The sequence below is a fragment of the Ciconia boyciana genome, chromosome 2 (assembly GCF_034638445.1).
Source record: "Ciconia boyciana chromosome 2, ASM3463844v1, whole genome shotgun sequence".
In the NCBI taxonomy this organism is placed as follows: domain Eukaryota; kingdom Metazoa; phylum Chordata; class Aves; order Ciconiiformes; family Ciconiidae; genus Ciconia; species Ciconia boyciana.
Window position 1 is genome coordinate 155,185,846 of NC_132935.1, and position 60,948 is coordinate 155,246,793.

At 39.7% G+C, this 60,948-nt stretch overlaps 1 protein-coding gene and 1 long non-coding RNA gene across 3 annotated transcripts; one reads left to right on the plus strand and one right to left on the minus strand.

The window, feature by feature from the left end:
- Nucleotides 1-11,733: 11,733 nt before the first annotated feature.
- Nucleotides 11,734-17,023, minus strand: LOC140647168 (uncharacterized). Its single transcript, XR_012040684.1, has 4 exons — nt 16,846-17,023; nt 14,878-15,068; nt 13,920-14,046; nt 11,734-11,856 (listed from the first exon to the last, which is right to left on the minus strand). It is a non-coding gene; the product is annotated as an uncharacterized lncRNA (long non-coding RNA).
- Nucleotides 17,024-48,701: 31,678 nt separating this feature from the next.
- On the plus strand, nt 48,702-57,675 carry KLF6 (KLF transcription factor 6). 2 transcript variants are annotated; one of them, XM_072854658.1, is made up of 4 exons: nt 48,702-49,177; nt 52,064-52,451; nt 54,368-54,491; nt 54,915-57,675. In XM_072854658.1, the coding sequence occupies exons 1-4, from the start codon at nt 49,076-49,078 to the stop codon at nt 54,964-54,966; spliced, it is 666 nt and encodes a 221-aa protein (XP_072710759.1). In that variant the 5' UTR covers nt 48,702-49,075; the 3' UTR covers nt 54,967-57,675. The 2 variants fall into 2 exon arrangements, with proteins under 2 accessions (XP_072710759.1, XP_072710758.1); XM_072854657.1 differs by having other exon boundaries at nt 52,064-52,637; nt 54,915-57,665.
- The last annotated feature ends 3,273 nt before the right edge of the window (nt 57,676-60,948 follow it).

Here is a 60,948-nt window from a genome sequence, read left to right on the forward strand (position 1 = left end):
AATATTTGTACATGTGAGCCCCAAGGAATGCTAAATTTCTTTTTTTCTTTTCAACTAGACATGCTATTAATTAATGCATAGCAAAATGATTAAAAGCATTTTTCAAATAATGAACAATACAGAGACAGACGAGTTAATTGATTGATTGGTGTATGAGCAGGGTCCTAATGGATTAGCATTTGCATATTAACACAGATCCAATCTCTCTCTCTTAATGAGCTGCTTGCCACATTTTGTCTTCTTTTAAGCAGCAGTGAGCATGATAAAACAAATAAACCCACTGGATTGCTCCCTATCAAGGGACCAAAAGACAAACTTTAAAAAAGGCCTTTCTCCAGCACTGATTTATATAATCCCTCTGCATATCAGTGTAGTAGGTACATGGGGACAGTCACACTTGAGATAAAGTTACTTGTGAAAGGAGCCATTCTGAAAATCACAGAAATGTACAACTACTGCTTATAAGATGCTTGTAACATGATTTTCCCCACAATAATCTGGCATTTGGTGCAGCTCATTTTGCTGCGCAAGAAGATGGAGTGGGATGTCAGTCACCAGCTCTTTCCATCTGTGGCCTTTCCGCTGCCATCAGCAGCAAGACTGTGCGTGTCTGTCTGATCCAACCAACCACAAGGAAAAGACCTGAATCATTTCGGGTAAGTAGATGGTAATTTTTAGTCACTGGGCTCGCTGAGAAGGATTTCAAACCTTCCAGCATCTCCAGTATTCAAGGGCTAGATACGGGCAGTATAATGAAGACAAAAGCAGTTGAATGCATCTCCCACCAGGAGCATGACCACAGTAACATGTGGCAAAACTGTTTTCCTTTCAAAAGCAGAGTTCAGTCTTTTTTATCCAAGCATAACTAAAAAGGAAAAAAAGAAAAAAAGAAAAAAAGAAAAACTCATGCTCCTTTGGTGGTATACAAACCCTCAGTATTGCTGTCACCAGGTAAATCTGAATGACTTTGGGTGCAATATCATGCAACATGGCAGGATACAGAGATCTCCTTGACACCACACTTACAGAGCACTATGTACATAGCTGTAACCATGATGTGTTGTAGCCAAGTTAACTGGCAATCTGGGGAGCTTCTGGGACCCAAGTTAATATCACAATATGGAACTGTATTGTGCCATATAAGAAAGCATTTAAAGCTAGCTCAGAGATCTGTAATACACCACTGGTTTGAGCCATGTAGACATGCCCTTTGAGTTCTTGGCCCAGAGCCTTGATTAGAGTCAATTGGCATAGCTGTGTTACAGTCATTTTCCTATTTACATAGGATGAGGATCTGGTCCATTATGTAGTTTGGCCATGGAGTACAGCTCTGCCTTCTGCTCAGCCGGCTGGCTGTGAAGACAGCAGTCACTGGGTTTTGAACTTGGCATTCGGGGTCAAGCGGGGTGACACTGCAAAGCCTCCATGCTCGGGCAAGTTTCCAAAGTTTCCAAGAAGCCCGTGTCACCTCCTGGTACCTGAGATTCCCTTGGACTGTTTCACTTAACTCCGATGGCTACTGGGGTCAACATTTACTGCAGGTGCAAGGAAAGACTTGACCAGGTCCTACAGCAGCCGGTGCGTTACCAGTGAAGGGGGACACCAGCACCCAGGCATTGGATGGGAGGCAGCTATGAGCCATCAGCTCAGATGGGATGTGCTGTCTTCAGGGTGAATTGCCATATGATGAACTAGCTGCAGATTTTGAATGTCTGTATTCAGCCGTGAAGAGAATCTGCTGCTGTTTTGATTGACATGGTTCATAAGATATGAAGGGTATTTTCATCTAGGGGATACAGTTTAAAGTAACCTTTAGAAAATTGGATCATTTATGGATTCTATACCTATTTGAGCAACAAAGATAATTAATCCACTTAGGGAGGGTTTTTTTACTCAAATAAATTGTTTCAAATGGGTTGTCCTAAATTAATTGTAAGCTTATCTACGTTAGTTTAATACAGAACGTGGGACTGATCCTTTTCTTCACTGTATGAATGCTTTTTTAGATTCCATCAACCTGTGCTAATCATTTCAATTCTGAAAAAAAAAAGGGAACAAAAATCTAAAAAAAATCTCTAATTATTATTCTAATAATGTTTACACTATAAATTACAATTACAGGTTGTACATTCATGATTAATGGAGACCATCATGAATTTTTGGAAATTGGTGCTAAAGTATTTTGTTACTTTAATAGTGTCTGTTAATATCTGTCACTTCTTTCACGGAAAAAATATTCCAGGCATGTGTAGCTCTCTATCTATCACCTGTCTATTTGGGCATGATAAATGCAACAAAAAAACCCCAAAAGCATTGACATTGATAGGAGTTTTCCATTGACTTCTATCAAACAAGAAATAAACCCAGTTCAGGGGCCCGAGCAAGGTTTCTACTCGTAATAACTATTTTAAGCCTTTTTTTTTTTTTCAAAGTTATTACAATATAGAAAGAAACCTAAACAGACCTGATCTCACTGAAATGCCACATATATCCAATATAAAAATTAAAAACAAAAGCAGGAAAACTATAGTCTACAAACTTCTTTGCTTTCATTTTCTAATCTGCCTAAGGAGCTGCTCAAACAATTGGGACCTCTAAGATTTTGATAAAATCTTGTTTTCCAGAATTCTGCAGAGCTGAAAAAGGCATAAAAACCACGGACCATATTTGTATACTTTTACATTCCTCTCTCTCTTTGTGTTTGACCTGCTTTAATATTAAATATTTCTGACTACACAGTTAGCCAGAAAAACAAAAAGAGGAAATACTACTCCAGCTTGGTTTGCTAAGGTGTTAAGAAGGCTGGTGGATAAATTCCCACAGTGTGTGATGTATCTGTGATCCTGCCACTTCACAGCCCCTTCTCTCTCCCCAGCCTCCCCCATGCCTGTACTGCATCTGTGCATAATCAGGCCCTTAATGGGGAGAACAGAAACCTTTCTTTTACGCTGTCTTATCTCAATATCCTTTGTTCATGCCAAGCAGCAGCTTATGAATGCCAGCCGCTTTTCTCTACCTCTATCTCACAAATGTTGTGTTTTTCAGTTCCAAGGGGAGAAACCTATCATTCCCAAACAATTGAAGAGATTTTTATCTGAACATAAACAAACAAAAGCTGTCCGTAGGGAACATGGAAAATGTTTTCCTCTAGAGTAGCAGTTCCCGCACATGCCCCCAAGTCCCTAGGGCCCTGCTGCGGCTTCTGCAGCCGTCCACCCTGGAGCCAATTTTAGATGGTGGGAAAGCACATCTTGGGGCTGGAGGGAGTGAGTGCATGGTAGCAAGGGCTACTGCTCCTCCCGGGACACCCTCTCTCTGCCCCTGCTAGGAGGTGTCTGGGGCTGGGCCAGATAATGAGGAGAAGGGAAGACAAGCTAACCCTCCGAGCAGCGGGAGTACCAGGCTGCTGCTCGCCCTCCTCAGACTGCCCCGAAAGAGCAGGGCGTGAAGGGAGGAACAGAGCTCAGCTGGAGGGGTAGGCACATGCAGGTTTGGAGCTGGTGGTCAGAGCACGAGCAGAGGGAGAGGTGTGCAAATCAGTGGGAATTTAACTGTTCTCTTCAAAAAGGTAAATGGCAAAGTATTTTTGAAGTCCAGTCTAAGAACATCACCCTTACATAGATGTCTGGTAATACCCCCTCCCACCCTTAAACCCCTTCTCCAGTCAACTTTAACTCTTCCTGTCATTATCTTCAACTCACAACCCAATTCTTTGCCTTTCTACTTGACAAATCTTGTTTCTCATGGTGTCTTTTCCCTCCTGACAGCGCTTTTTGTTGCACAAAGAGGAACACAAACCTGCCTTGTCCCACTGTCCCCAGAAGTCATAGAATATCTCAAGTTGGAGGGACTCAGAAGGATCATTGAGTCCAACTCCCTGCTCCTCGCAGAACAATAGCTTCTATGTCTTCTCCCCACCAAGGTTTAAAAGATGCTGCTCCCTGTTGTGTGGCCCATGAGACACAAGAAGGGGTATATGCTATTTTGCTGCTGTTATTCCTCTCCAGTGGCAATTACATTTCAGTTGCATTCTGTATATAAAGACATTCAGAACAACAACCTATGTAGGCATAAATAAGCAAAGTTCATCTGAATTAAATTTTATATTCACTCTGAGGTAGTCTAGGCCAGAAAGTACTAAACTTCTGACAAACAAATTTAATGCAAATTTCGGAAACCTCTGACAAACAAATTTAATGCAAATGTATGAGTCTGTATCTTACCCTCTAATTAGAAATCTAATTACAACTCCAGGCCTTTGGGTCATGGTCTGTGCCATTTCTTTTCCCTGTGAAGTGTCCAGGACATTTGCAATAGACAGTGGGCCTAAACCTTTTGAGTGAGAAACTGCTTTTCCAGCATATTCACTGAGAAGAAGACAGGGCCGTAAACAACATAATCATGCAACATCTAGTAACACCACTGCAGATAGGAAATATGAAGTATTAAACAAGATTCAGAAACTGGCGACACAATTGTCATCAATTAGTTCTTGCAGGGAAGATTCGCAGCTGGTGTAACTGCAATGATTCATGTGGTGATATGCTGACTGAAACAACCTGGAAATGTACCCTTCCAGTCTGATAGCCTTTACTTTTGAGGGGATATTTTGCTGTCCTTTTATGTACCTCATTACAGCCTATGCTATCTGACTTGTATCCTCCGCATCATGGCATTATCGTACCGTCAGTTTCTGAGACAGAGACTCATCATCTCAAAATGCTCATCAGTTCAAAACTCTGCTTCTTTGGGAGAAGCAAACTAAATTACCAGCAACGAGAACAAACTCCATAAGAGAAGCTGGCCTTTTGTTCCTCTGCTGACGGTAATATTCTGATAGGTAATATGTCAGGAATAATTAGACAGTTTGGCTTATTTCCCACCAGATTTTTTTCCCCCAATAAAATACAATATAAGGCAGTCCATAAGAAACAGACATTTCAGACAGAACTATTTCACCAAGATGCATGAGGCAGAGAGGTCTTTTATAATGCTGAATGCAGCTCTAGACGTAAACTTTGTTTACATTTGAATGTGAACGCTCACAGAAGTGAAATATCAGAAAGGTGTGATTTGGCTCCTGTGAATCTCCTGAGCTTTCTGTGACTGGTGTTTCTCCCTGGGGTAATTTATAAACTAATATTTCCCGTTGTGAGAACATTGGCAGGCTTGAGGGGAGAATAGCTCCAATTTTCACTCTAACATGGCTGGCTCACATCCAGAAATTGCAGAAAGAATTTGCCATAAAAATGAGATGAAAGGGAAATTCTTACATATATAGTGTTAATGACACTACGCAAAAGAAGGGCACATTTTGAGCAAAGGTATATAAAGACACCACACAGATAAATAAAGGTGCATAATATGGATTAGCAAGGTGGAATTTTTTAGAAGGCAAGCAAATATAGCTTGTAGGTTGTACAAAATTATAAAGAAAATTATATAAATGAGAACAGCTTGCTAAACCACAACACTAAGTGGACACTGGAAGCTGCGCAGATTCCCTTCTTAAATATTGGAAATTTTGATCTAGGTCAAAGGTTTCACAAGCTACATGAATCAACAGACATAGTAGGTTTGAAGATGTACACTGAACCTCTTTGGAACTTCTTAAAATAGAGTAACTGCTGAAACAAGATACAGTGGCGTTGCTGGCTGCCTAGACACCATTCTATTTTAATAAGTGTCATGGATGCTTTGGGGCATATCAAAAATAAATGGCAGTAAGTAGGTAGGAAGCCAAGCCTCTGTGACTTCCAGCAAAATTGCAATGCAAATAAACTCCAGTGAAGTCTTTCACAACCTCTCCAGGGTTATCTCTACACCATTGTTTCCAGTCAACAATTTATAAACTTGGATTTGCTGATTATCCTTGTCTGGACAATAGACTCCAGCTGCTAATGCTTTATATAATGTCAGACTTTGACAAGTGATTAACAGACTAAACTAACTAATTTCACCTTTACGAAGGTACTGTGGTAAGTCTGCTTTAAAAGGTTTAATTTTCTTCTATCGGTTTTACCTCTCTGCATTTCCACAGACTTCAATGAAGTTGAGTACCATTTGTTCTGGTATACGTGAGAAAAGCAAATTAGAACCCAGGGATTTAAACTGCAGGCAAAAAGACCCTTCCAAAACCCTGAGCAGGTTAGGTTTTGAAATAAATCCTCATGAATGAGGGGAAAAAAGATAATATATCAGGCATTGTCCCTGTCTTCTGCCCTTCCACTCTTGTCCCATTGCCTCACATAAAAAAAAATTCAAAAATTATTTAATATTTCAAATAACACAAATATATTTAGCCATTTATATTCAAGGACTAGACTTGGTTGCCAAATTGTAGCTATGATTAATTAGCATTTTCATGTTATTTTAACTCTATTAAACTATTTTTTAAAATTGTCAAATTGTCTACATAATGGACAATCAATAAATAATTTACACATTACACCAACCACTTGAAACTCTTAGTGTATGTATAAGTGCATGTGAAAGAGACTTTGTACAAGAAGAATGCACTAAGCATACCAGAGAAAATGTATACTCAAGAGGAAATCTTTAGATAATAGTGAGATGTGATAAAGACATTCAAAACCCCTCGTATGTTCACACTAACATTGATTTGGTTTTATGCAGGAGATTGTAAATTGGTGAAACTCTGGAGAAGAGTTAAACATGTGGACAGAACTTCTTTGAGGAACATTTTGTTTCCAGCTATGTACATGAAAGGTATTTTATGAGAAGAAAGTTGCTGTAGTCACAGCCTAGCAAAGCAAACTTACTAATTAACTGCAGTCTGCACCACTTGCACTTAGCTACGTGCACTGGCTGACAACACAGCATTCAGTGCTGGTTTGCAAACAAATTTAAATATTCAGTGCACAGCTTCTGGGAAAGAGGCCATCTTTCTTCATGCTGTAGCTCTGGGATGTAACATTTATTAGTGACTTATGCTTATTTCTACTGGCTTTGTGATGCCAGGAGAGTTAGCAGTATTTTGAATCCTCTAAGTAAGTGCGTGTATGTGTGTGTGTGTGTGTGTGTGTACACAGTAGGAATGGGGAAGCAAAAGAACCACCTTGAGGGATGTAACAGAGGGAGGAATGTGAAGAAATGCCTGTGCAATGTTGGTTGGCAGTATGGCTGGCTGGAAAAAAAAAACAAAACACGTTTTGTGGTAAACGCAGGGTTTTCTAAATCTCTTTATGCTCTGTGTTGGAATGAAAATGATTTCTATAAAAAAAGTTCACCAAAAATAAATAAAAGCAAAGACTATCCTCACTCTGAGTATCTAATAACCAGCCTCAATGTCTTTCAATCTTCTCTCTTTCTCCTTCAACCACTTGGCCATTCTTTTTCTGCCAGGCTCAAAAACTTGACCCTCTGCTGATCCAGCTCCCCTTCGCTGTCCTTTTTTCCTACCCTCCACAACAAATGATGCCTTAATTTTTGTTGGCCCCTCAGCCTGAGGAAGACCTGCATTTAATCTGAAAGGGAAATGTGGAAAGCTTTTGTTGAACTGTTTTTTGTGAACTCTTGGAGATGACTGGTGTTAGCTTTATGCTGCATACTGCATCGAGGTTTCATGAGCAAAAGGGTCCTCCTTCATGCAAATAAATGTATTTTTTCCCCTCCTAAAACACTGCTCCTTCAAGCAGTTTCCTTCTCAACCTGTAAAACACTTAGAATAGTGACTCCAGCTTGATAGAAAGCATTAAATACTTGTATGTGAAAGCAAAAAAAGAAAGAATAAACCCAGGTTAGACAGAGTAAGGCTGAAGTATAGACACTTCTTTAGAAATCTGACCTTATTACTGGATGAATACTGTTCATCCCCAGGGATTGCCATAGCTTAAATCTCTGGACAATGAACAGAAATAATTTATAGACTCATAGCCTCTTTACTAGTTAAGAACAAATTTCCAGAAATTTTCCATGGCTGACCTGAAGTCATCAATTTGCCGCTTCTACTTCATGAAATTCATCGCGATTCCTCTTGTGTGTGTGCCCTCTCCTGCAAGCATGCTCCAGCTGGTTTATACTAGCCATGACTGAATTCATGCTTTCTAATAAAATTTGTGAAGGAGTATGCTATGATGCTACAAAGTACTTGAAGTGATAAATGAAGTGATCCTTACAGCGTATAAACTTCAAGATGATACGTTGTGTGTCTATAAATGTTAGGTACCATTATATGCTCTTCTAGGCCATGGAGACCATTTCTGCTCTTTAGTGTCTAATATAATTTGACTCTAATTTCCTCTACAGAAGGGATTAAACTGGAAGCACCTCCTACCTCCATCTCTTACACCTCTTAGAAGCATTTGATGTATGAGTTAATTTATTCTGTCTCATAATTAATCATTTTCTCTCTCATTGTAAAAATGTACAATGTCATTTACATTGCCTGTGTTCATTTTACCATCAGTATAGTAAGTGACATTTCCTGTAATTAAGTAGAAATATTACGTTAAACAATTAAGATGCACATATAACAGAAGTGAGAAGCGAAACAGAACCAATTTGCTGTAAACATGGCAGTGCCTACCAAGATGTTAACTTCTGTAATCCACACTTGAAGCTGCACAAGGCAAAGAAATACACATAATTGGCATTGCTGGCAATTTGGGAATTTTAGGTGTCCACCTTGAATCAACTTTAAAAAGCCACATGATTTTGAGGATAAGAGTTTCAGCAAAAATCACTACTGTCAGACCACATTGTTATTTATGCTGTCCATGTACTTATGACACAACGATGTTTCATGATGCTACTTCTGCTCTGTTGTGGACATTATAGATTTCATCAAGACCATCATCCTTCTATATTCTCTTTAGAATGATGGTAATAAAGATGAAAGATAGCCAAAAAGTGCAGGAACTACTCTATGAAGAACCTTGATTTGAAAGTACTATAAAAATTTTCATCTTAAAAAAAGAATATTAAAATCAATAAAAAGGGGTGAAAGAACAGAAACATATTAATGATAGGGTCATTAATGCTGAAAAACCCTGCAATGAGAAGATCTAATCATCAAGAGGATTATTCTGATTAATTAAAAAAAAAAAAAAAAGATCCCATGTCTCTTTTACCTCCTTTTTACTTTTTTAACACAGATTGAGGAAATCTCTCAAATGCACAGTTTATTGAACAAGTAATATACTACACAAAGCTATCAAGAAACAATACATTGAATATCCAATCTATACCTTTCAAAGGATATTAGACAGACACATAGAAGAAGTGGAACTATCATACTAGGTTAGACCTACAGAAGAAAAGACTCTGGCTCTATCTAAGCGTTAATACTCTCTTTGAGACTGGTCACCACCAGGTAAGTGAAAGGATTGCAGAAGACCCTTCTATCAAACAGGTGCAATATAACTTGTCCTTTCTGACAGATATCATCTGCTTTTGGACAGCAGCACTAGTCTCACTTAGGTTACATTGAGCCCTGGAGCACAAGGTTTAATGGCCATTTCAATAAGTATTATTACATTGCTTGCATATCATTTGTTATAACTCCAGGTACCACTGTTATCCATGGGAATATTCAGTCTCACTAGGAACCTTCATTGGTCTCATTTACTCTGAGAATGAATTCAATTACCTAATTACACACTGTAGAAAAAGTGTTTCTGTCTTGCTTTTTATTTTCCTTGTTGTTGTACTATTTATCAGAGAAAAGGGACATTCTCATTCCTCCATTTAAATAGCAGTCATCGGTTTCACACACTTTTGATGTTTGCTCCTATTCCTCTCCTTTATAAATCAAACTATTTCATCTTTTCAAACTCTCCTCTTGAAATTTTTTTCTTGTTTGTGATCACTCTCATTATCTTTCTCTGAACACACTCTAATACATGATATACAAATTCAAGTCTTGATTCTGCAAGATCCTTACCACTGCTTGTGACCCACCAGATACTTAATTTAAAGCATACAAATAGTCCCTCTGCTCTCAGTGGGACTTTTTATGTAATGAAATAAATGTTGAAGACATTGCTGGTTGATGTTGCCAGATATATTTTTCTGCCTACAACCAAAAAAACACACGCAGTTTTATTAGTCACCCTAGAAAAACAATCTGTGTAGCTATTGATTTCAGCCACATACTCACATGCTTAAAAATAAGCCCACAGTTAAGCCTTTGCTTCTTGAGATTAATGCCAATCTGCATATGTTTGTCCCCAGAAGACCACACACTTACTACATGAAAACGCTATGACAACAATTCGCGTGGAAACAAAGTGATATTGGGGAAAAAAATGAAAGAAAAATGTAAAAAGCAAACTGAATTATGAAACCAAATTACAGCTAAACACAATGACAATAAATACTTTTAGCCACAGGCAATAAAATATTGCATCATTAATAAAGCTAAGTGGAGAAAAATTTTGCTTGTCACTTTCATTTATAACTTAAATTTTATACTTTAGCCTTACACGTTAGCTCAGTGCATTACACATCTCTCAGGCAATTCCCCTCTGGCCCCAGCAATCATGAGTTACTGTGGTTTCAGAAAGTGGTGAACTGGGTAAATGGAAACTGATTTTCAAGGATGAAATAATGGCCTAATTCAAGGCTGTAGCAGTTTTAAAGGAAAGACAGTTGAGACAGAGAAATAGCAAGGAATTGATGATACGGAGGTTAAAACTGCAAGTCCTCATGGATGTGGGAGACAAACCTGAGAGGGACTTATGGAGCATACTTAAGTTGTTCTGAGATTAATCATTCATGAGTTTGCACATGCCGTTGGTAATGGATACAAAGAGTGCTGCTCTTGACCTTCCCAGTGACCCAAACACCAAGACCATTCCATGTCCTAACTTGTAGAGGCCATTCAAGAGACTCATCAAATTCAAAGAAAGGGCTGAAAAATTAGGTAAAAAGAGCTCTTCATTCCACCCCTTGGTTCCAAGAAAAGCCAGGAAGAAACAGTGGCAAATTATCTCACAGTTATGCAGTGTAAGGGGCTGGTGTACCAGTAGTGTTAGTGAAGAAGCACCTCAGTAACAACACATTTGGCTTTCTTTAATAGATGTAAACCAGACAAACCCCATTTATGGCCGTAAACAAGCGTTATAGCTGTTTGGGATCTTGTCCTGTCTTGGTATATCTCCAGTTAAGCATCAAGTCTGGGGAGATTTATTGGGTAGGGACCCAGTATAACAAATCCTTCACATTTTAACTAAATTTTTGAGGGAGAGGAAAGAAAAAGCTGAAGACAAAACTCCTGGCATTACCAGCTTCAAGACGAAGCAAAAAACTCACCTGCAGGCCTCAAGGGAAACAGACATCAATGGATGCAAAGAGGACTAATAGGCTAAATGTTAAGCTTCCCTTGAGATCTCCCTTCTACCCACCACAGAAACTAATCATTACTACCAACTCCTGTCCTTTCAGTCATTTAAAAGAATACGGCTTGTCTGCTAGAGCCAGACATTAGTTTTGGTTTTATGGTATTAGTGAGTGAGCAGTGAAATAGATCTTTTATTATTTTACTGCACTTATTTTCTTGTTCTGTGCTTTTATGTGAGGGCACCTTATGGACACCCTGTTGTAAACTGCAGAGTCGTTTATGGTTTATTCCTCTAATATGTTTCATACTGAAGTTGAGAACTCTGTTGCAGTAGACAAAATTCAATCTAAGAAAGTGAGCAGCCTAGAAATAAAAGAGAGAAGAAAAATAGCAGGAGGAAATTCACATCAGCTGCAGTCTAAAGACATTGATAAAGATTCTTAGGAGTCTTAGATTTACCGTCCAAGGGAGTAAATGGAAATGTTGCTCATGGCTTTGGGCTTCAGTGCTGGCACCCCATAACGTCCATTTCATTTATCCAGTAGCAAAAGAACCTTCACAAAACCATTCCAAAGTAAAGACTGTGCAAGAATCCTTGGAATTCACAAATCCATTGATTAAACTAGTGCTAGTAACAATACCTCTTTAATTGAAATTTTTGTACATACATATATATACACATTCAACAGCAACTGCAATTGTTTCCAGATTCTGAGTCATTCCCAGTGTCATTACTGCTATGTGGTTCCAACCTTCTTAATTTAAGTTCTGACTAAAACACATGGGGATTTCTTGGATCAGGAAAGATTGATACTGGCAGGCTGGAGATCAAAAGGAAAGATTTATTATAAAGATAAAAAAATGCACATCTGACCAGTATAATCTGAACCTGTTCAGATTACAAGAACCTTGTGCTAGGTCTTGTGTTAAAAATTACTGTTTGCTACATCGACTAATTGAGTTTGTTTTTGCAGTTAAACTTTTATCTATAAACAGTGTTAAAAAGTGTTTCTTATAACCTAAATATAGAATATACCTTTCCCTTGCCTATTAAATGCCATAATTGGCATCTTTATGCATTGCCAGGCTGTAAGGAATTAAGCCATCACATTATGTAACTATATACTGAAGTTCATTCTACTGTAAAATGTGCACGTATTTAATCTTAAACCTAGTCTTAATTTTTTTAAGTAAATATTTACATGTACTTCTGTACTTTATCTAGAGGGAGCTAAGCCTTAATTTTATAGATAGAAATCTGATTATAGAAAACTGAATAATTCAGTTATGACCATATACTTTCCCATAGGGTTTAATCAGAGATTACCATTGGCTTCAATGGGTGTGTACCAAACCATTAGAAAGGTGCATGAAAATTAGATATCTGAGTCACTTAAATCTGAATTTGATTGACTTGAATTTCTTTAAACAAAACTTTTCCCATTGAAACCACGTGATTTGGAACACATTTATATACCAACATATCCATTGGTAGGTTTTGTATCATTAAAACTTGTTTGCATTGGAATTTTGTGATCTGTATGTTTAAACACTGCTAATGGGGCCCAGTTTTAAGTTATTTTGTCTATTGAATAATTTGTCAGATACAAAAGCTGCCTTCTGACTTTGCACTTTATTGATTCTTACTGAATTCTCAGAGAACTACAATTCTGCACTCTGAAAAGAAAATGTGTTCCTCTTTCCTTATTTTTCTTATTATTACTTGGGATCAGTTGTAATTGTGTAGGTTTCTTCATACTGAAGAAACAGGCCTGAGCTACACAGGGTGAAACAGGAGCTACACAAAACAATCTTGAAAATGGGTGCTCCAGACCTCCTGCAGTTCTTTAATACTCTTGATATAAAGCACTGTGATAGAAACTAGCATTTTTGAAACTAGCACTTTTGATAGCATTACTGTACCAAAAAGCAACTCAATGGATGTCTCTCTCACTCACGAATGACTGTCTGAGATGTTAGTTTTGGTAGTCACTGATTTATGGATCAAGCTGTCACTGTTGAGCTGTGGTGATGCTCCTGTGCTTACTTCCAACAAACACACTCCTGAATAATCTTTGCTATAATTATAGATAGGTAGCTGAAGGCAAGAACCAAATAAAATAATCACAAGGAGGGAAAAAAACAAGGGAAGGGAAAGAGAAATGACCATTTACTATGAAGATCATCTACTGAATAATCCCCACAGACCACTGTCTTCGTCTTGAGCCCAGTCAATGTACCTCTAAATTTTAATATGGAAAAAATACTTTGAAATCTGAGCAAAATATCTAGTTTTCAAACTATTTGAGATGTCTCTCATATTAGGATCTTTCAGCATCTGGTCCACTGGGAACCCAATTTCATCTGGATTTTCCAAATGCAATAACATCATCTTAGTTCACCTTACTCTGTCTTATTTTCACTGTATTTTTGTCTGCATATCAACTTCTTAATGTTTTTTTTCATTATTCCAACTCATCTTTTCTGTTTTCCAAATGATTTTTTCTCCCTAATTCAGTATTCTCCTGCCAGCAGATACCTGCTTATCATCTCACATAACACAGAGGTCTCTAAAAAGGCTTTCCTGTGATGGAGAATTACCTGTGTCATGACTTACATAATTTTCATCGGATCCTGCCTCTCTTCACCATCCCAGGATCCACATGAGCATTTTGTACCAGCTATGCAAAGTATATATTGTCCTTTCTTCCTCACCGGCCAGCAGTCTGGAACAGCCAAATGGCCTAATCATGGGCGTATATAATTTGCAAATTAGTATCACATAATATCCTTGCAGATTGTTCTCATCATGTCTGTGATTTGCATGTACTTTTCTGGATAAGACTCATTAGAATTCTACAGTTCAGGATGTAGAGTCCAGTTTCCCAGGCTTAATGGAGTCAATGGGTATCTAGTAAACATAGTCAGTGGAGCATAGCATGCCACACCTCTTTTCCTGAAGTAAACTTCTAAAATATGTTATTGGTAATACCCTCTAAAAATGCCTCTGCCTCTCCATTGACTTTAAATGAAACTCACGCACCCACCCAGCTATAGACATTTATGGTGCGGACTTCTAAATTATGTGATGTGCATTCCCACTTAATGACCAGATCCTTGTTTTTATCAGAAGTCAGCAATGAAAAGAGTTAATATCACAATGCAAATAATAAATTATAAAACTCTCTAATAGAAGTTTTAGGCTGTGAAACAATCTTCTCAGGAAAGTGGTGGAAAACTATTTGTAACATCAGAACATAACCAGGGCAAAGATACAGAAAATATGTTTCTGTTATTAAAAATACTTACCAATGCTAAAGCTTCCCATTAAGCAGTTTCTTGCTACTGTCTAAACAAAAATGACCAAACTAGTCCAAACCCACAAATCTTCTATAAATATGTACCAAGTTTCTATTCCATATCCTCATACCACCACAAGACTGTTATGCTGACATAGCAACTGTAGTGAAACAGGGAAACAAAATAACAGAAACTGAAACTACGATACTGAAGACTGGCTCTGTTTTTTTCTATTGATTTGAGATGGAAGCTTTTATTTAATTGGTAATAATTACCTTTAATTGTCAGATGCAGAGTATTTTCTATTGCTGGTGTCCCTTGAGGCAATTAAATATGAACACTAGTAGGATGAGTCCTCTGTCTTTCAGGAATCTTATGTGAAAAATTGTTAGTTTTAATAAATGTACAGTGATTTTTGTGATTCAAAGCCCTTCAGATTCCTCAGTCCAGCTCTCTGTTTTGGATCCTAAAAGAAAAAAGGTCTTAAATCAGGCACAGTGAAGGCTAAAAGAAAAAACCAATGTAGAGGCTGTCCTTAGTTTTAAAGCACATATTTTAAAAAAATATAAATTATTTCCCTCCCCGAATTAAAAGGAAATATGAACACATATTTTCCTTCATAACTTTTCTTGGAAAAGTTATTCCCATGCCCAAAAGACTACTAATAGTGGTGGTCATCTCACTACAGTGAAAATAGTTAAGCAATATGCAGAAGTAATATGTTGTTATTTATAAATATTTATACTTATTTATAAAAGTTATTTATAGTAGTACTGTGATAGTAATCACTCCAGTAGTCCAGTAATATTCCAGGAGTACGTATTCCTGACAATCTTTTAACTCAAGCTTGAGTTTAAGCAAGTTGCAGCACTGCCTTTTTATTTCTGCAATTAAACAAGCACTCAACTACCCTGGCTGAAAAAGTTGTGATTGAAGGTTTTTTTGTCTTTTGGGCTCAAAATCACACAGCATTATTTCAGCAGTGGATTTGATACACTCTTCTAGCGCTGCAAAAAGAGCTAGTAAGGTTGTCCAGTTCTGTAGCAAGGAAACTATAATGTTATAACTTGAAATTTAACAGTTAAATGACAACAGAGGTAAAGGTCATCTATGTGCAACCATAAACAAGGAGCAAGCTGTCATCTAGAAATGACCTTCCTCGGAGAGTATAAAAATGTATGAGTTAAGAGATCAGTAGAACAACATCTTTTAGACACTACTACAGTCTCCTTTGAAACACTTGTAGCGACGGAGCAGCTGAGAGATGTTTCAGAAACACAAAAAAAATGTTACAGAGACAAGAAAAGTGAAATGCAAAGCAAAGTAACAGAAGAGCAGTAATTACTGAAACCACAGTGAAAAACACGATAAAACTCAATGTTCACCCAAAGGAATTTATTCTCAGTAAGTTTTTGACTTCACATGAGGGTTTGTCTTTGTATGTAAGAATCTATTCTTACATAGATTCATAGAAATTACAGCAGGTAATCAGAAGAGGAAAATTCTAGGAGATAATTTTTTGTTACAGGAATTAAAGGATTAAGCACCTTCACTCAATGATTGTGTTGTCGTACATTCCTGTGCAGCAGAGTGGCACATCCTTAGCAAATAGTATGGTCACTATCCGCTTCCCCTTTCTGAGAGCCCATCTTTGCTACTGGGCCCTTCATTAATTAATAACGGATAGGCTAAAAAGCACAATGGTGTCTCTAACAAAGACAAGACAGTCCAAGATATAGACTGAAATATCCACATGGTAGAGATGATGGGTCTGGTTTCATTTATTCTGCGGGCCAAGGCACACAAGCTCATATTCCTCAAGCTAGTCCCTGAACTGGAAGCACAACTGTGGCGTGCTCAAAAGCACTATAGTATGGCACTGTGCCTGAGTGAAGCCCTGTCAAGAGCAGAAAGGAAGAATACAAATAATTTATGTCAGTATCAGGAGTCTTTTATCTGGCCAAAGTGTGTAAAAAAGTGTTCATGAAAATAAGAATCAGAACCAATGTCTCTTACTAGATACATGCAAAGTGCTACTAAACCTTTCCAAAATAAAGACAGAGATTTTTAATGGCACCCATTGTGTTTTATTCCCTTCAATGTAAATAATAACCAAGAGACTCCTACCAACATGCTCAAACACCCTAATGCACCATTAGCAATACAATTAAATCACAGCAGCGTTAAACATCTCATCAAGAGCTCAGCCAACCTACAAAATTACTTTTCTATCCTTTCATTACCTAGAAAGCTTCCACTCAGTTCCTGTCCATCTAATTTCCTTAGCCATCTTTGAGAGTCCCCGAGTAACTGTAATGGAGCCATGGAGGATTGAAGGCATTGACAGAAACCCAGTACAGTCTGTTAAAGGTATTTGTCAATGCAGACACATGAAGAAGCACAGAGCTATACAGCTTTTCAGGCAAGTCAGATAAGGGAGCAATAACAGACTCTGCAGCTGTGTAAAGCAACTAATGCCTTGTACTTTGACTTTCTCTGGATAAAGCAAAGTCCTACCGATTACGTGTAAGTTGCTATTTCCCTCCCAATGCCTTTCTCAAGAACACTGGGCAAAAAATACTGCCTCTGAATCATACATATCAGAGGAAGAGATTACTTCCCTCCTGGAGAGTCAGGGCAGAAGAAACAGAACCGTGAGTCATAGTTCTTCCAGTCTGTGGCTGAGGTCTGTCACTGCTGGCCCAAGAGCATTTGCTCTACAGTAGTGAAGATGCAAGGCCACTTCTCTGCTGTGACTTTTACACAGCCAGTGGACAAGTGCCAGCCAGCAGACCTCTCTGGAGTACTCCAGCTGCTAATGCAGTTTCACTCTCACCCCCACAGACACAATCTCAGAAGGATCTATAAATAACCAAAAGAATTCACTCAATGCTGAAATAAACACAGGGGGCCAGATTGTATTGGTGTAACCGAGACAAGGAATGCATTTGGGTTGTTGGTGTTCATCTTACAATCAGATTGCAGCAATGTGCAGATGTCTGTAACACACTGAGCTGGCGTACCGTGGAGAAACAGAAGTCAGCCACTGTGTGATCTGTATTTACAGTTGGTAAACAACAAAACCAAATATGTATTCCTTAGTAGTTCCCAACAATGTTAATACTGCCTTCTGATCCAGTTTCTCTGAAAATGAGAAGCAACATTTAATTGTCATGGTATCTTTCTTTTCTTACACTTGGATTCATGTACTCTGAAGACCATGAAGCTAAACCATCAGCTTGATCTTCAACACTTTGGCCAGCTATCTACTCAGCCTCCCTAGTACTGCTTGCATCATCGTTTTGATAAAGAAGATCCAGAGAAAGAATGGCTGATTTCCCTGCAAAGAAGCACCCCTGAATAAAATTTAAAAAATGCTTCACATTCCCTCTGTTCAAACAATGCCTGCAGCCATAGAGTGGGTGACATTACTGAGAACAACGACATCTATTCAAATTTGTAAAGCAAGCATTTGATAGACATGCTTCCTTCGACACAATAACTTCACTGAATGAGCTGTTAGCTTATCTAGCTTCTATGCTTTGAAGTATACCGTTTGAAAAAGTCAAGCACATACCAGCAGTCCTAGACTCGAGTTTATTAGCTTGAGAAATGTTTTCAATTTCACACTGAAAAGAACCAAAAATGTGACAGCTTATTTTATTTGCTTGGCTTTTGCTGATTGAAAGAAGTGACAGTGAGCATTGATTTACCATACAGTTATGAGGAGATCTGCAGAGAGCGATGAATTTCTAAGAATCGTCTTTCTTAGTCCATGTTATATAATCTTATTCTTTGCTGTATTCACAGTTGACATCCCACAACACTTCAACCTATGGAAGATGTCACCCAACATAGATACATCATGTGCATTTGTCTAAAAGATCAGTGCACGCAGTACTTATCTCTCTATATTTAGGCCTGCAGCTAATGTTGATGCCACTAGAAATTATTTTATCAAGTAAATCAGTCATTCAGATATTGCTGGCTATGAAAAAATTCTGGTTGGACAGGATAACTCACAAAAATAAGTAAGTAAACAAGTAAATGCTCTATTTAAAAAAAGTTTCTAAATTACGCAGAAGTTACTATCTTATGTTAAGTGGGGAAAAGAGGGAAAGACCCAAAAAAAAAGACCTTAGCTGATCCTGATCAATCTTGCTTTGGGAAGGAAGATGCTTTTATTGATAACACACATAGACTGTGGTCCACACTACAGCTTAAAAAACATCCTAGTTATAATATGTAACAAAATCTAAATGATGGGATTCAATAACATTGCCAAATCACACTTATTTTGTTTGTGTAAACCTCAAGTCGTTTGCAATGCTTGCTAATTTTTGAACTTCATGGAGCCTGTTTTTTTAATAGAGATGTAGTCTAATTCCTTACAAGATTACAATACATTTTTTTGAAAAGCTGGGACTGCCAACACCATAAAAGTATTTATACTGAAAGGGAGAAATGACGTCCTTTAAGATCATCAGGAGCATTAAAAAGGATTTACAAACATAACAAAGGAGTTTACAAACTGTACACCAAATGTTGCCATTGGATTTGCAGAGATTCCAGGCCAATTTCCATTAAGTGAACACAGCAGCTCCACAAAGAATACAAAGATAGAAAGATATATCCTGCCCTGTTAGATATTTCTTAAGGCATTTCCTAACCATTTCTTCAAAAATCTCATCTCTAATCAGCTATGGAATACTAATTTATAGTATTTTAGAACATGTAATCGAAAATAGTTACAACTATATTGTGATATAGATACTATTTGCATGCACCATTTAACAATAGTCTCATATTTAATATGAGGTGATAATAATTTGAGCTGATTCTGACTGTTCTTCCATTGGGCTTGGAAAAAGATGGGAGTATCTCTATTTTAACTAAGACAGTGGAGCCAACATTCTTATTTTGTGATTAAAGTACTGCTATATCAGTGATCTCAGATGATTAGGGCTGTGTACAGACACACTCAAGTCAGTGTGTGGAAGAGAGACTTTGGACATGGCCTGTATTGTTTGATGCAAAGACATAGATTTTCAAAGGTTCGATTTTTTTTCCCCCAAGCAGAACAGGCCATTTGTCAATTTACCCCACATCCTTTATGATTATTTCAAAGTATTCTGATTATTCCATATTATAGGTTATATGAGAATTGTATGCATACTAGACAACTTCCAGCTGTCTAGTATTAGTCCAGTAATGGAAGTGCATAACTGAGCCAATTAGAAATCCATTGAGTTTTTATTGATAACAAGAGGTCTTCTGCAGCTAAAAATTTTTTACAGAACAAGAGGAAAATTAGTCCCATTGTAGAATAACCAAAATTTTTTTTTACAGTATGACAAGAGCTAAACATCACAGTAATGCCAGACCTAGCTTTCCAGGAGGAATACAGGCAATACCTAAACTTGGATAAATCTTTAAAACATCACATGAATTGCTTATGTAGGTTCAGTAAATAGATGGTAAAGAAATGGCTTTAGGCAACTATATAGACAGATCATTACAATCTAAATAGCTTTAATATCTGTATTAAAATAATAAAAAAGTGACAGTTTTGAATGATGTCAGTGTTATTTTTCTTGAGTACATTACAAAGAGCTTTCAGCATGCCTGCAGATACGTAAGTAATCATTACCTACACATAAAAGGTCAAGAACCATCTAAACTACATGGGTTTATACAACCCAAAGGTTTTGTTAACTATTTAATGGCTGATGATGATATTACAGAGCATCTTATCAAGTGAGTCAGCTGAGCAGGAAATCAAGAATGTTTCAACTTAATCCTTCAGCAAGGGCTGCCCTGCTCAGAAGTCCTGTTTAATGAACTTGTAAATTGCACTATAAAGTTAAAGGAAAATCTGACTGCTCATTTTCCTTGTTTATACCTTCTTTAGGAAACATCTGTTAGCCATTCTGCTGCTGCTTCTCCACCTCCCCCCAGCCCCGCTTTCTTTTTTCCCCTGCTACTATTATTTCTTACATTGCTATTGATTCAGGGATTGAAGGTTTAGGCGATCTTTTAGTCTTTAAAACCTGGCATTTCTGGGTTTAGTTGAGGTCACCCAAGCAATGAAGAAACTAACAACTGTTTGTTGGAATGTAACTGGGGGAAATGATTTTTTCCCCAGGGGGTAGAACTGTGACCTGATTACCTGACAGGAACAGAAGGGAGCTTTTTTTGAAACTTTTACCCCTCTTGCAACTGTGCCACCACATGTATACAATCCTGAGCTATTAGGCTGACGGAAAATGTAGTTTGAAAGCTCCATGCGAGCCTGACTGCTACAAAGCTGACATTTTATTAACAAGTGTTATATTTGCGAGTTGTGTAGCCCCAACTTTACTCTGGAATTTAAAAGGTCACTGCAGACACCAAATAAGGCTTCAAACCTTTAAGACCTGCTGTGAAGGACAGCTGGCATGGCACGCAGAACTCTGCCACAGGGCAATAAAAGAATGAAGTGAATATTTTAGCAGTGAGCTGTCACTAATTAACACAAAATTTATTTACTTGAAAGATAAATATATTTGGAAATGGTAAACGCTCCAGAAAGAATGTTTGGCCATCAGTTGTGCAAGTGTTAGTTAAGTAGGAAACACACAGGACGTGCCTTGGCTAGGATCTGAAGCACTGAGGCTTAGTATCTCCAGACTCAGAGACATGAAGTTGTTGAATTGGATGATGATTTCACACTGACTGCAGAAAATCTGCTGGTTACAGTGGAATGACCTCTGATTTACACCCTTTTAAAAGAAGGGCAGCATTTTCTGAGCATCACACCTAACACTTGCACTTTCCTGAAACTCCACAGCCCAGTGGCACCAACCCCCACGTGCTGTGGAACTCCAGCACTTTGAAACAGCAACACCAGAGATTTTAATCTAGTGGATTACAAATATGAAGTACTAGGAAAAGCATTTCTCCTACATTTGGCTGTATGTACTAGGCATGACAGCACTGACAGTACTGCCTTGCACTTCCAGCAGGTTCAGGGGTGTGCAGGATCTGAAGAGAGAAGTATAAAAAAAAAGTTCCCACTGATTTTTTTCTCCTTCAAGGATATTTCATATTGATTCTTGCTCACATAAAGTTTTAATATCCCTGAAATTCTGATTTCTGTGGGTTTTTTTCTTGTACAAAGGTAAAATAAAGCAGGGCTGAAGCTTTTTCTGCTAATAGAATAGTCTTACAAGGTTCCTACCCAGTCAAACAGCACATGAAAAAAGGCTGCTGAAAAATGGAAGGCTATGTGAAGTCCTGCACAGATATACTACCTGGGACCCGGGGAGAGCATACAAATATGAATAATTAATCTTTATAATTTGAAAGTGCTTCTTTGAGAATGACCTTTAAGAGGTACCACAGGGATTTCCTCTTGAAAGAAGTTCAAGATGGCCATGTTGCCCCAACCTTAAGCCAAAAACGTCTCCTTAAGCATTAACTATATTTAAACCCTGTGGTAACATAGAGACAACTTATTGTGGATTCCTTCACAGAAGACCACATCCCACGATAGCAAATCATAACCCATCTTTCCTGTGTGTTGCCACCAAGAAAATCATGTGTGGTCACGATGCCAAATCATACTCTCCCAAGTAACTCCAATACAATGCTTTAATAGGCACTGTCAGTATGCAATGGTCACGTGTCAACAAAAAATACCTTTGAGAACATGATTCCCAGGATATTGATGTACAGCACCAAACGTACTCAAGCTACTAAGTAAAAAGTCAAATTGCTGGACAAATGGGCCACACAGTAAGAAACTGTCTTCCAGCGTACATCACTCATGATTGCAAATTACCAAAGCCTTGCAGGCAACGGCAGACAATCGTTTTAAACTGTCTTGATGTGCTGCCTAGCCAGTCTTCAGAGCAACTGAAAAGCACAGGATCTCCAGGAAGGCATCTGAGACAGTGAAAAAGACGTGGTGCTTATCAGGGTGCTGACTGAGTGGATTCCACTGTGTTAACTGAGAATCCATCTGCTTTTGCCAGATGTTAAATAATTAACCTCATCTCAGCATGACATAATTTATTCTTAATATATCCTTTTTTCTTCAGACTCTTGTTTCAGTTTACACGATTAATCCAAAGCCAAGAAATAGATGTGAGCCATTCCATATGGCATCATGCCTTGTTCCCAAGTGAGAACTATATATTCACAAGTCTACCAGTAAGGTTACCTTGGCTCTTTGTGTCACTGGGTTCAATTGGAATCCATTTGGTGCAAAACCACTGCACTGGGCCTAAAACACAGTAGCAGTACCTCAGATCTTGTACAACTCCAGGACTGCTCAGTCTTCAATTTAGTGAAGCTTTTGGAACGCTTAGATGTCATCCAACAGAGAAAATCCACTGGAGCATTGCAGGGCTCTGGAGCTGCCCCTCCACTGGAAGCCGTGCGGAAGAGAATGTCAAAAATTTCTATGTCATCCTAAGATACCCTGTAACAAAGAAATTCACCAGTCACAAAATCTAGACAATGTATCACCCTTTTGAGTCTCTGGAATAACACACAGGGAAGATGAATGGAAACATGAGATTGGCCTTTTGTCTGCTTTTCCCTTACAAATCTTAAATTCAAACCACATTCTATACAGTATAATAAAACCTCAGAAGCACTAATGCATAGTCTATAGGACTGAAAAGAGAAGCAAAGAAGTGGGCAGTCTCAGAATGGTTTTCTTTGTAATTGCCTACTGCAGTTGGAATGAAACATTCTACTTAAATTATGCTTTATTCTGTATTTTTTCTTTTAGTTTCAAAAGTGCAGAGACACTGCTGAAATGAAACATTCAGACTCCACTCAGTGTTAAATGACTGAAGATGATGTGCTTCCGTGTAGTACAGTATCTCATTAAATCAGGGTCTAATCAAGCCATAAATGAAACGTGTCAAGGCACTGGCTAGCCAGACTGTCTCATTAGTATCTGACCTCCACTTTCAGGAAAAATCCATAAAGACCAACTTTAAAAGTGGGAATATTTTTGTTTCATGAAGAACATGGTGGTGAATAGTGTGTAGTTATGGTAGAGGGTTATCTCAATGCACTCAGGAAGGGTTTGAAAGTTTAATTCTGCATGATGCACTGTTACTTCAGAGCACTTTCAACTCAGATTAGCTTAACAGAAATTGAAAATACCAATGAATCTACATCTGAACTAAAAGGTAGGATCCATCTTCCTATTGATCTGTGTTCTGCTGAACCAGTGCTTGATTCCAGTAGTCATCAACCTCTGACTCTGAACCTACACATGTGAAGTCAACTCTGCTGCTTTGAGGGCTGTATTCTGCCCTGTATTTGACAGTATATTTGGAACCAACATGGTGAAACAACTGAATGTAGGAAATCCATTAGCAGCAGCTTCACAATTCCTTACAGCCTTATTCCGTTTCTTCCGAAACGTGTTCTTCCCCTCTGTTACCTCTTAGCAATGCCAAGGCTAGAGGAAGAGACATGAAGAACACAAAAATCTTTCCAGTATGCCTCTGTTTCAGGGGTGAGAAGAAAGATATGGACAAATTCAGCATGACTGAGGCTAAATATAAACTCATCCTTTATTTCTTTGTAAATGAACCTTGATAGAAATCTTCAGCATCTTCCATCTCCTGGCCACTGTCTCTTAATTATAGAGCTCCCACTAAGATCTTTTACAATAACTGTATCAGAAGATGGCAGACAATTCTGATGCAGATAGTAGCAAAAATCTGACATCCAGCATCTTGCACAGGAGGGCAGGATTGAGAAATAAAGCCCAAAAATTCTTATAAACATTATCATGGGTTATTTAAATGTTCAGATAAAGTAGACATGACCTCAATCCTTAGCATCTCCTCCAAAAAGCACAAAGAATAATAATAAAAGTTGCTGATAATACATGATATTAAATATAAGGGAAAAGTGTAAGACACTCACTGACCATTTTGGAGAGCTGCAGGACTGAAACGACCTTTTTGTAATGTTGGAAAGTTTTCTAAAAAGAAATGTTTAGTTTCATAAGCAGAGAGCTTAACTCCCAGCATTACAGAAGTCAGTGGGAGTTCTGCCATTGACTTAACAGATCATGCTTTTTTAAGTGACTGAAAGGGAGGAAAGCATGTAACAGTTAGCATCTGAAAGAAACGAAAAGAGTGTTGAATTTGCTGGAAGATGTCCTGGAAGAGTAAGGTTGCAAACATGAAGTATATGTGTAATTTGAAGCAAAGGGGCTTCTCATGTGCATAAAGCTAAGAACGTTTCCAAGTCGTCATGGAATTGGGATCTTGAACATACTTAAAGAGAGGTCATATGTGTATGTCTGCTTGGAGGACACCCCATCACCACGTCTGTCACTTCTTAGATTTCATTAAGAGACAGCTATTACATTAATCTTGGTATCAATAATACACCATAACTGAATCTTTTTCTTTTTTCTTTTTCAGCTTTTTGGGATTTTTCTCTTCATTAAACTTCTCTCCTTCCCCCCTTGGAAATGAGAATCTTTACATTAAGAAAGAGGATTCAATAACTATTATGATAAGTTAATTTAATGCACAGAAAATCTTCTTACATCATGGTGGGTGGCCAAAAATTGAAAAATTTTTCTATCAGAAATATCACTTAACTTTGTTGGTTTTCTGGTATCACTACCTTGTGCAGTACTTGGCTTTATTTTTAAATGCGTTGAAGTTTTCTTCCCTCAAAATTAGAAAACTTCAAAACTAGTATTCCTACAGTGCAACAAAATTTGCTCTTTCTGGAGTACCTTTTCAAGACAGATCACATTTTAAAAAAAAAAAAAGGGTGAAGTATACCAGTGAAGGTTGTCCTGTGTTAGTTCTAAAAATTGAAACAATCACACAAAATAACAGAGAAAGACTAAAAAATGCAAAACAGGTAATAAATTGTATTTTTCTGTTTCCAGAGCTAGTTTCTTTTTTTAGAAAAGGAAAGTTGCAAATGACAAAGTCTCCCCAACTTCCAAGAGCAATGAGTGATATACGCCAATATTAGTAATACATTTCTGTCTTGGGAAATGGCAGAAGTTAATCAAAGCAAAGTACTGCTGTTGCAGTCACTGAAGCATGTGCCTGACTAGGTATAAGAACTGGTGTCCAGTGTGTGCTTCATGTCCATGGGCTTAGCTGCAGGCTTGGGACCTACATTTCAGTAAGTCCTGCCCATATGCCTGTTATAAATACTGCTTTAGTTCTGCTCCTGTGAATCAGAACAGCTGCAGGTTTTCAGAATTGCATGTGAGATGTGGTGTACACAGACACACACAAAAAGTAGCTCCCCATTTAAGGAAATAAAAATGCCCTTATAAATGTCCAATGCCGTATCAGCAACAATACGTGTCAGCCAACATTATCGCTTTTTTATCACAGCTGTACTCTTTATCATATTTGAATACTGTCTCTCCTCATCAGTGTAGTTCTCCTGCTGCTTATCCCTTTGCTCTATCTTTGCATTCTCTCTGTGTAAGTATAATAAATGTGTTTTATGACTGGTATTTCAGCCAGCGAAACCAGCAATCACTCCCTGGTGCTGGCATTTCACCTTTGACTCAGCACCCTGGAATCCTGCTGGATGCTCTGACGTTCTCAGGCTGCAGCACTGGCTGCACCCGAGCAGGGGACAGGTATCAGACGTGTCACCAATGACATCACCAGTGACTCTGTACACACTGCTGGCTATTACTAAACGTTATTTGTTCCAGCGATGCTACAAGGTGGACTACGATGCTATTGAGTACCAGTCAGGGTTTAAAAACATGTTTCAAATGTCCTCATCACATTTTTTAACTTTTGTAAGAACGGCCAAATCTTTCCTTCTTCCCGTCTCTTCCCTCCCCCTGCCAAGTCATGTCACTGATCAAGTGACATGGGAGCCATCATGTGACTATTGGAATCCCATTCAGATGGTCTGAAGAGGGTCTTTATGTAAAGAAAAAAACCACAAAGTAAAATATTCTCCAAGATTGTTTCAAACATTCAGTTTATCTCTGTGTTGTTGGAATGTTGTTTTCAGAAAAAGGCTGAATCTGCAAAGCTCCTTTGAGTGCTAGCCCTGTTAACTCCCATGAGTTTGTCAGGAGTCTCGTGATACTTGCTGTCCCACTAAAAGCCTCACTGCAGCACGGAAAATATTAGAGAATCCACTATTCCACGATTGAACAAACCAAACTCAGGCTTCACGGTTGGGAAGAAAACTCACAACATGTAGACCCTAAAGCTCAAAAAGTCAAATTCATAAATTTGGGAGGGAGAAGGTGGAGGCAACTTAGAGGTTTATGTTTGTTATCGGCAATATTAGCACGTGCCCTGGGCTTGTGGCTGCAGTGTATGTGATGGCCCTGTTACAAAGGCAAAGGCCAGCAGCAGAACTCAGACCCAGATGTATTTAAAATTGCAAATGTCCTGAAGGCTGGGCTCGGCCCTGTGAGGACAGCACACAGTCAGAAGTGGTGTGAAGCTGCCTGTCATCAGAACAAGCAAGACAAAGCCCAGCCCAGCTCGTAGGCATGAAAAAGCTAAGCAATCGCTCACTTCCCCATGGGATAGGCAAGATGCGAGAAGGAAAAAGAGTCATGGTGTTGCATCACTCGCTCCCTTATCCGAGGAGGAGGAGGACTGGCAACTCGCCAGGACCTTTCACTCTATTTTTTTTTACACTGTACATGCAGAAAAGAAAAAGGAGGAATCCAGCCCTCAGGTTTGATTGCTAATAGGTTATCGCATAGTGACTAGTGAAAGGCATGCCTTAAAAACATCAACATTGGCACCTACTACTTTGTTTTGCAAAGGACTTCATCCTGTCTCCCCCTCCCCCTCTTCCACATGCACACGCACACACTTCTGGCATTTTTCTGTTCCTGTCTTTGTTTTCGTTAGTGATATAAGAATGCATCCAGCCTCATTTTCAACATGTTTTCTTAAACAGTGCAGACAGACTTACTTTCCTAAATGCCTTTCACTCGCATTCTAGCTAAAAAAGCTGGTAAAAAAAATTGAGAGAGAGAGAAACTACCTCTGTCCCACAGCAACTGTGGTAGGGAGAGTTTTTCAGCCCTTAGAGGTCCCTAGAGAACTTTGAACACATTTACTAATATCAAAGCAGGGCAATAGCTTTTCAATGACATCATCTTCCCACTCCCTGTAACTGAGAACTCACCGTTCCCTGAACTAAATAGAGTCAGGAGGTTTGAGTGCCAAAGGTCTTACACCACAGTTTCACCTACAAGTATTAGGATTTTCAGGCAATCAGTAGCTGACCTGCTGCATTTTATATAATTTGCTAGTGGCCAAGTTCTTCGCCGTCTACACATCAATACTAAAGAGTTACCCACGTCAAACTGCAAGGTTTACTTTAAGACAGCCCTAAGAGGCTTGAATCCAGTATTAAAATGATATGTGTTCTTAAAAAATGCATGAGATTCTTAATATCCAAACTTAGGGCTCAACTATATTCACAGATGTATTCTGGGAGTGAATCAGTGCATGGTCAGGGAAAGCTGCCCACAGCAGAATGAATGTTCAAGCTATGCGGCAGCAAACCATTGTGAAAAATGAACCTTTAGGTTGCAGTGATACTCTCAGTGTCTGATATGTTACACTGAAGACAAAGACAATCTCAGGCAAATATAAATCCTTTCCACTGATATAGCCCGGAACACTGTAAGTTCAGTTTACAGCCAACATTTGTTCTGTTTTAGGGAAAAAAGAAATGCATACAAGCAACTGTTCTTTTCCATCCTGAAACAATGGAATAACACATGATAGCTCCTTTACAGTGGTGAAATTCTGACAGTGATTTCAACAGCTGCTTAGCCACCAACCACAGCATTTACAACTGGTTAATTACAGACACCCAAATCCTTGCAACACATTTTGCTTTCATGGCCCAAACAGTATAATCAGTGACTTTATCCAGGACTGCACAATAATGTCTCTGTTTATCAGAGAACAGAGCATAGTAACTTATCCCAGATTCATCATGGTCAGCTTAAACATATCGACTTACATTTTCTGTTTTCTTTTTTAAACTAGAAAGAAAGAAAAGGGAGTTGAAAAGATTTTTTTTTTCTTTTGTAAATATGTGAAAGCAAGAAAACTGCAGATTAAGCTTGGCTAGCCCTTAAGATTCTTGTCCTGTGCCATGATTATAACAATTTGATTGTGAAAGTGGCAGGCTGAAAAGGATGTTCAAATTGACACACTTCAGATCAGTGTGATGCCATTCCTCTTGTGAGCAGCACTTCACAAATACTTTCATTCAGTTCGACTCCTCTGGATTTGGCTGAAGAACTCAGGCACGAGAGATGCAGGCTATCTAGGACTATCCATCACATGGCTCTCAGGAAGAACTAGCATAAATGATCCAGCAGGGCGGATATTAAATATAGTAAACAGAGTAAAACAAAACCAGAACCTAGGGAGACTATTTTGTTTACTCAAAAGGACCAGAGTTCTGTGTGTGTATAGTCCTGCTTGTCCCTGAATACCAAACCAATTTTAAAGTTTTATCATTTCTCTTTCCTGTGGGGGGAGGGGCTAAGGCACAAAAAAATGCAGGTTAATTTTTCAATTGCCCCTTAATTTTGAGGACCTGATACGACACTTGATTTTTAGGGCAGAAGATCACGATGAAAATCCCAAAGAATATTTAAGACACCCCCTCATCTCTTATTCATAGTCTCAGAACAGTCATTTATGTCATACAGAGTGAGTCAGTAACTGGGATTCACATACACATCTGATGGATCATCCAGAACCCAGCTTGCCAGACACTGCTCCAAATAGTATTTGAAACCTGGGGGAGGGGGAAAGCAGTAATAGTACTGACACTAAACACTGGATTGAGCCTTTATTTTCTAGCTGCTTTAACTGCAGAAAGGGCTTTTGCCAACTTATTTTGCCCAGGAAATGAATTCCAACCTGTTATGTAAAGGCCGTAATGAATTCCTGCTCTGCTGAATCAGTGGTGCAGCGAAAGCAGACTACCTCTGCCTGCAAGTCGAGCGAGCACCAATCCTGATCAAAGGCGACTGAAACCACTGTATGCTAAATGTTGTGAAAGATAACTTAAACATGTCTTTAAAACCCACCACAGTCAAGAAAAAGCTAGAGGTTATCTGTTAGGTGACAAGTGGAATGAACTTCCAGGTATTTTTCAAATCTCATTGCTGTAAATAAGAAACAGCTGACTATGGTCCTGCAAATTCCACTTGAGAAAGCTCTGATAATATTAATGCATTATGTTGTGTCCAGAATCCCTTGATAGAATTACAACATTACTGTACACAGCTGGGTGGATATTATGATGTTGCACGAAGAAATCAGAGAGTATATTATCAGGAATAAATGCAACCGAGATCCGCCACTAATGCACTTGAATACAAAGCTGGTGCCTCCAAATTTAGTACAGTATGTTTTTCAACGCTAACTTTCTAACAACATGGACAAATAAAGCCATGCATACACTGGCAAACTACACTGTGTGGCTACAGAAGTTTGCTGATGACAGTCATGTTATTGTAACAGGAAGTGACTCAGCCTTGGCAACAAGAGATCAGATATTTTATTCAGAAGCATTAGGGAATTTTTTTCCCCTAACCAACAGTTTCACAAGGCAACTGGTTTTGTTTGAAAATAAATATCTATTTTGAAAGTGATTTGCTGAGGGAGTGGAGTTAAACATTTATGGTTAGGAATAACCACTTGATTTAATTCAAGGCATCTGGAAACCTCTTGTCCTTTTAACTCTCTTAAATTTGTTGCCTGTACAAAATTCCACCCCCTCAGGCAAGAATTCTCCGACATGGGTGAGTAAAGTATCACCAGCCACATTATCATCATGAAAGTGAGGATGAGTGAGGAGATTTGTGCCTGGACCAGTAACTTTCCATGACAATTACACAACTGATGTCAGCGTTACAGCTAAAGTAAAACTACTTCACGTAGGCATTACAGCTGAAGCAAATATGTGCCTTGTTGTAATGGTCTATTACATGATCTTTCACCAGTTATTTATAAAAGGCACATGATGTGATGCTGCTTCTCCTAAAATCAGTGTAAAACAAAAATTCTCTTAATATCTGGCATCCAGCCTAGCCTAGAACAGTTTCTTTCCTTCTCTGCTTCTGCACTGTTACTTATTGCGTGTACCCACTGTTACTTATTGCGTGTATCTTTTGCATTACATATAAACTCACACAACTATGTGGAGACAGAAAAACAGTTTTCCTTCAAATGCCACACTGGTATTATTCATTTTTGCTTCAAGTACCTTTTAGCACAGTTCACAACTGCATAAAGGTTGCACAAAAAGAAACTAACCGTTCAAGCCAAATTAAAATTCTCCCTCTAACAATAAAGAGTAAACACGCCACCAGCTGCAGGACTCCTAGAACAGGATTTTGTCATCTTCATAGTATTTTCCTGATCTGCTGTCAGTTTTATATTTTTAAAATACCAAGGAAGCATAATACTCCACATCACAATGACTCAAATATCCCATACAAACATATAAATAACATAAATAACCATGCCAGCTTTTTATCTTAGGCAGGGAGCAGGCAAAAAAAAAGTTCATGGGGGTATCTTAAAAACTCTATAGCAACAGTGTTTATCTATTGCCTCCATACTGTGCCCAGAGCCTAATTTTAGGTATTAAAAATAAAACTCAGGACAATTTCCCGCAACAGGCACTGCAAAAACACAGTAAGGCCTCAAGCGTTCTTCTTTGACATAAAAACGCATTATTTTTGTAAATGTGTGAAAAATTATTCTTTGAAAAGCCATTACAGTGAAAATGAATTTACAATTCAGCATTAAATTAATTAAATAAATATCCTGAGAAACCTCAGCACCCTACATTATTTCACTGTTATCTTCCTTGTGACACAAGCAGTATTTTATAATTCCAGCCCACTAAAACAGCAGATTTCATAATTTTGCTGCTAAAGCAACATGGTTTTCTGTGCTCTGTCAAATAGCATTTTTATCTTCTACCAGGAAAAAATAGCTATCTTGTTCCACCATCTGCCAAAAACTACTAAACACAGGGTGTGCTTCTGTGATTTCAAATTGCAGAAGCTTAAGTAACTCCAGTGTTATACCTATTAAATATACTGACAATCAGACCCTAACATTTTCAAAGTACTGTGGCACCTTATTTAAGAAAGGTATTTCTACCATACTGTTCCAGGGTTTAACTGCTAACACTGTCTACGTTTCAGTTAGCTGTCCCTTCTGAGCACTGTTATGTATCAGACGATTTTAACTAGATAGTCATCTCAAAGTGCTGGACAAAGGCTCACCATCTATTCGTAGCTTAACACTAAACTTGAGAAACCATGTTTCTTTGTCCAACCATATAACCATGGAACACAATATGAACATAATTTCAGCTCTACTGCAAAACTCTTCCTATTCCATACCTAGCCTCCTGATACAGTATGCTATGCAATTGTCTGACAAAACTTACTGCCCGAGAATTGCAATTTTATACATGAACACTCACACATATATATATATGTCATTTTTTTATGTATCTCATATTTGCTCAGACAGACTTGAAACACAAACCCCCAGTGTTTTAACATGAAGGATAATAAAAGGAACTTACATTTCTTATTATCCACATTTCACTACTTTAAAGCCAATGTTGTGCTTTTCTGGGACCTAACATTTAATATATGAATGCTTGGAGTCAGCTTTCTCTCCGTTAGATTCAACAGGCACGAATATATTGCCATCTTCCATTGGCACCATGTCAGTTTTATGATTACAAATCCTCCATTCGCATGTGTTCTTCTCAAAAGCACTCATGTTTTAATGGGCCTCCGTCATACATGAAGCCTTAATCTAGGAACTGACAAGTTTCAACCATGATGTTATATTTCTTACTGAAATAGAGACTCCAGAGCTCTGATTTAGCACCCTCAGTCAGGAGCAGCAGCTGACAGGAACAGATAAACCGTAACCTGCTTGTTACTGTGTGCACCCCCAGCTTCATCTCAGGCCAGGCTGACCCGAGGAGCTGGGGATGTAGAACACATTTTGAGCTTTTCAAATAAATGGCTTATTTTCTGCATTTTTTGTGGGACAGGATACTATTTTAACTTATTATGAGGCACAGTAGCAACTAACAATATTCATGATTTGTAAAGCTATGAAGAAAATACAAGTTACATTTTCATAAGGACGAAATATTTTTCCAGTTGTATAAATTTGTGATGCTGCTGTAATGCATTTTAATGGTCTCAAGTTCTAAAATTAAAAGATTCTGAAAACTCATTTTAGGCATGCAAAATGAATTCCCTATAAAATACACAAGCTTTTGGTGGAATACAAATATCAAACATACATAGAGATACCTATTAAATCATGTTCTGATCATTCTTCTCTTCAATATGTACTGCAGCATATAAAATAAGGGGGGAAATAGAGAAACTATGCAGAAACTCTGTAGAACAACAGAAAAAGGAAATGGGTTGCATAGGAGACAAGCTCTCCCTGAAACTAAAGAAAGACACAGAAACTCTAGTTATAAAAAGTATTTCAGAAAGTGGTCTTCATTTGCCCAACTCATTCTAAAAGTGATCCTAACAGGGTCACAGAAGTAGTAGTCAGAAGGGGAGAAAACCAAACTCTTACGAATCACAAGAATGAATAGAGAAAATGTACTATATTGAAATTATATCCTAATCTAATGTAGAAAAGTTACGCTCTTCCTAATGTTCTCCACTTCCCTGAGGATTTCACTGTATAATAATGTAGCCTGTAACATCTTCAAGGAATTGCAAGCATATGGTGCCAATGAAGATGCAGTTCTCAGATATTTTACCAAGGCTGTGTACTTCTTCCATAACTACCCCCACAGGTTTGTCTTTCTTGTTATTGTTGTTTGATATTTTAAAGTGAAGATGTATGGAATATGTGCCCTCCTAGAGGTCTTATAGAAATCTTTCCAAGCCTTGCAGACTTCTTGTGTTTGGGTTTCAGGGCCATGATTGGGGACTGGAACATCTTTCATATGAGGAGATGCTGAGAGAGCTGGAACTTTTCAGCCTGGAGAAGAGAAGGCTCAGGGGGATCTTACCCATGTGTATAAATACCTGACGGGAGGGAAAAAAGAAGAGAATGTGTATAAATACCTGACAGGAGGGGAAAAATGAAGAGGGAGCCAGGCAGGACAGGAGGCAATGGGCACAAAATAAAAACCACGAAATTCTATGTGAACACAAGAAAACATTTTTTTCTTTTTACTGTAAAGGTGGTCAAAGACTGGCACAGGTTGTTCAGAGAGGTTGTGGGGTCTTCATCTGTGGAGATATTCAGAACCCAACTGGACATGGTCCTGGCCAACCTGCTCTGGCTGACCCTGCTTGAGCAGGGGGGTTGGACAAGATGATCTCAGGAAGTCCCTGCCAACCACTCTGTGATTCTCTGAATATTTTTGTATCTGTTTCAGGATATTTACAATACCTGATTCTCTTCCTAGATTTACCAGTCGATAAGTCTTGCCTTCCCTAATGATTTCCACAGTCAACAAGGTCATAAGCCAACCTCCGTAAGCAAGTAATCTGCTTCCTGCTGGCTAGATAGGAGTTCAGTTTCCTCTGTGCACTACAACATTTCCCAATTCGTGATCATTCTGACTAGAACTTTTTGTAGCATGGATCTTCTGGCTTTATTCCACATGCCAAGGTTCTTTTCCTAGCAAAAACACGGTCTAAGATAGGGCACAGTGGTACGAATAGGAAGCTGGGACAGAGATAGGTTACACAGTTGAATATAAAAGCTCAGAAACATTCTTTGGCCCTCCCAGCTTACATGCAGAGTTCATAAGACTTACTGGCAAACTAAAGCCGGTAATATTGAACTGATTTTTAAAGACATTAAACCCTCCCTTGCCTCAGTTCTTGATGGGATTGTGATCTGAGGTTGTGCATGTCTGGAAAAGGTTAGAATTTCCTTCAATATTGTCTCACCAATAAGCCACAAGTCTGTCACCTACCAGAAGCTCTGGATGTCAATTACAAACATGGATCTTTTGCCAGTACAAATAGGATTTCAACTATTAATTCTTGTCTTTCAAGAAAAAAAAAAATCATATGCTAGCAGTTTTTCAATAATTTTAAACTTACCACTACAGATTATTAACATTTACTCAATGCCATAAAATCATATCACTTATGGAACACGCTTTTGTGCTCCAATTCCTCTTCTGAGTTGTCTATTTCTTGTTCTGCAGTTTAAACATATTTCCTGTTAACCATAAAATGGGGAAAGAGCAATCATCATACACAGCTCTTAACAACAATGATGTGTTTCCATCTCTGAAGAGTAAGAGCCTGTGGAGCAGGTAGTATAATGTCATAAACGCATGTTATGAATCAGTTCAATAAATTCAATACACTTCTTGTTAAAACTATTGCAACAAAAGATACTTAGCTACTAACAGAAGGGAAAGCAGACAACTTTTCTGCGTATTTATGAAAGTATTTGTAGTTGGTTTGAGGAATGTGACATATTACAGACCAAAGAGGAAAGCAAATCTTACTTAAAAAACTAAGCAAATAAAAGAATGAATGAAATAAGGGGAGATCAGGCCTTTAACAAATATTTGAGGGTTCCCAGAGAGACATTTCCTGAGTTCTTTATGACTATCTGAATCTCACAAAGAATAAGGATGGGAGTCATGGCTCTAAAAGTAAAGTTGTATGAGAAATACAGCATCCAAGGACACGTGGCAGGTACAGGCAAAATGCCAGTGATGATGCCGAACAGTCACCCTGATCACACCAGCAGTCTTGTTGAAGAGAAGATGCTAGACAATGGAATATCCACTCCCATGAGAGTCTGAAAGACTAAGGTGTGTTGGAGGTGAGTAAGTGCCAGCTCAGATCTGCCTCCAGCTCCGCTGTCTGAAACTCATGCAAGGACAATCTTGACTGTCTTTTAAACAACAGCACTGTAAATTACATTAAACTTGCCTTCCTTTTCTGTGTTGTGAAACACGCACATCCTGGGCAATGACCACTGGTCCTTGCTTTTTGATAAAGTTTGAAAGTGAGAACTGAACTAACAACTCTAGTCAAGTGTTCGTTTCAAAAGGCAAAAAGCCTATTTAAAGGCTGAAATATGTCTGCTATGTATCTTAAAAAGTGAATGTACGCATATTTGCTTCAAATATTGCTTGATGACTAAAGAACATGTGATACCATCAGAATACTAGTTTCTATGCTACAGAAACATAATATTTTGCTCTTAAGAAGCTAAACATTTCTTGATATTAAGAGAGTGACATAGCTGAGGATTTTCATTATGTAAAGGGTGACACAAGCAATCACAGCAGTCCAGCAAGGGTAGATATTTGATCCTGCTCAGAGCTGCAACACATGATACAACTGGAAGGGACCCACCTACATACAGAGCCTAAACCCCCACTATCACAGAAAACAGACAACCATCAATAAAATAACACTAAAAAACAAATAAGGAATTAAACAAATGCACGGACAACAGGCCTATAAACAGATTTTTTAAGGCACAGATACAGCATCTAACATCACTAGCCCAACAATTCTGAATGCTAAGGGAATAGAAAGGGAACTGACTGCAGAAAGTGGTGGGACTCACACACTCTTCCTAACTAAAATTATTATCACTGGGCTTTTGTCCTTGTTATTTTAAAGAGAGAATGCAAATCCAGTCCTTCATTACCACAAGTTCTGAAGTTGAATTTCTGGTATTTCTGCATAAATTTTATCATGGTTGAAGAGAGAATACTGAACTTGATATACCATTGGCTTGAACCGGTAGGACTGCCTTCTTTTCTTATTGCTAATTAATGGCATTTTTGTTCCACTACGAGCACTGCAAGATTTAATATACATCCTTGTTCCCAGTCTAAACCAAAAACATAAAACACCCCAGTTTCCAGCCTAGACCTTTCCATAACCACCTTCTATACAACTCTTCTTTTGCCTGTCACATTTGTTAACTATTTCTTCCTCTCTGATATTTTTTCCTCTTCATTCAGAGGACAAACATATACCCTCTCAGCTGTTCTCTCGTTGGCTAAATGAGCAAATGAGCATCTGCTTTTATTTTCTCTCTCTTACAACAAAAGTTCTCTAGGCCATGTGTCACCCTTCTCTGCAACTTTTCACATGCAGCTTACTTCCTAAACATGGAAGACCACAGTTAGATACAATATTCCAGACATGATCCAACTTAGGACTTGGCACGTTAGCATCTATCTCTGGAAAATCCTACTGCACCCCACGATTTCATTTACCTTCCTGCCACTGGCTGAAATTCCTCTACTGAAACAGGTGATCTCACAATCAGGTGATCTCATGATCAATGATTAAACGGCCTATTCGTTCTTCCGTCAAGTCTAACTGATGATCTCCTGCAGTGCAAAATAAATTCTTGGGGTTGGTACATAAGTGCATGACCCTGAATTTCATACCGTTTTTTTCTTTCCATTGATATTATCCCAGCCCTCAAGGCCATTTCTTTTTCTGTGGTATTACAGTACAATCCATCTCTGTATTGACAACATCTCTCAGCTTTGTGCCATCAGTGTATTTCATTACTACATGCCTACTTCTTGTGCCAAGGTCAGGAATGGAAATATTAATAATAATTCTCCATGCAATATAAATTCAAATATTTTCATGAAGTCAAGGAAAATTAGATGTCAAAGTTCCCTTGAGAAAATCTATTGATTTTCTCTTGATAAGAGAAAATCTATTCTCTTATCAGTGAAATGTCTAATTAATGATATCATGTTAGCCTAATGAAATCTAAATTAGACACCAGAGGAGTCTCTATGGAAGGCAGCCGAAGGATCATAATTCTGTATTTTTAATCTGATTGAGATCCTATTAAAATCTGAAAAGATTCCCAGTCATCTCAGAAGGAATGCAGTGAAATATCTAGCATGATGATTGATGACACCTGTAATATTAAAACCAACATCCAACAGATAAATAAATCCTAAATATTGTTTGTCAGGCTTCTTAAAATTCATGACACTGTTCCAAAAGTCAGTATTTTCTTTATATCGCAAGTGTGTTAGTGTTGTTGGGTTTGGGCTTCCAGTTTTTGAGTCCTTCAAAGGCACCCTGGTTGCCACTTTAGGATTTTCTCAAATGTAAAAAGGCAGTGACAGCCTATTTATTTTTCTGGAGGAACTCAGATTTTCACCTATTCACTTGCCTCCAGGAAAAAGGTCTTAAAATTAAAACCAAATATTGTTAAATTTTTTAGAGGTCTGTGAGTGTCAGATGCAGTTAGGCACATGCAGAACTTTTGAGCGGCTAGGGAAAAAGGGCATTTTACAAATAATTAAATATCATGTTGAGAGTTGCCATCATATTGAATTTTGACAAGAAAAGTAATTTCAGAAAGTGATTGTTGCTCTAGAGATTTTATATAAGTGGTCTGTACTATTGCAATTATACTGAAATAAAAGTACATCCACCGAGATTACGATGGATGAAAGAATTATACATATTGTGTATTTATCTAACTCTGTCCTACTTTAGCCTCCTGGTATGAAAACGAATGTTCCATATGTCATTTCAAGACTGAAGCATGGATGACGGATACATGGATGTGTCTCAAGATTGAAAAAAACTAAAGCAACACTGAAACGCTGTAGGAAGTATCTGAATGGATTGGAAAGGACTCTGTTTTGGGTGACAGTTTAGGATGGGAGGTTTGTGTTTCAGGGCACTATTAGACCCCGGGATGCACCTTGAGGGTTAAATAACAGTCCTCGCAAAGACCTATTTTGTCAGTGAGACAAGCACAACCACTTATTCCAGCTGAAGGGGTTGTTGCAGATATCCTGCCCTTTGGCAATGTGCAGATTAAGCTACTGGTGCTGGGCCCTCTATCTGAAGCTACACCAATGATTATTTAGATATAAGAGCTACTGCTGAATACAGCTGTCTGACAAAGCACGATTTCATGAAGCCAGCTTGTTACACCTGAGCTTAGTGGTTGCAGGAGCTATTTACTTGTGGCTGATATTCACAGTGCTATATTTCAATGGCATAGACAGTAGCTAATAAAAATCATGTTTATTTTCTGTGTAGAACTATTGTGGTAACTCAAAGAAGTGCTCAGACTAGTGCCCTTTTTTAAACACTTTCCATAACACGTTTTCAGAAAGAAGTCTTTCACCCTGAAACTATATCCAGAGTCCACATTCATTAACCTTCCAAGCATGCCACAAGGCTCATCTTTTCATCCCACAGGGATTTGGGAAGATTGAAAGCTACTGGAATAAAAGGAATTTTACTTGAACAAGCAGTATTTCTATTTCTGAAAAATCTCCAGGAGAGCTTATTTACATTTAATTGCATTTTTTTGAATTTTTGACTTTTGTGTCATTTTAATTTGTGAAGCAGCATCTATAGCACCGTCTGATACTTTTCAAATGTGCAGAGACACTGCATGCTCTGAGTTAATAGTTCATGGAGGCAGGCAACTGATGGTATTTTAATTATCTGTATACACGCACCATTGTGTGCTTGTGCCTTTAAACACTCAGATAAGAAGTTTTTACTCTCCTTCAAACAAGGAGGCACCTTACAATACCCAACGTTTTTGTGCTTCACTTCCCACACTGCTTTCCATGACATTCTGACCAGTTATTCTTCTTCCTTCTATGACTTCTTCTCCTCTGTGATCATGTTTAGGCATATCCCCTTTCAAATTATGAGACAACCTCCCTAAAAGAAACATGGTCTTTTCAACGGTTGCTGCCTACATCGCTAAAAAATAATAATATGAACATCAGCCAAAAGCTAGAGAGCAATTCTGCAATGCTTTGGGCCCAGCAACAGCACAAAGGAGCAAAGGATAGAAACCCCCAAAGCTCATACTTCAGAGGACATTCCCACCATGTAGCAATAATGAGTCACAGTGAAGCAAAAGCCATCTGTTCATCTGGACAGAGATACTGCTTGTCAGTTAGCAGGAAACATTTCCACTGAAGAATCTCACTGCAATGTTAATCTCCCTGCACAGACAAACTTTCGATGTTTCAGATCTAGTCTGTAAGTTGGAAACACTGCAGCTTCCTTTCACCCTGCTTTGTCTGTCTTAAGGCTGGTCAGGCAAGAGATTGCCTGTGTGGATGTACCTATCTGTACAGCTTGGATAGTACCATGAGGTCTACAAGTCAACTCATGAGTCTAGCTGTTCTCACCAAAAACTAAGTATTCAAATGCAGTGACACAGAGGATCCCCGAATTTCAGCCAGAGGCACTGCCATGCTCGTGAGGCCCTTTGGCAGCAGCACCCTCCCACCACTCCTTTCTGTTCCCACTGCTACATCACTTAGCCAAGCTGGGACCCCTCTTAATCCTGGGAAATTGCCATGTTACATCCTTCCCCCTAAAGACAACCCTGACATCAGCTGTTGATAAAACTAGGAAAAGTGCAGCCATAACTAATATGTTGTATCTTGAAATAGTTACCAGCAGAAATACACTCTGTAAAGCGACCGATCAGCCCTAATTAAAGTCATGTTTAACTAATCTTTTTGGGATAGGGACTGTCATTTAGTGTGTGTTCTTGCCACATGTAGCCCAATGGGATTCAGCATTGCTGTTGCATTTAGGTTTTATCACAACATAAACAATGAATAATAATAATAACTACAGAAGTATAAATCTCTTTTTTCCCTAGCATGACTGCTTCTGTAGGCATTGTATTTCAATTTGCTTGACTATTGCATAGTTTGGGTCATCACTGTGTAAACGTTTAGCAACAAACATGTGCAGGATGGGTGGTTAATTCTTTTCATGTGTGTAATGTTTTGGATCAAATTATTTCCACATTCATCTTGATGGATTAAGTTTCAGGTAGACAAGACCCAAAAAATCAGATACACTCTTAAAGACCCTGCTGTACTGAAGACATTCTTAACAATGACATTTAGAAACAATGAGAAAGCACTTTTTATTTCTATCAAAATTAGATTTACAACACGTAGGCACAATTATCTCAAAACACTATTTTTCTCAAAGGGCCATCAGCATTCCTTAAATAAAAGTGTGATTTCATATTAAATCAGATAATACTAAAAAGATCAACTGCTTAAAGATTTTCTCCCTCAAGTTAAAACAACAAGGCAATGTATTCGTTTCAAAGAACACAACTTTTTATTTCTATCATGCCTCTGAAATCCATGATTTCCAAATGAATGCCAAATGAGATTTAAAAAAATCCCCACATGAATAAATTTCATAAACTGCAAGAGAATGGAAAAGATCTAGAGAGAAAGATTTTGGCTTTTGTGTATGCATATTAACTTAATTGTTTGCCCCTTGAAAATAGCAAGTTGCCTGGAGCATTTAAACCCAAAAAGTGCTCATTTAAAGCAAAACTTTTTTATTTGGCAAAAATCTTTTAGGACATCTTCTAAAAAATGTCTACATATTTTTGAGGCAGAAGGATTAGATACAAATGACAGGTAAGGAAGACAGAGAAGAACACCATTTAATTAAAAAATGCTAATAGATTATTTTTGCACCAGGTAAAAATCACATAGCGTACACCTCCAAAGAAGACAGGCAAGCTTTCCTGGAGAAATCTTGAAGGAAGCTGCCTATCTCTGGGGGAAAAAAAAAAAATTACAGGGGGAAAAAGCTTTAAAAGGCTTGTTAAATTGCCAGCAGGAAATGAAATCACCACCACAGATAAGAACTCCATCAGGTTGTAAATATATAGAAATAGGGTTAACACTTTGGTTGTTATTCAAAAGCAAATGAAAGATGAGCTTATGATAACAAGCTCGGATTAGGACTCAGAAGATCTGAGTTCATTTCTTGGCTCCGCCATAATCTCTCTTTGTGATTTTGGGCCAAAGCTTACATTTGGCATAGACTGCAGAAAGGAAGTAGTATCCTTTTTGTATAGTTAGGGAACTGAGACCCAGAGATAATACTAGCCAAGGATTCACAGTGCTTTATAGGCATTTACATTTCCAACAAATCTCCCTGCAGAGAAAGCAGACTGAGAGTTGAGAGGTATCTTTGTGGGTCTGATCTTCCAATTACCTCTATGTTTCTGTTTCCTCATTATAGCATTCAGATAATAAATCATTTCTCCCACACTTTGAACAAATCCATTCTCCCGCACTTTGTTTTTTTGTTGTTTTTGTTTTTTTTTTTCCACCAGGCTGGAATATAAACTCTCAGGAAAAACACTCTTTTTACAGAGTCATTTATATATTTCTTACAACTTTGCAGTCTCACAGTTAGCATCCAAGAAGCTTCCATGAATCAACAAGTAACTAGTTATTATGTGTGTATATATGTGTATATATACCCATTCATCTCAGATACTCACAGAGTAAATATCCTTATTTTATTACTGCTATCATCCTAGTGCACGATAGCAATAATGACAATAATGTGAGTATATTGATGGGGTCTGTCTTGGGGCTTACACAGCAAATAGTAATTTTCCTGATTTCCCATGCACCAGGCTGAGTTCTGACACTGACTGGGACTAAACCCAGAACACTACAGTGGAAACTCAGGATTACTTCATCATGGTCACTTGCTTTTCATTTCCTTTTCCCTGCTGATCTTCCGAAGCTACCAGAGTTACACTGATGTGAATGAGATCTGAATCCTGCCCGTTGGCAACAGTTACTGAAAACAGGAAATGGGATATTTCAAATAACAATAGGTGGGAACAGTGAGTAAAGGTTCACTATGTGGTAACGGTGCTGACTCTTTAATGACTATGTTTATTTCCTTGTGTCCCAAAGAAGGCCACAGTTCATTTTGCTCTCAAATACATATATATGGCCATATATATAAGACACTGTACCCAATTTTGCAGCTTATGTTAATGGAGACGGGGGGAATCAGCACTGACTCCCACTTCTCATAACGAGAGACACAATTAGATCGCTCTCCTGCACCATGGCACCAAACAAACAAGTCAAGCTGCAAGGGCCGAAAGGTTCATCCCATGCCTTGGAAATAGGAAAGATCCCTATTGTTGCAGCAACAGTTAGGTGGTTTTTCTTTCTCCCATACATCACAGAAAGGGGTACTGTGACATAAGAGAGAAATCCTTTACAAAATTTACAACTCACATAATACGATTCACATAAAGTCAGAGCAGAGATGTTACGAGTTGGAAAAGACACCATGGGCCACGTAGTTCATTCCAAGGAAAAGGTCTCCCGTTCTTGGCTGAGGCTTCCACACAACCCCTTGTCTAGTCTTGCTGTGACTAATTCCCAAAAAAGGCAGTTTCACAACCACTCCAAGCAAGCCAGCCCTATGTCTAATTGGCATCACTGCTTAGAAATATTTTTTTGCATTCTTCTATTAAAGTTTGCAGTTACAATCTAATTCTATATACTCTTACTAAGCCTCACAAGCAGCTAGTGAGATGGTCCAGCTATTTCTAACAATCATTAGTCCTCCAGTCTCTCGCTCCACAAAATGATTGGTTCATGTTGGGTTCCTTTTCTCACAGCTTCCAAAATTGCTCTGAATTAAGTTTCCCACTTTAATGCACTGTTAAATAATGGTCCCTAATTAGCAATGGCAAAAAGGAAGAAATGGTCATATGAAAACAACAAAATGCTCAGCGACACAGGTTTGGGGTTTTTTTTCTTAGCTCAAGCTGCTGTTTTCACCATTAATCACAGCAATTCCTGCTCCTCCACCTGGGGAAGCAGTCAATAAACTTCCTGAAAGCAGCCAAATAACTTGGCATCAGACAAGTCCCAGTTGCTTGCATTTGCTACTTCTTATGAAGACACTTACCCTAAACCCCATATTTCCTAAAGATGCTTTGCAAAGAAAGTGTGGTTTTCTTTTTATTTATTACTCATACTTAGATACTTAGAAAAAAAGGTTTGGAGGGCTACCTCATACTTTTTATTATTATTATTTATTTTATTTTTCTTAAGAATACACATTCAGGTCTTCTAAATCATGGAAGATTTTATGCACTGCTAGAAAAGTAGTCATCCTAAAGTTCAGATACCACAAAAATGAAAACTGGTAACTTTTTGAAGTGCAATTTTTCTTTACCCTGTATAGGACAAGTGCTTTTAAATACTTTAAAAACCCGTAAGTGATACTCGCTATACTGGAAACCATGAAATACCTATTCAATTAGGACTTATAACTACTAATAATACTCTTGTGTACTATTAAGCAGAGTGTTCAACTGAGCCTCTTATGGAAATGAGGTCTAATTTTTTGCTAATACAGTCACCCAAGAAAAAGCTGAAAGTGAATATATGCTTTGGTCATAAATATGTCCAGCAGCTAAGCATCAGGGAGGAAAAAGACCTATTTAAAGTAGAAAGACAACACTGGCACATGAGGAAACAGGTACACTAAACTGGTTGCAAATAGGCTGGGAATTACAGGACCATCACTTGTAATTACAGCACCAAGACAGAATCACCTTTCCAGTGCCAGTTATGGAAATGGAAAATGTAATTGCCTTCAAGGCGAGGGTATGCAGACTTAAGGAAGACATTCGACAGTACGTCTGCCTGACGAAGGAGTGTCTGTCGATACCTTTTGTTCTAATGCTGTTTCTGGGTGCTGATGGGGATCACAGAGCAGTTCCCAGAGCACTGCCTCCTCATCGACTGTTTAGGCACGTCTAGGAGTATCAAAGTGAAAACAGGAGCTTAAAAGCATGAACTCCAAGGCTCCATAACAGGTAAACTGCAGAAATTACATAGCTCTGGGTTTGGTCTGAAGAGTAAAAAAAGAAACAAAATGACAAAAACAAAAACCCACACCACCTCTCTTTGACTCAGTTGTGGGTCACTGGTTCATGTTCTGTTCACATTAGCTAATGACAACAGTTTTTTCCCTCCATTCTGGTTAATTGTTTACCAGTATTTGTAGGGCAACACATCACCTCTCCTAACTGTTTTCTGTGTCTGCTGAACAAGTTCAGGTCACATTGACCTAAATTCTTCCTTACTGTATTTTTGTCATTATTTCTTTTTTAATTCTTTTACCTTTCACTCTGTCTTAGGCTAGCTGATGGTCTGAAATGTAATTCTCTAATTCTGCCAGAGTGACAGATCAGGAATCACCCCACTTGCTTGCCTACTCATAACAGTTCTATTTATAGATCCTCAAAGAGCATTTACTTTATCTGTGGCAGAATCACATTGCATGCTAGTTTTTGATTTAGCAACTTACCACCTCGGAAGCAGATCATTTCAAGTAGTGTTCTCTGCTAACCGACAATGCTTTCATGCACTTGACACCCTCTCTCTCTCTCTCTTTTCCCCCAAATAAAGTCCATTTATCCTAATCAAACCACAAGCTATTGATTCCTGCCCATTTCATCTAACCTCCCTGCATCTGACGTACGTGAACCATTTTTAGGAGGTTTTCCCCTCTTCTTACTCTCAGCACTGAATACAGTGCAAAGCAAGTTAATGTGTCCTCTAAAAATGCATGAATATTCCAAGAACAGAACAGGTGCTCCCCCTGCCTCATGTGGAGCTCAGCCCACCTGGAAAACACCGTCTGTCGCCCGCTACGCCGGACAGCAGATTTTCCAGGAACAGTCCACCATCCCTGACAAAAGCAGTTACTACAGAGAAGTGGTGGGGCATTTAATGTGGCAATAGAGCTTTTCAGACAGAACCTTGTTAAAATTAATGAACCAAAAAAAAATTAAAGCACACAGGGCTTTTTTCTCTGCACATATTTGTAAATCAGCAGCCTTAAAGGGGTAAATTGGCTGATTATCCTAAATTGCGGACAGTCCTACTTAAAAGCTGTTGTGCAACTCCACAGGCAGAGCACTGACATTTGGAGTAATCCTATATAATTTGTACTAATTTTTGCTACTTTTATAAATGACCTAGATCATACAGAGTTAAAAACACACTGAACATTTACAGGACGGGACGGAAATCTGTGACTACCTCTACATAATCAAGGGCATACATACTGAATTAGCTGTAAGGCGGTCACAAGAAATTTATCGAAGAAACTCAATAGCGGTATTCCCTCCCTACCCATTAGCACTGCCCATTCAGTACACATGCTTCGGCATCCTTCACCACTACAGTAAATGAAGAGGCCTCTGCTCTAAATCAGGTGGTCTCTGTCTCTGGTTGGCACATCTAAATAAAGTGGTGTAGTCGCAAGGGACTGACTGATTTTGGTTTGGGTTTTTTTAAGTTAGAACATGTTTTTATTTAAGGTTTTCAAGGTAATTTCCACCCTGGCGCATGACTCAAAAAATCCCAGTGGTACAAAATGGATGTTTGAAACTTCACTACTATGTATAGCTTGAAGAAAGTAATTAAGGACTAAATTATATCTTCAAGCATCTCCACTAGTTCATTCTTTCATTTTCTTTCATTTTGGGGCCTATTAAAATTTGTCCTATGTTTATTATCCTCCATAGACCACAATAAATTCCCTTCAACTCACACGCCATCCCTTCATTCCACCTGGCTGCTATTAGTGCCAGTAGCTTCCCTTCAGCTTGCGTTCCATGGAACAGTCTCCTAAACCACAGCATGTTATTGACTTACTGTTTCATTTTAATTCCTGATTAAAAATATACCAGGCAAAAACACTACGTCTGTTTACTTCAACATACAGTCTTACCCATTCTTTCTTATCTGTGATTGACCTTTAGTTCTAATGATGCTTTTTGTTACTTTAGATTAAAATTTGTTAATACAGTTGTAACCTAGAACTAACACATCCACACTTATGTCAATTTTCTTTTAAATACCCATTGATAATGGCCTAATCAAAGCCAGCATTTAACCAGGATATAACTTAAACAGCTTTTATTGCACCATAGTCACGTGTGCCATGGTTTTCCTTGATTTGGTTTATTTTTTCCTATGGCAATAATCTTCATCACAGACTGGCAGAAGTACAGAAAAGCTTACTTGTCAACTAAAAATGCATTTTATTAAAGGACCTTTCTTTTTCTTTTTAATATTGCTTCTCCATCAATTTACATCTGCTACCCCCAGTTGTCCTTCACTGGGAAATACTGCCCATCTGAAGATAACAGTACAAAATAAGATCCTTATGCTTCAAGCTCTACATGGGCACAGTAAATCTCATCCAGTCTCTGACAAGCCCAGATCTCTCTCACATGAAACACAGCTAAAAAGGGGCAAGTGTAAAATAGAGAGTGGACAGTTGCACTCACCGTCACTATGTTTGAAAATAAAATCTTCTCCAAAGAGGGAGTGGGTCAGTTAAATAAACACTAAGGATTTCCAGAGTCGTGTTACCAGGTTATATTTGACTGGAGCCCACACCGCATTTCAGGCCACAAAATATTTAACTCTACAGAACTAAAAGTAGGCTCAAGGAAGGTGTGTAATTCATCTACTTAAGAGGGCTTTATTTTTCTTCTGCACTTTTCTTCGGAGGATCTACTTTTGGACACAAGTAGACACAAACCTATCTGCACTATCTGTTGTCTGCAAGGCAATTTTGGATATATATTTATTTGGCCATGTGAAGCCAAGTAAAGAATTACTGACTAAACCAAGTGAGCTTAGTGCTCTGGATTTAGATGTTTCGAGTCTTCAGCATTGGCTTGTTTTTCTAAACATAAAATAATGCTCTAATTGACCTTAGGCTTTTTTTTCATAGACACAGGAAAACCCAACCACGAACACCAGTTGTTTGTTTATGGAATAGCCATATTAATAGTTTATGAGGGGCTAGGGGATGAAGAGTTAGACTGACATTTTCACACCTGCGATCACTAGCTCACAGGAGACAGTAGGCAGAGAAACAAACATTAAATACTTTAGTTACCATCTGTAGATAACTAGCAACAGATACAGAGAGAAGTGGGGAAATGGAAATAACAGAGCAGAGATTATGATGGAAACATCAGCAGAAAATTAGAAGTCCTTTATTAAAAGAAAGACATTAGGAGCATTTGTTCCATGTGCTGGACACTCCTTTGGAAAGCTAACAACCACATTTTCTTAAATTATCTTAAGACATCCATATCATGGACGGGTCTAGTCTTAAAAACACTGGTGCTCCGATACCAACACACAAATAAATTATCTGTGCTCAGGTGGAAGTGAGCACTAAAGAATGAACTTATGCCGGAGGATCACTGTCCGTGCGCCTGCCATGGTACCCATCCCCAGGGCAGCAGCGAGTCCCCAGCCCAAGGAGGGAAGACCTCCACACAGAGCCCCATCATAACGATCGTCCTATTCCGCTTTCAGATCTAGCTCCCTCACTGAAGCGTCAACCAGGGCCTCGGCTGTCCCTTAGGGGACAACGAAAAGAAACTTCCTGGCCCTCCTGCTCACTGGGAAAGCACAACTCAGGACACCAGTCGAGCATGTGGATTTTGCCTTGGAGCCTTGTGGGGAAGCGCCACGGGGGGGGGGGGGGGGGGCGCGGTTACCCCCCGACGAGACAGGACACCCCAACACCACCGACGGCCCGGCCAGGCACAGGGCCCCAGCACTGCCGGGCAACCGCGGCTCCCCGCCCCACGAACGTCCTGCGGGGCGGCCCGGCGCCGCGGGGGAGCTTCCTCCGGCCGAAGAGAGCATCCCCGCCTCCCCTCCGCCCCGTCGCAGCGGCCGCGGCCGCCTCACGGCGCGGGCGGCTCCGCAGCGCCCTCCGCGCCCGCCGCCGGCAGCGCAGCGCAGCGCGCGGCCCCCCTCCCCCGCGCGGCTCCCTCTCGCGCGGCCGCCGCGCGAGCACACACCTCCCCAGCCCAAAAAGCAGCCGCTCTCCCGCTTTATATACCCTGCTAAAAATAGCCTGCCGCCGAGCTCGCCAATCAGGAGGGAGCGAATTTCGAATCGGGCCAATGGCGGGAGCCGTCACGGCCAGGCTCGGTCACGCCAGGAGGAGCCGCGGTGCCTGCCGCGCGGCGATTGGGCGGCTCTGACATCATTGGCACGCGGGGCGCGGAGTGCGTGGCGGAGATTGGGCCGCGGCGGCAGGCGGCGTCATGGGATCACGCGGGGCGGGGGAGGGCGCGGGGGGCGGGGGCGGCGGCGCGGCCGGGCTGAGCTTTGAATAGGGAAGTTTTGCAGGGGGTTAACATTTGCAGTCAGCGCCGTGTTTGCAAATATTGAGTCCGCTCCTGCGCAAGTGTCCTCCGCCGGCCGCGGGAGGGGAGAGCCGCCGCGGCCGCCTCGGGAGACGTCCTGCCTTGCTGTGCAATTAAACTTTGCATGAAACTTTGGGTCTTTTTTCCTCCCCGAGCTCCTCAAGGAATTAATATATATCTATATATATACAATCGGTTTTTTTTTTTCTTCTCTGGAGGAAGGGGGGGGGCTTGGAAACTGAGAGCAGAGGTTTGACACCCCCCCGCACACACCCCTCAACCCCTGCACATAAAGGAGGCATCTGTATTTTTGGTAACCAGCACTGACTTTGTTGTTGCAACTTGAGACATGGATGTTCTCCCAATGTGCAGCATCTTCCAGGAACTCCAGATTGTGCACGACACGGGTTACTTCTCAGCCTTGCCGTCCCTGGAGGAATATTGGCAACAGGTAAACGAGGATGTCGATGTTGTTGTTGTTGTTGTTGGGGTTTTTTTAAGCCGTATTAAAGGATGAGCGGATTTAACAAAAAAAAAAAAAAGGAAAAGAAAAAAAAGCCCGAGTGTCAGCAACGAGTCTGGGGAGAATTAAGCACAAATCTGTAGAGGTGTTTTGAAGCAGGTGTTTCGGTGTTAAATAAGACGGCTTTTTTTGGGGGAAGAGTCCCGAGGTGAACGTAAGGAGCTGAGCATCTCCGTTCTCCTTACGTACCGCCCGGCCCGGCGTGCCGGGGGCTGTCAGCCCGGCGGCGGGCCCAGCCGCCCCGCTCCGCGCCCCGCTCCCTTCCCCGCTCCGCGCCCCGCTCCCGCAGCGGCGCGGAGCCCGGCGCTCCGCTCCCGCCTGCTGCACACCGAGTCCTGGCAAAAGTTTTGCGCTTGTACCAGGTCCAAACTCCACAGCTGGGTCTTGTCATCCGAGCTCCCTGCCTTGGCCAAGGGCTGCTTTGCTCCCTTTGCTGTGTTGTGGGTTTTTTTAATTATTATTTTTACTTTTTTTCCTGGCGATGATGGGGAAGAAAAGCCCACAGGAGTGTATGTACACATGTGTACACGTATCTGTGTGTGTGCATATATTCGTATGTATATAATGTAGCTGTTTCCCAGCGCAGGGAGCTTTGCAGAGTCCGTGAGTTGTCAGTCATATGACAGCGATCCCCTTGTGCTAATTGCCGTGGTCGGGAAGGAGGAAGAACGGAGGCTCCTTCCCTTTAATGGACATATTTTGTTGCGCTTTTTTTCCCTTTTCCCCCCCCCCTTTTTATTTTTTCTTTTCCCTCCTTAATTTGATCCAAACAACGGGATGGCAGGAGCTGCGGTCGCCGCTGACATTTTTGCCTTACCCGGGGGGCCGGGGCCGCTGGCTCCGCTCCCCGGCCGGGTGCTGCTCAGCCCGGAGACCGGATCAAATACCTGCTGGCTTTTCAGAGGGACGAAGGAGCCTTTCCGAGAAGGTTGCAATGCAAAGTGTTACAACCTTCACATGCTTACTAATTGTATGCAATGCCTTTTTTTTTTCCTTTCCCTCCCCCCTTTCCCCTTTCAAAGAGGCAGCTTCGTAGTACGTGGTTGAAATGGAGCTAAGTAGTTTCCTTCAGGCATTTGGGTTTTTGGCGAAGGGCCAGCCCTCGTTCCCAGTAGCCTTCAGAGGCATTTAAAGTCGGAGAGAGCTTCACTCCGGTCCCCATTACTAATTACCTAATGAGGAATTTAAATTAGCTGGAAATATGAAAGTTTAACAAGATCTTGATAAATGCTTTTTTACCTGTTTTCATGGAAAATCAATACACTATTGTGTTGTCCCTGTCAAAACCTTTTTTGTTTTTAACGTGCATTGCAAACCAGTTACCTAATTATAGACAAATACATAAATATTGTGTGCATCGGTGGGTTTGGTTTTGGGGCTGTTTGGGTTTTTTTTTTCCTATTTTTGCCCACGTTCCTAGCCTGGACAGAACATGTGACCCAGTTTACTTGAGCGGTGCTGGGGGAGAATGGAGGCTGCTCCCATGGCAGCTCCGCTCTTGGACAGATGGGAAGGGGCTGTGAGGGGAATGTGTGGCATTTGGGATCAGGTTTTGCTACCGGGCTTGGAAGAGATGATCTTGCTAAAATAAGTAGAGTTTGGTATGGAAACTTGGTGTGTCCATTTTCTGTGTAACACTTCCATATGGATCATTTCCTATAGTGGAAAGAATAATCCCAAAACATCAGCTTGTTGCCATAACAGTTCATACCCTTTTTTTTTTTTGTTCTCTGAAAATGGCTAGAAAGTCAGCAGGGTGAATTGAAATTGAAAACTGCAGCTTCACCCATTTAGGGTGGTTTTGTTTTTTGTTTTGTTTTGTTTCGTTTCATGGAGTAGAGGGGAATGCGGATGGGGGGGGAAGTTGTCCATGTACTGTTGCATGTATATTTGAACAGAGTACTTTCTTGGCAGATGGTCAGGGTTTTAAAAGGAAGTCTCCTTTGGCATTGCGTGAAAGAAAGAGAGAGATGACTCATACAGTTGCACTCTTGGCCAGTAGATAAAGTTCTTGTTCATTGTGGGACTCCCAGCAGGACCTCGGAGTAATTTCCCGTTTTGCATCCTATAGAATAGGACATTTCTATTCTGGAACTTTTTTCTCCCCTCTCCTCTGCTGTTGAAGTTCCCCGTGTTCCTCCAAACACTCACGGGAGCAGTTGGAGCTATGTGGCGTGCATGCCAGTACGCTTGGAAATGACATTCTTTGAAAGTCGAGTGTGCTGCGTTCTCATGCACAGGAAATGGGAGGATGTCTGCTGCTCCATTGATGTCCCCAGAAGACAGACCCGCAGCTCCGCAGCCATGCTGAAATGTGGCTTTGTTTTCTGACACAGCATTTAGGTTTTAACTGCGTGTCAGAGCACATTGTGTTCAGTTGGGTCCTTTCAGCCTCGTGTTTGTGTGAGAGGGATACAAAACAATTTGAAATTAGATGAGGCGCAAGAGCGAAGTGTAATTATTTGTTGTGGTTCTCTATGGTCCTTTTCAACGTCAGCCTACTGAAAACACAGATTTTATGATGAGAGTGATGATAATTTGACTGACTCATTAGAATGCTATTTTGGAAACCAAAGCTGACTTGCACCTTCAGCTGTGCGTTTGAACTCCTGCCCAGGTCTTGAAAACTGATTTCTTTTCATCATAACAGTCACCTAGTTACGGCTGGAGGAGCCTTTAATTTGTTTTGAACCTAGAAACCTCAAATCGAACGTACTACAATCCTGCTTGCTTTTTGAAGTGTAAAATACAATTGGGTTTATTTTTAAGCAAGCTTGTAACTTTTCTCTTTTTTCTTCCTTCTCTTTCACCTAGACATGTTTGGAGCTGGAACGGTATCTTCAAAGTGAACCCTGCTATGTTTCTGCGTCTGAAATCAAATTTGATAGCCAAGAGGATCTCTGGACCAAAATTATTCTGGCACGTGAGAAAAAGGAGGAATCTGAACTGAAGAACACATGTGTCCCAAAAGAGGACAATCTTACTAGTCAGAACTTAGAGACCAACAGTTTGAATTCTGACGTGAGCAGCGAATCTTCAGACAGCTCTGAGGAGCTCTCGCCCACAACAAAGTTTACCTCTGACCCTATAAGTGATGTTTTAGCCAGTTCAGGAAACTTGAGTTCATCTGTCACTTCCACTCCCCCTTCATCTCCTGAGCTGAGCAAGGAGCCTTCTTCCCAGCTATGGAATTGTACGCCGGGTGAGTTGCATTCACCGGGGAAAATCCGTACCGGTACCGCTGGAAAGACTGCAGAAAAAGGTACACCCGCCAATGGTGACACCTCGCCAGATGGCAGAAGGCGTGTTCACAGGTGTCATTTTAACGGTTGCAGGAAAGTTTACACCAAAAGTTCACATCTGAAAGCACATCAGCGCACTCATACAGGTTAGTAACCGTATGCTTATTAAGAGTTGGCAAGTACTGTAGGGAATACCCCTGACAGTGGTGGTGTCACATTGTTACATAATCACTGGGTGGGAGCCCAGGTTTGGAGAGATGATGTAATAGTAGTAGAGGCTTACCAGCATGGACGACATCACTTCCTCATTCTCTTCGTAAGCGAGCTGAAGCCAACAAGACAGTTGGTGGTAGATTAGTCCACTGTCATAGCAAATAGGAGCCACTCATCTAAATAGGCAATAGTCGGGAAGTTGCAGCAGCATGCGGTCTTCAGGAGCAAAGGTCTAGCCAAAATAGACACTAGACCTTTGTTGACAATTGTTTCTAAAGCAAAAGTGAGCTGAGACTTTCTTGCAAAAAAAGGAACATCATATCCAAAAATCGGTCGGATCACTAAATACTGTAAGAGCTTGTTTTCATGGCTCGGTCTATGTTGGGTCTATTCAATCAAACATCCTAAGGCCTTGATTATATAAAGTATACCTATAGCTGTAAATCATTTAACAGTTTTGTGTGCCATCATTATCAGCAAAAATCTTGGAAAGCCACAGTGTGTTATAGTCCTAACATATCTGCCTAATTGGATTTACAAATGTATCATTTACTGTATAATTTCATCCCCAAATACTAAGCAACAGCATTTTATTGTTATGGAACCTGAACTAAAAATAACAATCCTGTGTGTTATTGGGAAAGACAGTGAGGAAGATAGACACTTCAGGGCTTTTATAAATATTTTATGGTTGAAGTAGCGTGCTGATTTGCTTGTTTGAGCATTATTATTACTTGACATCTCTTTATGACAGCAGTTAGATATGTAGAGCTGTGCCTTGGCTCAATAGTCATCGCTTAACGTGAGGAATTGGCCTGGCGTTCTTGGTGTACCAATCCAAAGACCTATATGTTTGGTCATCCCCCCCCCCCCCCCAAGATGTGGAAAGAGAATTCAAGGAAAAGATCCTATTTTGACTCATGAGCTCAGCATTTTGTGGCTTTTATGGGAAGTCTGAGCAAGCTCGGACGCTCCCGTTGTTATTCAGAAGTCAGATAAAACAAGATTATTTCAAGAGGAAAGAACAACTTCCACTGAAACCGTGGTGGTTGAGCAGACATAAATAGCTGCTGGCCTCAGAAGTATTGCAGAACTGTTGTCCTGGTGCTGTCTGTCTGAGAACGTTCCTGTGAATGGAAGTGGTATTTCTTGAATGCTGAAATAGCAGTGTTCGAAGTGGTGTGCAGGCTTTTCCAAGAATATGTGGCTCAGCAGAAAGGAGGTTGCATGTTATGCAGATGAGTAAGTGACAGAGGACTTTGATGCAATACAGTAGCCTAATTGCATTTTGGAGCCTAGCTGTGCTGTCTTTAATCACCTTTATGAGGTGAATGATACCTGTTTGGGAGTAAGCCTGCCATTACGGATGAACAGGAATGGTAGAAGGTTGGATTTCTTTGTTTCCTGTGAGCCTGTTTAATCGCTTTTTTTTAATAAGAATGAAATTATTTGATGTGTTGTTGCAGCAAAATAGTTAAGTAGGAATCATGTGGATGAATTTTGCAAGCCTTCTTTGCCTACATGTTCTGAAGCATTCAGATAGGTTAAATAAAATTGGCTGTCTTTGGGGGAGGGGAGGAGGTTTACATAGAAAATGAATGGGATAGCACCTATCTTTCTTTGAATGAAGTCATGACTAACGTGTAATCTGCTTTCTTTGTAGGGGAAAAGCCTTACAGATGTTCATGGGAAGGGTGTGAGTGGCGTTTTGCAAGAAGTGATGAATTAACCAGACACTTCAGAAAGCACACTGGTGCCAAGCCTTTTAAATGTAGTCACTGTGACAGGTATGTGACTGAAATGCACCTTTTTAAATAGTTATTTTTAATGCTTGTTGGAAAGTGAGTCTAGGCTTCTTTTCACTTGTGAAGGAATCATTTGGAAACGCAACTGCGTCTGGTAGTTTTAAGGGATTATTGTATATTTAGGAGGGAAAAAAACCTTCCGTTTTATTAATCTTTGGGATGTGGTTTGTAGCCTGATGTTGCAGTTGAGTGTTGGGAAGTCCCTAGTGTTACCACCCGACTGCAGAGCTCCTGGGTGCCCACGGACACCTTGAGTGTTCCCATGTATCCAGGGAATGCCAAATCCCTTCTCCACCAGCCGTGTTTTGGAGTAGCAGAGCAAGGGGGGGGTGCCTCACCCACGCGTACCGCGTTGTGTGTGCCAGCAGCCGTGGGCTAATGCGCAACCTGGCTTTTGCCTTGCAGGTGTTTTTCCAGGTCTGACCACCTGGCCCTTCACATGAAGAGACACCTCTGAATGGATCAAGAGGTGAATCCTGCGGGCTAAGAGGCGTCAAGGTTGAAGAGCCTTGAGCGGAGGGATGCGTGTTCCAGCCAAAGCATGCCATTTTGCACCCTACCCAGTTGCCTCCAGGACCTCACTTCCTTGAAGGTCTTTTGAGGGCTAATAAGTCATGTAAGAAACGGCATAGCAACCGCGGTGCGTGATGTTTGGGGTTTCCTGGACTCATACACTGGTATCTAACCTTCTGAGTGGCTCCTAAGCCTTTGCCGTGAGCATGTGCACTGAGAATGTTAATGATTGGGCGACTGTATGCGATGAGGATCTCTTGATGACTGTATGCTGAGGCACATTTTTTTTCTTGTGGTTGTTTTATAACTGTAAGAGAAAAAAATAGTCTGAATGTCTTGTATGTGAGGAATATCTCGTGAGATGGGACAACCACCAATCATTTCCAAGGGGTGGGGGGAGGGGTGTCTGCACCTTTTTAGAGGGAAAACGGAGAGGGGAAAGGGGGGAATAAAAAGAGTCAGGATGCCAGAGTGGAGATGGGGGACCTCCCCGTTCCTGTGTGAGAGGAGCTTTAGGTGTCTGGTGCAGCTATTAAACGTGCAATGTGTCAAGTAGCTTGTTTTACTTGCTACAGAGCTCATTTGTAATCCATTGTATAAGCTGTGTATTTACAAATGTAACACAACTATAACTTTTCATTATAATACAAAGGTTATTGCATGGTTCCGGGGAACTATATGCTTTTCCATTCTTTAATCAGGACTGCAGTTTTGATTCCAGTTAAGAGCAGCTAAAATACAATTGGTCTAATGTTACATAATGTATGGAACATGAATAATTTTTTCTGTTGGGTGGATAAAACCACTATTGGTTAGAAACTGATTTTTCTCATGCAGCTAATTTTTCTCTTATTTATGCCTTGAGGACTAACTTCTGGTTTTCTAGCTGTTAATGCACTGTTGACCTTAATAATGGTGCCTTATGCAAGTGACCTTCTCTTGTAGGGGGTCTTATACAGGGGTATGGGTGATGCATGCTTTATTAAGGCTCTCTTTTCACCTGGCATTGTACTGTATCAAATGTATAATATGAGGGGAAAAAAAGGTTACTTCCAGGGTCCTCCTTCACGAAGACAAATATAGAGAAAAGTCGTTCATGTCAGTACAGTATTTGTTTAACTTAGACAATTTGACTGTGTTACAGTATAATGCATAAGCCAATTGAATACCTGACCAGTTCTGCCACCTTGAGACTTTTTTATATTGACCTTGCACAACAACTGTGTATATACACACCCCAACTGTACTTAATATGTCAAGTTTTCATACATATTAAAGATACAGAAGTGTTCAAAGATGTATTTGCTTAAAAGGCACAAGTTTCACATCTATATATCTAGCTATCTGTTGGTCATACAGAAAGAAACTATATTACTTTTTTTTTAAAAGTGGGCAGAAAAATAATTGTGTATGTATATTTGTGTGTACAGTCTGTGTATGTGTGTATATATATAGATAATATATAAATATTTTTTTTAAAAGGAAAAAAATTAGAACACATAGCTAGAAAATGCCACAGCCCATCAAAATATTCCCTCTCCCCCCGCAATACGGTCATTAAGGAGACAAAGAAATGAGAGATACAGTTAATTAAAATCTAGAATTTTTAGAGGCTTTACCTTTAGCTTAATGGTATGCTAAAGGCTTTGTTGGCATTCAGTCCTTCTCAGACTGCTGACTGTGTTTTGTAGTTATTAGGTTGTCTGGAATAGCGTATCTGTGGCCATTTAAGAATGATATGAACCGAATATTGGCATGCTAAAAGAATATTAGCTGTGTGCAGATGAAGTACACTCGGGTTTTGGCCTTCCAGCTTACTGGAGGACCTGTGAGTGAGCTAGTCGTTGTGGTGGTTGAGCTCTAATTTTACATAGTTCAGCTAAAATAAAGACTGTTTTTTCCTAGAGTAGAAATAGTCTGTCCAAAAGCGGTATTTTTTTTTTTTAAACCAGCTCACTACAGTCGATGCAATGAAACACGTGACCTGTTTCTTTTTCTATTTATTATTGGTCTTGCTTACTATGCTAATATTTTGGTATATCTTCCTGGAAATGTATGTAGATAAGTGGTTTAAAAAAAAGTATATGCAAGTGATCTGGTTCTAAGGAACACACAGGCTTAAATCATTCTCATTTCATTTTTGGTTTAAATTGCCTGAAAATGCACTTTTTTTTTTCTTCCCCAAACCAAACAAAATTTCCCAGAAAATGGATTTCTATTAGGGTTGGGTTTTGTTGTGTTTTTAACTCCTTGTTTGCATTGTCCTTGGCTTAGCCATAATTCTTATAATCAAGAAGGTAAACAAAAGCAAAAACAAACAAAGAAAAACCCAACAACCCCAAACAAAAAAAATTAAACTTGCACTGGCTTGTCTCAATTGTGAAATACCATCAGACTTGTGTGGATGAGGTGGGGCTGTGTGCCATATGTCAAATGCCTGTAATTTTCTTAATAAGCAAGTACATTTTGTTCAGGTGATAACTGAGCCTCAATCAAGCTGAAAAATAAAAAAAAATAAAACATTTTTGCTTGAAATTTAAGAAGAAAAAGTTTCTATTAGTGAAATTTCTTTTTTTGTTTTTGAAGCACCCTGTTATCTAAAGAATCTCTTTGTAAGATTTTTGTAAAAATTTTGTTTTACAAGATTTTATTTGAAATTGTTTTTTGCAAGATTGTTATATTTCTGTATGAATGTATTTTTTATTGGAATAACATAAAAAGAAATTCTTATCAGCATCACGTGTCTGGTTTCATCTTTCTCCTCTCAGACGTCCTACACACCAAACGATGTCAAATACTATGTCAACGCTTTGCCTTGAGTCGCCTGGTCGCAGGTGCAAGCACCTTTGGGTCAGGTCACTTTGTGGAAGACAAACCCTGATGAGAGAATAACTTTGGCAGTAGAAACTAAAAGTTCTTCCATATCTGAAAAGCTGTTGTTGACTCATCTTTTGTCTCAGTGGAATAAATAGTTAACGCGATTGTTACTGCAAGACTGCACCTTTATTCCAAATCGTTTGTTCTGGAGAGGTGAATGCATGTAGGACAAGTTCTGCATGTGGGAAAGGAGATTCAGTGGGCATTTAAAGTGAAGGAAAAAACCAGAAAGGTGATGGCTGGGCTGGAGGCACCTGTCCTTAACTTTTACTGCAGAATGTGGGCCTTTGAACTCCCTGGTTGATGGGGAAGCAAGCCTGAAACCTTGAAGGCGCAGTTGTGGGAAGGAATGTGGGGAAGGAACCGTGTGAGATCTGCCTGGCCCAGATGCACAGATCTGAGTCTGCTGTAGGGCTGACCTGACCCACATGCTGGTGGTGACCTTCAACCAGCCAAACGCAAACCTCTGTGAACTGCATTTTTTCAGAGTAATGGCTCTTCAAAGCATGCCTGGCATGTATGCTGGCTTGGGACACATGCAAAACTTGTTTATTGTTGCCTTGTGGCTTCTGCTTCACTCATGCTGGTGTTAAAAATTCCTTAAGCATAGAGTAAAACCATTGGCAGAAATGGCAAAGCTATATGCTGAGAAACTGACTTTAAACATGTGAATTCAGTTCACAGTAATTGAATGTTTCATGGTTTTAGATGAGAAATGATTGAAAAATGATGCAGAAAACTGAATCAATACAGATTGAGGCAGAAGTAGTGTGGAGGAGAGACCCTCGCCACCTCCCTCAGTTAGCCCTGCAGCAAACTAGTAAGTAGATAATAAGCCTCTGTATAGGCAAGGAAGAAATGGCAACTTAAGCAAATTTGTGATCTGCAATGAGAGGGATATATTTAATTTTACCCCTGGTACAGCATCCCATACAATGAAACACAGATGTCTTCTGGGAATCAGTTACAGTTGCAATAGAAATGGAAAAGGCTACCGAGGTTTAGGGATTGTGACATTTTGCCTCCTCATCTGTATACAATGTCGAAATGGAAATATTTTTAAAGAACTGAGCTTGACCTTGGAGGTTCTCCACCCAAAATGTTCAATGGGTGTGTAATACAGAACAAGGATTGGCAAATTTTTGCCTGTTTATTGGGTGTGCGTCATCTAGGGCTGTGTCTTACCATACCTTCTAAAAAAAAAAAGGCCTGATAACTCCATTATTAAGGATGTTATTGAGATCCCACTGCCTTTTTTTTCTCGGAGAGATTGTACTGAAAAAACGGTGTTCAGGAAAAAAAAGGCTAGTGACAGAGCTATTGGGCAACAAGGAAACTACAAAGCAGAAAGCAATCTGTTTCAGGGTTAGTGCATTTCAACATGCACATCTACTGCAGGCTTGCTTAATTCCAGATTTTGAAATGCAGAGAAGATGGGAAGGGATGTGAATTCGAGGGTGAAGAAGTCAAGTTGCTTAGGTATGGACTTGGATTAGTATCCTCAGCAAGTTCCAACAACTTCAGCTGAGGTTCACAAGGTGAAAATGAGGACAGAGCCTGTGAGCCAACATGTTAGCTTCTTGCTGCAAAGGTTAGATACGGAATGTTTGTGCACTTAGGCACACATATGTGCATGCAAAGGTCAATATGAAACAGTTAAAATCCCAAAACAGAACCTGTTTGGGTGTTTTGTTTTTTTTTTCCTCTGGGGTGTGAAAAATCCTGGCATACAAGTGGTCAGTGCAAGCAGGGCGTATCACAGTTTACCAACTTATTTGAACAACTGTGTATTATAAATACAGCGTGACTTTGAAGTTCACAATAGACAAGCAACTGCTGTTGTCTTAAATTGGATGGTCATATTGTTTAGAAGTTACTGTCTCTCTCTCCTCTAAACCATATTATGATTTGTTGCAAACTGAATCTAGAATGGTGCCTGTTAGAGCATGTTGAAGACAAGCTGTATTTTATTCTTTCCTCTTTAGAGTTGTTCATGGTACCTCTGCCTTTGTGTCTCTCTTTTACCTCTTCCATTCTTCTCAACTACTTGAGCATTCGCTCTTTATTTTCTTTAATTGCACTGAAAGCTCTGAGGAATAAAAACAACCTCTGTAAATCGCACAAATAGCAGCAGCAAAATTACAAACAAGGAGAAGGAAAAACACTATGGTGATTGTTTCAAAAAGTAGCTGAGTGTTATTTATGCGGCACAAAGGAGTATGTGATCTCACATATTCACACAACAGGGAGAGAGAACCTTTAATAAGAAGAAAGCTCCATGGTCCATCCATTGGAGGTCTCCTTAGCCTTGTCTGGAGAGAGGAGTTAAGGTAGACTGAAACAGTAAGGGGAGCTCTAACTGCACAAGAGCTGGGAAGGTTGGGGAACAGGTAAAGAAAGTTTCCCCTCAGCCTTTTAAAGCATAAAAGGACCTGTATTTCCTCCTTGTTCCTCCATTTTTCAAAAATCCCTTGGAGACAAAATGGCTGGGATAGGAAATCTCTGCAATACTTCTTTCTCAAGCTTTTCCAGCTTTGCTTCCTCAGGTAGCACTGGTTTATAGAGTAGGCAACAACAGCAATACTCCAGTTCTTTATTTCTGGTGACAAGAGGTTACTGAGCAGCTCGTACCCCCACAGAAGTCTGCCTGCTTTTGCTTCATCCCATGGGATTGTGTAGCCAAGAGGCATTAACAGGTACTTCTGAAATAAAGCCTCTGACATGGCAAGAAACTCTGCTGAGATTATACAGTCCAAGGCAATAGTATCTTTATTTTTTTTCCCTTTAGCTCTTTTACCTCTACACTGGCTGTTTCATCCCTTATTCATGGTCCCTAGATATATGGCATTTATTTTTGATCAAACCTGTAGCAATACTGTCTCATAACCATTTGAGCTCTTACATATAAGGGAGAATGAACAGACAGAGTATTGCTTTTGCACATAGGTCTACGGAGGTTTAATCAGTCTAGGATTCATTGGAGCTACCCTGGGAAATAAGGGTTTGCAGGTTCATGCATTAATATTGTGAGGCCTTGGTCAAAAGCTCA

What these genes read in the sequence shown, in the direction of transcription:
- KLF6 (XM_072854657.1), top strand. Translation starts at nt 49,076, where the DNA reads ATGGATGTTCTCCCAATGTGCAGCATCTTCCAGGAACTCCAGATTGTG. An exon ending in TGGAGGAATATTGGCAACAG is followed by an intron (nt 49,178 to 52,063) that starts GTAAACGAGGAT and finishes TCTTTCACCTAG; the next exon opens with ACATGTTTGGAGCTGGAACG. An exon ending in ACATCAGCGCACTCATACAG is followed by an intron (nt 52,638 to 54,367) that starts GTTAGTAACCGT and finishes CTTTCTTTGTAG; the next exon opens with GGGAAAAGCCTTACAGATGT.